Here is a 72,089-nt window from a genome sequence, read left to right on the forward strand (position 1 = left end):
TCAAAAGCATCAGCATACATCAAGCATCACAAATATGGTGTTCATTTTCACTAGCTCATCCTAAACCAACCAAATCGATGGAAAACATATTTGTACATGAAAATGAAAAATCCAATTTCTCACAGCATGGTTCACCAATTCATGTGATTCAAGTTGCAATGGAACAAGCATACCAAGACCTATCTAAAACATCTCATGATTTGGCAAATGGAAGAGGTCGAATCACTTACTTGTTTTTGAAGAAAAATGAAAATAGTGATTGTTTGATGCTGTTGTGTTGAAACAGATGCAGGCAATGCTTGGTAATGAAGGATCCTTGAAGCCCCTTAGCTCAACCATGCCTGAAGAGGTCCAAATCTTGATTTTCCATGGAAGTGGTTTTGAAGAAACAGAGCTCGAGCTGAAGCTACAGTTGAGGTTTCATGCTGGAAATGGCCTTACAATGATGGCTAGGTGATGAAAAACCAAAGGCTGCTAGAGAGCTTTCAAGGTTTTGGACAGAAAAATCTCAAAGTGTGAAATTGCAAATGAGAGAATGAGAGTCTTTTTTCGATGGCTGCTGTGTCTCTCTTAGTCTCTAGGGTTGTGAAATGAGCAGAAAAATGACTTTATATTGTCTGTTTAGCAAGGCTTAATCAAGTGGTAAGCTTGCTTATGTTAAATGAGGCATTTTGCATTTTTACTAATTGTGAGCAAATGGGAATGGAGGTGTGATGGATTGCCACGAATTGGGCTTCAAACAGGCTGCCAATGACATTTGTGTATGTTGTTTTTCATTTGTTCATGAATTGCTAACTTGTGCTCTCACTTATGAAGCCATTTGCCAAATTTCCAAGTTTGCACCTTTTGGCCAAAATTGTGGCATGATGATGGCATGAACATGAATTAGGGCTTGGACATGTTACAAATACCATATGAAATAAATCCCAATTGGCCAAAGTGAGAAAAAATCAACAAATCAAAAAGTCAATGGTTGGTCAAACTTGAAAATGCATAAAGTCAAGGCCAAAAATGCCATTTTGATTGGTAGGGTTTTAGGACATGATGAATGAATTTTTGGAAAGATGGTGTTAAATGGAGATTGTAGGAAAAAATCCCACCAAATTTGGCCAAAGGAATCATGAGATATGCTCATTTGAAGTTCAAAAATTGGTGAAAATGAATTGATCATATCTTGCAAACCATGCATGGGATTTGAGAGTTCTTGGACTTTTTGAAAATGGGAGAACAAGATCTTCAACTTTCATGTTGGGCAAAAATTCATTTGAAGCTTGTATCATGATGCAAGTTGAGGATCAAGAAGTTTCCATTTTTGGTAGTTGAAATTACAGGTCCACTTTCTATTTTGGGAAAATTTCTGTTTGACTTGATTTTCTTCCATGATGAGGTTTGGCATGATACATGAGGCTTATATGGACATGAATGAGCTCCTTCAAATCAAATCCATCCATCAAATCACTGATTAAATCCTCAGTTGACCAAGTTTGACTTTTCTAGGGTTTTGGATGACTGATCCTCTTCTGATGAAATCCAAACCCTAATTCCTTGAGACCTTGACTTCAAATGATGTCCCAAGATGTATGAACTCTTGATTATTGATCATGATGCCCAAATTCCACAAGAATGGCCATCATCCATTGCTTTGACTGACTGTTGACTGTCTTTGACCTAATTGCTGATGATTGCTTCAGCTGCAAGCAACAAGGTTAGACTGACAATATTTTTGTACTTTTTGAATGATAAACATATGAAAGCAAAGATATACAAATGCAAGGTATGCTTGGTGATCAAGAAATCAACTCACAAGGCAACCAACCCACTAGGAGGAAAAGCTAGGGCATGCAGTGATCCTTGAGACAATGATATGAGATGATATGGGCCATGAGGGATCTTAGGGCCCAAAATTAGGGTCTTACAGGAGTGATATGCACACCTGGCATTTGGATTATAACGAGAAGAGGTGGTGTTGGGATTCGCAGGAGGATCTTTGAGGGTGATCAAATTCGCTTTTAGCATTCCCTGTAATGCCTGTGCTAAAGTCATATTGATCCTGGTAAACTGCCTCCTTGGCCTGTCTTGTCTGTGCTGGAAGTTTTGAGATGGCGGTGCTGTAATTGTAACTGCTCCAATGGTATGGTCACGATTTTTCTTGTTACGACCCTTTTGATCGTACACAGCATTTGACTCGTTCCTCCCCTGATAGGACCTTTTGGTGCTTGCAGAGGTAGCCGCCTGTATCTTTCCACTCCGGATGCCGCTTTCAACACGTTCACCTGTCAATATAAGTTCAGTGAAACCCGATGAGGAACTTCCCAGTAGATGGCTGTAGAATGGACCAGTCAGTGTACTCATGAACATGTCCACTAATTCTCGATCAATCATAGGGGGTTTGACTCTGCCAGCCAAATCTCTCCATTTTTTAGCATATTCTTTGAAGCCTTCCTTAGATCCCATAGTCATATTCTGCAACTGTAGCCGAGTGGGCGCTAGTTCAGAATTATACTGGTACTACTTGTAGAAAGTTGTTGCTAAATCAGTACAAGTGCGGATGTTAGAGCTCTCGAGCTGATAATACCATTCTAACTGTGTGCCAGCCAGACTCTCTTGGAAGAAATGAATCCATAGCTTCCTATCAGTGGTATACGGCTGAATCTTTCTCACATAAGCTCTCAGATGCATCTGAGGACAAGGTGCACCATCGTACTTAGTGAAATTGGGGACCTTGAACTTGCGCGGAATGACCACATCAGAGACCAGACCCAAGCTTTCGAAATCCAGACCGGGTGCCTTCTGACCCTCCATAGCTAGCATACGTTCTTCCAGCAATTTGTACTTGCCATCTCTTGGAGAGTATTGTTCATTCTCATAATCTTCATCGTCGTCCTCAGGGTTGGAGAGATCAACATTCTCCTCTTCTGAATCATTCCTTGCCTCCTCTTCTGGGCCATTCGGAATTCTAAACTTGACTCCTGCGACCTGTCCTTTAAGCCTTCTTCCCGGGTTGATGTAACACACAGCTTTCTTGTCTTTCTTCTGCTCGAGCAAAAGAGCCTTTAGTTCATCCTGTCCCTTGGATAGGTTCAGGATCATCTCTTGGAATTGAGCATTCTGAGTCTGGAGATCTTTGACAGTTTGTTCGAGGGCCATTTTTCTGTTTAGAAGGAAGACCGTGAGAACATTGATCTTTTAGAATACCTGTTATGCAATGTTATGTTATGCTATGCAATGTATGAAATGTTTTCAAGGACTTTTGGAATTTAACTTTGCGTAAACCAACAAAAAAGGGAACTTTTATTAATTTTTTTTTTAATCAACGTTCATTACAAAAAATAAAATACAATAAAAGCTCAAGTCTCCCAGGGACGGCTTCTTTTTGGGCGAAGATATGCATTGAGTCTTCGTTCCTCATTAAGCTGGCTGGTAAGTTCTAGCACCTTCTTCCTTTCAGCACAAAACTGGGCTTCAAAAGTATCCCTTTCCTCCCTCAACTGGATCCAGGATCTCTTCAATTCTTCAACATCGGTAGGCATATCTGGATAATGAATGATCTGAGGAGTACCTCCTTCAACCCCTGGTTCAACAATCAGCGGTCCGACTGCAAGATAGGGCATGACAAGTTCACGAGCTCTGGCGCGTACCCATCTGAGATAAGGTTCCATAGGAATAGAGTTTTTCTGTCCTAAAGTGCTTCTTTTCACCATGCCCCAAGCTCGTACAAATCTTTGACGGAGACCTTGGGAATCGTTGCCATAGTCAAACACAATGCCTTGGATAATCATTTCATATGGACCATCTCTTCGGGCACGACCCAACTGACGTAGGGCTAAGGCCGGGTTGTAAGTAATACCTCCTCTTATTCCTAGGAGTGGTACGTTAGGGAACTCTCCACAACGGCCAATGAGGACAGCATCTTCTTTGAGATGAGGACACCAACGGATGTCTGAATGGGAGAGCGACATTATCCTTTGAGACCATTTCAAATTATGCTCGTTCTTCAAGACCGATTGAGGAAGGTGCGAAATAAACCACCTAGATAATAAAGGTACGCAGCACATGAGAGTCCCTTGCCTTTTCATAGTACGGGTGTGAAGGGAATGCAAAATGTCTCCCAGCAAGGTAGGCACAGGGTTATGAGTGAGAAATATCTTAATAGCATTCATATCTATGAATTGGTCTGGATTAGGGAATAACACCAAACCATAGATTAGTAATGCTAGGACATCTTCGAAAGCATGGACATCCATAATTTTTAAGAATTCTCGGGCTTTATTTATCAGGAATTTGGCAAGTAAACCCTTAACTCCACTTCTTGTTACCCAATTAGTTTCAATGTCGGACTTGGTCATGTGTAAAGCTGCGGCAACTTCTTCAGACTTCGGAATCTTTTCTAAACCACTGAAGGGTGTTTGATCAAGGATAGGTATCCCAAGCAGCCTGGAAAATTCTTCTAATGTGGGTACCAACTGATAATCTGGGAAGGTGAAGCAATGATGTTTAGGATCGAAGAACTGGAATAGAACTCTCATCATATCTTCTTTGAAACCAGTGGTAACCAAATTGAGAAGAGAACCATGTTTCTTGACGAACTGAGCCTGATCAGGAAGTTCCGACACTAAATTCTTTAGTTGATGAGAGGTCACTACGAAATTAATCCGGATAGTCTTCCTGGAAACCATAGCCCTGTTATACAGAGCAAAGTTAAATCCCTAAGTCCTTGAAATGGTTAGTACAATGCCATGATGATATGATGTTATGATGCTATGATGTTATGATGTAAATAATAAGCACAAGCAAGTCACACAATCATCATTCCTAAGTTTTAAGGCTTGCATGAGTTCCATGGGTAAGTACCCTCCCCACTGAAGTTTGGTTGGTTCAACCTGTCCTAGAATAGTAACTGGGTTCTAGAAGGATCTCCAATCATTGACCTTCCTTTAAGTCCACTTCAGTGCAACATCAAGTGGTTGACCAAAGCTTCCCCGAAGTCCAATCTCAAAGAGTGTAGTATCGAGTCTCAACCAACCCTAGTCGGAACCGAAGTCAGTTATCTCACTACTTTCTAATGGCCAGGATGAGTCAATTAGGGTTCTAAAGGTCTGGTTAATGCTTTAATGACACCACGCAGACGCCAAATTTTTCCTCAAGTAAACATGAGGATCATCAGGACATCCAAAGTGTCACATTAACCGTAGCCATCATTTTAACCATTCCGGTATACACCGGATAGTCGCGATGATCTATTGCTATTTACCTAAGGTACACTAGATCCGGGTGTAGGATATTTCACTCAAGCATATGATACCCAAGCAATCCCTTAAAAGTAAATCAGACAAATCAAATAAGTGATCTTGTTTTTTTTTAAGGTAACCTCTCTTTGTATTGTCCCCAGCAGAGTCGTCAGTTTTGTCATACGGTGAACTGACTTTTGTGTTTTTGCTTTTAATCGCAATGTCGCGGATAGCAAGAGTCGCCACCGACTTTTCTTTTATCCAATAAGGAAAGGTGGAAAAGAACAGGAAAGACCTTAATTAGATTTTGGGTTCGGGAGGTACATTATACAAAGGGAAGGTGTTAGCACCCTTTGTATCCATGGTTATCCATGGGCTCTTAATTGCTGGATCACTTATATTTTTGTCTGAAAAGGTGTGGGTGAATTGCTTAGAAAATGTTTTGAAAAGAGAGTTTAACTTTGTAATGATTCTTGTACAAATGTATACAAAGTGTTTATCTCGTTTAATTTTGAAAGCAGTTTAGAAAAATATAACTTGGTAATGATTCTAGTGTGAATGTATACCAAGTGTGACGTGTGAAAAATGTTTTAGGTTGTGAGTCAGCAATTAAGAGTTATACCTATCCGAGGTCTTTAGGGGCATTTCCTATCCTTAGGAGGGTAAAACTGTCCTTACCATTGAGGAGTAAGTAGTCTTATCCTTTGGATGTAAAAAGGGTCATCGTAGGGTCATCGATTGGTCATTGAAGGCAACATTTGTAAGGATACCTTAGCATTCGAAGGGACGATCATCATTTAACCGTAGGCTACACCGAGGGGTCATCGAGGGGCAAAATCATATATTCGAAGGCAACATCCGAGGGACTATGATTTATTTTATGATGATTTAATCGAAGGGTCTTTACTAAGTGTATCCCCACATTCGCGGGACATGACCGTAATACCGTAATTGGGGCAACAAAGAGAGATCCAAGGTCGCATATTTAAAGGCAAAGTTTTACAATTAATTAGATAGCCGTAATTGATTAAGTAATTAGGTCCGCATTAAAATCAATACATTAAAATCAGCTATGTAATTGAGGGAGGATCTCCACATTAAAGTTAATACATGAAAATCAATTAGGTACTTTAGGGTGGAACTCCACAAGGGTATCCCACAAATAAAGTGGAATACCTATCAAGCTATCTTTCCCGGCGATGTGTGAACCTTTGCAAAACTCAGCAAACATATCAGAATACCAAATCAGGGTGCAATCGAGAATTACACCACAAAAGAAACCACAACAGCAATAGGGTCAGATAAACAATGCATGGCTATGATAAAAACGTGACAGATGGGCAAAAATCAGAACAGAAAAGCCGGCTACTGTCGCGTTCGCTCCTGCTTCGCCCAGCGAAGTCTTAGCGAACGCTCGCTGCATGCTCGCTTAGCGATGTGCTAGCGAGCGGCTGCGGATTCCGATTTTGATAACAGTATAATGGCAGCAAGCTTCACACCTTATAGCATTCATTACAGAGATTATGCGGTTAGACATTCAGATGTTCATACATACTTAAATTTATATGCAAAACTTAAGACAGTTTCATAAATCCAGTCATAATACCATATGCAAATTAAGAACATAAGGTAGTAATAACGATGCCAACCTGTTTGTAATCGAATTGTAACTTTGAATTTGCCGATCGGATTGAATTGAGTGGAGGTGACCTTGCTGCCGCCGACTTTCCTTCAGGGTTTCCTTTAGGGTTACTCGGAGTTCTCAGGGTTAGCCTCTAGGGTTTCTATGCCAGGGTTTCGGTCCGTCTTCGTCTGTCCGTTTTCGTGACTGAAGTGTCGGTATTTATAGTGATTGTGGTGACCTAATGGGCTCAGAATGAAGCCCAAAATTTTCTGTTATCTGCCAGCTTCGCTAGGCGAGCGTGTAGCGAACGTTCGCTAGGCGAACGTGTAGCGAACGTTCGCTAGGCGAGCGTGTAGCGAACGTTCGCTAGGCGAAGGATATGCTCGCCTAGCGAGCAAGCCAGATTAGGCCATTTTCTGGATTTAGCTGGGCCTTTGTTCCTTTAAGATCAGTGCCTTGAAAAATGAGTTTGAGTGCCTTAAAAAAAAGTCTTGCAAGATTAACGGGCAAATTTTGGGGTATGACAGTTGCCCCTCAAAGGGAAAAATGGCAGACTATAAGTCATACACACTTTCCACTACTCATAGAGCACCACACTCATTACTATCGCAACATACACAACTAACCTAACTGCTCGTCTGCAACCTAGGAGCACCGACAACCAACAAAGCCTCTCACCTCACGTGAGTCGATCCCTTAAACATCCTCAAAAACCACCGCACATGGATTCTAATCATTGTGAGGAAGCCCTCACTACCTAAACGTGTTATATAATTACAAAGGCCTCTGAGTCTCTCTGCCCTTGCATGAGGAACACACACTTGTACTTTTTGACTAGTATAATAGCATCCACCGTGGGGCTCTGATAAAAATAACATGGGACACATCTTTCATTCTAACCTTATCATCCCCATTTTTCCTGTAAATGACTAACAGGGTCCTACGTCAAAAATCCAACACCATCGTTGGAGGTATCTCGGGGAAGGGCCTCTTTAGAGTCGCCTGAAGAAGATACGCGAAGTAGGTGTTCACGACGAACGTCATATCCCCCAGGTTTCTTGGAAACACCATAGGAATGGCATGGGCCACCGTCATTTTCTCTGAAGAGGATGCGCTAAGCATCAATCCTCTCGACAACGATCCATTAGTCATCACCGTTAAGCATGGCAACTGGGATATGACATGGGCCCTGATATTTCCGGGCAGCTTCGTTAATGTCCTATTTTGGGATGTCTTCCAGAAGTTAAAAATGAATCTGGATGGTGTACAGAGGTTTAACGGTTCGCTGACAGGATTATCGGGAAAATGAGTACAAATAATGGGCTATGAGACCCTAAAAACCACATGTGGAGAGGGAGTGGACGCCAAAAACATCAATGTCAACTACCTCATCATGGACACCATGTCACCTTGCAACACCATCATGGGAAGCCCGTGCATCAACACCCTGTGGACAGTCATATCCACTCCATTTTTAACCATGAAATACCCGCTTATAGAAGGCAAAATTGGCATTATCCGAGGAGATAAAAAAGCGGCTTAAAAATATTATCCAAGCAGCCTGGACACAACCAAAGAAGAGCTCGTGTCTCATCTCGAAAAAATAAGATCCTTCGCGAAGGGTTCACATGCTCGCAAAATATATTTTGAACAAATTCGCCACTGAACTTTATTTATTCCAAAGAAGGAAAGGATAAATATCGATAAAACCATTAGAAAGATAAAGAAAATGGTCTTACAACAAAATTCGGGTTTGGGAGTTGATTATGCAAGGGGAATGTATTAGCACCCCTCACATCCGTTACACTCAACGAGAAACTTTTAGTTAAACTTGCGATTGAATGTTATCTTATACTAATTGTTTTCTTTTAATGATAAAATGTGTAAAAAAGTAAAAGAAAAGGGGTTGAGAAAAGGTTTTTATTAGGGTTCTTGACAAGATAGTGAGTCTTGCTCCTATGTATCCCCAGGTACAATGAGGAATTCAAAATGACGTAGTTCTTGGCATAAGACAAAATATATTTTTGGTGTTTTTTGTTATAGTGATTGATGAGACGTTGAATCTCGCTCCTACGTATCTCCTGGTGCGATGGAGAACTCAAAGCTACTTAGTTCTTGACATAAAATGAGTGTTGGTTGATTGATTTTAGATAAAGAATGTTTAGGTCGCATAAAAGTTGGCTTGTATGCTCACGGTGGAGGATTAATCGCTAGTTTGTATACATGTTAGAAAGGAATAAACAATGTCCGTTTGTGAAAAATATTTTTTATCGCGCCGGGACGAGAAAAGATAGGGTTGATTGGTTGAAGTTTGTTTTATTGGACAATTGTTTAGATCACATTCTAACGGTTAAACATTGGTTTGTTCACTCGCGATGGAGGCTTAAGCGCTAGTTTGTATTTGTATTAGAACAGACTAAATAATGTCCTTGTGTAAAAAAGATTGTTGATCGCATGAAGGTGAGAAATTAAGTTTGATGTGTTTTAATATGTTTTAGACTTGAAAGACAAGTATTCATGATTTATAAACGATTACCATTTGGGTCAAATACTCGAGACTATGACTGGACCTTTCACCCAGGTAGTATTTTTCTTTCAATTTGTTTGTAAAAATGTTTGAATAGTTATAAGTGTTTAAAGAGAAAGACAAACACCCGGACTTAGTGTTTGAGACTATGATTGGACCTTTCACCAAGGTAGTCATTTTCTTTCGATTTATTGTGAAAATGAGACACATTAGAATTTTATTGAAAGACGAGTGTTTATGACTTACAAACGATTATCACTTGGGTCTAATACTTGAGCCTATGACTGCACCTTTTATCCAGGTATCTTTTTTCTTTCATTATTGTTTGAAATAGTCAAAATATGAATTAATTATTTTGAGTTTGATTATGAGAAATGACTTGAATGTTGGGTCAAGCGTTTGGTTTGTGTTGACGAAGCGAATTGAGTTATAAAAATGATTTGAAATCATTTTGAATCGATGATGAAATTGTCATGAATTGGAATTGTGATTAATTGAGAAAAAGGTTTGCATTTGCATTGAATCGAAACAGGATGAAATGAGTTGTAAAAAATCCACTTGATGTTGGACCAAAGATTTTGTTTATTGAAAAGATTTTTGCAATTATCCCTTGTTATTTAATTACAAAGATGATTAAAAAATGCATAATTAAATCATAATTAACAATGGATAAAAATGCATAATCAAGTCATGATTAACTAATTAAGATTTAATTGAATTAATTAATTAGGATACTTAAAAATGATTAACAGGTTAATTCAACCATTAACAACTTTAATCAAATTTAATTATCAAATTTAACTAATTAGAATAAAACTAATTAATTAAATAAAAGATAGAGGGTTCACGGAGCAAAGAGGCGTACGCAAAGCTAAACATAATATGCTCAAAGCCGGTTTATCGTAACGACAACAAGAGCAAAATATCGCACGCAAGAACCATAACGCGGCAAAATATCATATCAATATATGAAAACAAAAATCTAACTCCATAAAAGCATATCATAAATATCCAAACCACAAATTTAATCTGATTTTCAAGGCAACAAAAACAAAAATATAATAGAACAGTAGCAACCAAAATATTTACATTTACATTGAAGATGAACCAAAATATTACACCATCCCAATGAAAATAACATAGAAATGCAACAACATTGTTACATTAATATCTCAAGAAAATTTAATGGCATCACGACACATAAATTGTGTCGATCCCGCAGATTCAATCCGATTGATTTTTACAACGTGGCAAAAACAACCAAGGCCGCAACATTAATATTATTTACAAAATTGTATCAGTACAAGATTATCACAACACTCAAAATGAAATGCAGCAACCCCGAATCCACACTCAATATATCCAAACAACATACAAAAATGAATTAGAGTCGATACCGCAATGTCGAATTTGTTGTTGGAAGTGTTACGCAATTTCTTGCATGAACAAGCTTGCAGTGAATGATTTGTCACAACATCGTCGTCAAACCAAAAAATGGAGGCGGTTTTGTGAGTTGCAAAAAAGCTGCGTGTAGCAGCATGAATATGCTTACACTGATGAGGTCGACAATGGTCACCGTGTTTGGTTTAGGTTCGCCGGAGGTAGTGGTTTGTGGGTTTTTCACAGTGGTTATAGTGGTAATAGTTAGGGTAGAAATGATATCTTTTACATGGCCTTTACTCGTATAGTTTTAATTTTTTTATTATTAATATCTCTCTCTCTCTCTCTCTCTCTCTCTCTCTCTCTCTCTCTCTCTCTCTCTCTCTCTCTCTCTCTCCTCTCTCTCTCTCTCTCTCTCTCTCTCTCTCTCTCTCTCTCTCTCTCTCTCTCTCTCTCTCTCTCTATATATATATATATATATATATATATATATAGATATATATATATATATATATATATATATATATCTATATATATCTATATATATATCTATATATATATATATATATATATATATATATATATATATATATATATATATATATATATATATATATATTAATACACCTTAATAAATTTATTAAAATATTATGATATTAAAACATGAGAGAGAGTAACATGTCAGATTCTTTAGTGTGAGAGAGAGGTTATCCCTTAAAAACATGAGAGAAATTATTCATTTAAGACTTTGTTTAGATTCTATGTTATGTAAAAAAATGTGAATTTTTTACTAAAATAATCCAGTTCTTTTAAAAAAAATAAAAAAATAACTCTGGTTTCAAAAATTTCTCAAACTACCCCATTTTTATGAGGAGGCGTCAATCCAATTGGCATCTCCTCTTAAAATTAGAGAGGAGACGCAAATTGGATTGGTTAGGGCACATGGTGGAACCAATTCAATTGGCGCTCATGTGTATGGGTTAAAGGGAGACGCCAATTGGATTGACACCTCAGTGTATTTTGTAAAAAAAATCAAAAACAGTTTATGTGATACATAATTTCGAAATCAGACCAATTCATATTAATATAAATTCCCGTTTACAGAAAAAAGTAATATAAATTCCCATTTACACAAAAAAGACTAATGCTGATGACCGGGATCACCTAACCGACCTCCAGTCCCACATCCCCTAGCTACCCGAACCCGTGGCCCTAACCCACGTTGATGATTCACCATTGGTGTTTGACCATCTGAGGGCCCAGGAACATCACTACCAACTGCAAGAGATGACCTATTGAGATAGTCAGACAAATCAGCGTAGTCTTGAGTATGCATCGAAGGTGTACCACCATAGCTGAGTTCATGACCCACGCCAGAGTAGTTGGGTTGTGTTTGACTTGTTGGTGGGCGACCAGGACGGTTGAAGGGAGACATTTGTGTGAATGATGCGCCAAGGAAAGGTTGGAAAGATTGTTGTGGTGTTTGCTAGAGATAGGGTTGTTGAAGGTTTCAATTTTGTGAGGTTTGAGCTTCTTGGCTATGGTAAGAGAAGGGATGGTTGGTGTTAAATGGTCGTTGAGTGTTCTGGTTAAGGCGGCTTTAGTAGGGTGATGTATTGGATGCGAAGCGATGTTGGGTCTCTGGTTGATGATCTATTTGTTGGTGGTGGTACGGGGTATGCTCTTGGTATTGTGGTTGGTTGTATGGCATGTTAGAGTTGTATGTTTGTGTGTTTGTAGAACGGAAAGTTTGACAAATATGGGGCTGTGTCTAACCGGTCTGACAATGTTGTTAGGGGTTAGATGTTGAGGCGTCTGGTGTGTAAGTTTGTTGGCGTGGGTCGTATAGGTACATATCATCGGCGGTGAACTCAAAACCAACCAATCTGTACCAAGCCATATAAGTACGACTTAGTTTTTCTTCATTTGACATCACTGCGTCAGTTAAGACATGGTCAAGGCGGTGCTTCCATTTGCGACACTCAGATCTAGCGAAGCTTTGCCATGGGTTGAAGTTCCGTTGGTCGTTAACTTTGCGCAGATGTCATTCTCCTAGGTTTGTTGGGGGATTTGGGATGTGTTGAAGCATACCAAACTGCAATTTCACACGATCACTGTTGTGCATCTCCACAGTTGTGAATCTTATGATCGGTGTGCATGCAGTCCATACGGTTGCGTCTTCTTCGTTGATTTCATGGTCATGATCCAAATTTAGGTATGGACGCCAAATGAACTGAAATGTGAACGTTTGTTAGATTATAAACTTGGTAGAAGAAATTAACAAATTATTACTAAATAATTAGGTTATTATCCATACATTTGTCGATCGAAGGTGATCAAAGAGATTGCGATACTGGGTAATACAATGTCTATGACATTTGTTATAACTCATACCACGAGTCGACCATCTGCACCATAAAGGTAAAAATATTAGTTAGAGATAACAATCGGTAAAGTAAGTAAATATATAGCATTTTAAACAACTTACTTTTGTGCATACGGGAATGTGAAAGGGTTGTTATTGACGGGCGCTAGGGACGGTAGTCTTGACCAACCCCATGCTTGGAGCAAAACAGCATATCCAGAAAAGGTAGATGTGTCTTTGTGTGGATTTTTACACAAAGAGCTATAAAGATTGGCCAGACAAGCGGATCCCCAACTGTAACTTCCCATTCTATCTACATATCTTAGTAAAGGTAAATACATAACATGTATACTAGAACCACTATCTTCGGGAAATAAAAAAGAACCAATTAAAAGCATAATGTAACACCTAATTTTTATTATTCGAGGCTCTTCGGTAGAATGCTCATCTAAATGTAAATTATTATAGTATGACTTAAAGCGTGAAAGGAGTATACCTTGACCTATTGAGTTATCATCTAATAAACCAGTATCCAAGAGGTCCATGCAAATTGAATTCGCATAGTTGGTTTTACCATTTACAACTTTACCTTCAATAGGCAGTCCCAATAGCATGTAGACATCTTCTAACGTCATGGTACACTCACCGGTTGGAAACTATTATAGAATGTGTGTGTCTCGGGATGCCATCTTTCACATAACGTAAGAATGAATTTATTATCCACCGACCAAGACATAATTTTGCTTATATGTCCAAAACCGGCGAGTTCGACATACGGTTGAATCATCGGGTCCATGTGGACATATTCGTGGACCCGAGTACGGAACCTTGAAACATCCTATAAAAGAAATAACAAAACACTTTACTAAGTTGATATGTTATTAAAAGGTACTCTAGACAAATAACAAAATAATTAAACGCTTACATAAGTTGCTATGTTTGCAACTGTTCCTCTGTGCGATTCGCCCATTGTGAGGATAAACATCTTGTCGGAGATGAACGAGGTTGGTGCAGATGAAAGAGATTGTTGAAGATGAAATGTTTGATGTTGTAGAGGAATTAGTGTGTGATGGTGTGGAAGAAATGTTAGAGTCACCTTCCTATTTATATGCAAAAGTGTGGAAGCTTGGAAAAATGTGATTGCATGTGGTAGCCAAATGAATTGACGCCCATGTGCTTTTTCTACATGCTAGTGTCATTCAAATTGGCGCCTCCATAGGCTCATGCATGACACATCTAGCTTTGCATGCTTAGTTACGAGGTCTGCATGCATGCAAGACATGGTGTCGCCAAATGGAATGACGCCCATGTACAAGGATTGCAAGGCGGCGCTAATTCATTTGGAGCTAGGGCTTGCATGTGTGACACGTGGATTTCCTATCTCTTTCATGTTGGACACATCACTTCTGTCTAACTTGCATGTTTGACACATCACTTCGGACTTGCTTGCATGTTAGACACATCACTTAGGACTTGCTTGAATTTTAGATAAGTCACTTACCTATTTAAGTGTCTTACTATCAATATCCAACAATCAACACACATTCATTTGCAACAAGAAATTAATTTTCATCTGCACCAGAAATATTACAATGTCATCTTCATCGAAATATAGTGTCACTGTTCACTGCAATGGTGAGACATACGAGTCTGAGTTATACGGGTTTAGTTTTCTAAACACCGATACCATTCGACTTACGACCAAGAGAAATGCAAATTTCTTGCATTTGAAAAAATGAGTTCAATCCTGCATAGGATCTGGTGTTGTGTCAAAGATCACGTATCAAAATCCATTTTTTTTAGAATAGTCAATGTAAGTTTTTCCCGCTAAAGGTACGGGATGATGAAGATGTTGAATACATGTTTGTTAGTCACGAACATTCTGGCTGCAATTGTATTGAGTTGTATATTACTCTCCAACCAAGTATATCATCTCAGCAATCTCAAATAACTAATCAGTATGAATCTGATGAATTTGATTCACAATACTAGACAACATCGACCCAGAAGTAGAAGCCGAAGTCAACGTCATTGATGAAGAAGAAAAATAGACCGAGACGCAGGTCAATCATATGTTGAACAACGACGTTGAAGATGATGATCAACCAACGCCATTACCTCCAAGTCATGTCTACAATCCGCCTTAACATATTACAAACATGGATCTGCATGATGATGAAACATAAAATAGTGTTTTTTATAACCCGTATCCACGATCAGAAGGCGAGTTAAAGGTGGGAGACATGTTCCGCACTAAAGAAGAATGTGTGCGAGCTATCAAAAAATTTCATATGAATAACTTTGCTTATTTCACAGTGAAACACATTGACTCGAGAAGGTATGTCATCGAATGTCGTAACATCCTTTGTAAGTTTCGGTTGGCTGCGTCTCACAAAAAGAAAAGCGACTCTTGGGAGATAGCTTCAATAGACTCACCTCACAGTTTCATTGTAACTAACGTTGAACAAGATCACCGTAAATTAAGCGTTGCATTGATATGTCAAGACATTTTGCCGCATGTTAACAAAGACCCATGGGTGAAGGTGAGTATAATTATATCTCACATCAGGACAAGATATAATTATACTCCATCTTATAAGAAAGCGTTGATTGCAAGGACAAAGGCTGTTGAACATGTATTCGGCAACTCGGAGGATTCATACAATGAATTGCCACGATTTTTATGGGCACTAAAAACATATGTGCCAGGAACTGTTGCAATTATGGAGACATTGCCAGCAATGACGCCAAAAGGAACCTGTGTTACTGGAAATAGAATCTTTCACCATCTCTTTTGGGAGTTTGACCCATGCATCAAAGGTTTTTCATTATGCAAACCTATTATTTAAATTGATGGAACATGATTATACTGCAAATACAAGGGTACTTTGTTTCTAGCGGTTGCACAAAATGGCAACAACAATGTCTTTCCCATTGCCTTTGCTCTTGTTGAAGGTGAAACTGATGGTGGTTGGGGTTTCTTTCTTCGACGTCTCAGAACACATGTGGCTCCACAAGCCAATCTCTGTTTGATTTCTGATAGACATGCTGCCATTGAGAGTGCTTACAATAACCATGACAACGGATGTCATGATCCTCCTTATACCTATGTGTATTGCATTAGACATATCACACAAAACTTCATGCGTGCAATAAAAGATAAGAACCTTCGCAAGAAAGTGGTGAATGTTGGGTATGCTCTACCTCATCCGTCATTTCAAGATTACCGTGATGAAATTAGACTGTCTAATGAAGATGTAGGAAGATGACTGAATAACATACCAGTAGAGCAGTGGACAAGGGCATTTGACAGAGGTTGTCGATGGGGCCACATCACAACAAACCTTATGGAATGCATGAACGGTGTATTCAAAGGCATTAGAAATCTGCCAATAACCGCCTTGGTCAGATCAACCTATTATAGGTTGGCTTCTACCTTCGTAACTAGAGGTGAAAGATGGAGGCAGTGTTAATGTCTGGGTAAATATTCAGTGAGTGTTGCATAAAAGTGATGAAAGAGGAGAGCATCAAAGCTAGCACACACACAATAATAGTATTTGACCGTCATAGGCAAAATTTCAGCTTGCAGGAAACAACTGACCACAATGAGGGAGACCAAATTTAGTCTATGTTGTCAAACTAAACAGAAGTTGGTGCAACTGTGGAAAATTCTAGGCCTTCCGCATTCCTTGCTCTCATGTCATTGCAGCATGTGCATATACTCGCCAAAACGCTTACACCCATCTATCTGATGTTTACAAGGCCATTGCCGTCATGAATGTCTATAACAAAAGCTTCTCGGTGCTACCAATGGAGAAATAATGGCATCCATATGAAGGTGACATAGTTTGGCACAACGACGAGATGTGTAGAAAGAAAAAAGAATGGCCAAACAACACATGTATCAGGACAAAAATGGATACAACAGATAAAATGATAAGACTATGTAGTATCCAACGTCAACTAGGACACAATAAGAACAACTGTCCCAATCGATGAGCATCATCTGAGTCATAATCTTTTTGTAATATTGGATTTTTGTAACCTTCAATTTTTATATATCATTAAGTTTTTGTTACAACGAGGTTCACAACAAACATCACTACAACATAAGCAAACTGAAAACAAAATATTACTAACTGAATACAACAATCAAAGTGATATCATCTCGTCCAAACATCATTTCCCTAACATCCTTATCAGTTTTCATTCGCACCCAACCAAAGATACTATCGAGTCTCTCAATACTTCTAATTTTTTCCCCTTCTGGTATTTTCCCATTTAAGCAACGAACCAGTTCCCTCTTCAGTTGATTTAAAGTAGTGATGTTCCAAAAGAGCATCAACATCTGAGATTTGTCTCTCGAATAAATCACCTTTCCATAGCGGCGACGAACACCAAACATGTTTGAAAAATGATGAAATGAGATGTAGAAAAATGATTCACACAACATCTCTATTTATAACTAAAGAAATTGCACTTTGCACTGAGGCGTCAATCCAATCGGCGCCTCCTCTCAAAACTAACACATGGGCGCTAATTGAATTGGCTGCACCATGTACCAAAGCCAATCCAATTGGCGCCTCCTCTCTAATTTTAAAAGGAGGCGCCAATAGGATTAGCGTCTCCTTCTAAAAGTGGGGTAGTTTGAGTTTTATTTTTGAAATCAAGGTTATTTTGGGATTTTTTTTGAAAATTAAGGGTATTTAGGTAAAAATTCAAAAAATGTTTTTCCCCATTCCTTGCTAGCTGTCTGCGTGAGTCTCCTCCAAATGAGGGAGTTTTTCCGTTTTTCTTTTTGAGTTTAATTGAAATACACTGACAGTGTAAACTGATTTTACACCGTCAGTTAATCATAGACGTCGGATATTAAAAGAAGTTTGACTTTTATTTTAAAAATCTATAAAGTAATACAAACGGATGATGGTGATGAATCGACGGTGTAAAACTTTTTACACTGACAATGTATAGTAATTAATCTCTTTCTTTTTTTACTTCTTTTTCTAATGAATTTTTCTTTAATTCTTATTGATTAAGAGAGTAAATAGTGGATAATGAGTGTGACACCTTGATTAACTTGATTCTAATAGTTATGATGAACACAAAGAAAAACACATTTTTATCCATTAATTTAAACTATAAAAAAAATCTTTTTAAGTACTTAAAATAAAATTATATCAATTAAAACAAATAAAATTCATCCATGTATCTTATTATTTAGTATTCATCAAACTAATCTAATTATTATACATCATGAACATGTAAATATATATGCATTTTTTTTCTTCAAATCACTAACTTGCAAAACCAAATAGTTCATAATAACTTTCATTACTAACATTTGTTTTTTTTTATTCTCGTACATGAGCACTACATTAACTTATTTAATAATTACCACTATATATATATAAAAGTTCAAGTACTTATTTGTGGAGCTAAACGGATCATACTTTTATTATTAATTTTAATATTTCTTCTTTCATTTATTTTTATACAGCTTATTAAATGAAGTTGCTTAATAGATCACAATAAAATTAAACGTTACTCCCTAACTAAATTAAATACTAATGTTATAAGATATAAATATATCAATAAAAATACTCATAATTTAATTAAAACCAGAGTTAAAAATATATAACTAATTGCAAGATAAAAAAATATATTAGTCTCGAAATCATAATTTAAGTATAACATATTCAGTGAATATATGAATCACACCAATATATATATATATATATATATATATATATATATATATATATATATATATATATATATATATATATATATATATATATATATTAATATATATATATATATATATATATATATATATATATATATATATATATATATTAATTTTAATAGATAAAAGTTATAGCATTGTCCTACTATATTATCATAACGTGATCGGAAAAAACCCTTATTTTGTGTGTCTTCTTTCCGATGATATTAATTTGGAGACAGACAACTATACAAACGAAAACTTGAAGCTTTATATTTTGAATTTTTTACCTAAATAATCCTAATTTTAAAATAAAATTCCAAAATAATCCATTTTTCAGATTAGTTCTCAAATTACCCAACTTTTAAGAGGAGACGTCAGATGAATTGGCGTCTGCTCTTAAACTTAGAGAGGAGGCTCCAATTGGATTGGCTAGTGCACCTAGTGCTGTCAATCCAATTGGCGCCTATGTGTTAATTTTTAAAGGAGACACCAATTGGTCAGACACCTGTGTATTTTTTTAAAAACATTGTACATTTTAGATAAAGTCAAAATCGGACAAAATCATATTAACATTAATACGCGTTTACACAAAAAGACTAATGTCGATGACCAGGATCACTTAACCGACCTCCGGTCCCACATCCCCTAGCTACCCGAACTCGTGGCCCTAACCCACGTTGATGATTCACCCCAGGTGTTTGAGTATATGAGGACCCAAGAACATCACCCCCAACTGGAGATATTCAGACAAATCGACGTAGTCTTGTGTATGCATTGAAGGACTACCGCCATAACTAAGTTCATGATCCATGCCAGAGTAGTTGGGGTGTGTTTGAGTTGTTGGAGGGCGACCAGAACGATTGAATGGAGACATTGGTGTGAATGATGCATCGAGGAAAGGTTGAAATAATTGTTGTGGTGTTTGGTAGCCATATGGTTGTTAAAGGTTTTAGTTTTGTGATGTTTGGGCTTCTTGACTATAGTAGGAGAAAGGACAGTTGGTGTTAAATGATCGTTGGGTGTTTTGGTTAAGGCGGCTATGATAGGGTGATGTGTTGGGTGCATAGAGATGTTGGGTGTCTTGATGATGATTTATTTGTCGGTGGTGGTACGGGGTATGCTCTTGGTATTGTGGTTGGGTGTTTGGCATGTTAGGGTTGTAGGTTTGTGTGTTTGTGGATCAGAAATTTTGATGGATAGGGGGTGAGGGTAACCGGTCTGACAATGTTGTTAGGGTTTAGATGTTGAATCTTCTGGTGTGTAAGTTGCATGGCGTGGGTCGTATAGGTACATATCCTCGGCGATGAACTCAAATCCAACAGATCTCTACCAAGCCATATAATCATGACTTGGTTTTTCTTCGGTTGGCATCACAGCATCAGTTAAGACATGATCTTATCGGTGCTTCCATTTTTGACACTCAGATCTGACGAAGCTTTGCCATGGGTTAAAGTTTCATTGGTCACTAACTTTGCGTAGATACCGTTCTCTGAGGTTTGTCGGGGGATTTGGGATATGTAGAACCATACCGAACTGCAATTTAACACGATTACTATTGTGCATCTCCATAGTGGTGAATCTTATGATCGGTGTGCATGCAGTCCAAACAGTTGCGTTTTATTCGTTGATTTCATGGTCATGATCCAAATTTAGATATGGACGCCAAATGAACTGAAATGTGAACATATATTATATTATAAATTTGTTAGAAGAAATTAATAAATTATTACGAAATAATTAGGTTAATGACAATACATTTGTCGGTCGAAGGTGATCCAAGAGATTGTGATACTGGATAATACAGTGTCTAGGACATCTGTTATAACTCATACCACGTACTAACCATCTGCACCATAAAAGTAAAAATATTATTTAGAGATAATAATCGGTAAAGTAAGTAAATATAGTCCATTTTTAAGAACTTACTTTTGTGCGTACGGGAATGTGAATGTGTTGTTGTTGACGGGCTCTAGGGACGATAGTCTGGACCAGTCCCATGCTTGGAGCAAAATAGCACATTCAGAAAATATAGATGTGTCTTTGTGTGCATTTTTACACAAAAAACTATAAAGATAAGCCAAACAAGCGGACCCCCAACTGTAACTTCTTATTTCATCTACATGTCTTAGTAAAAGGTAACTACATAACATGCATACTAGAACCACTACCTTCGAGAAATAAAAATAAACCAATTAAAAGCATAATATAACCCCTAGTTTTTATTATTCGAGCCTCTTCGGTAGAATTCTCATCTAATTGTAAGTTGTTATAATATGCCTTAAGGCGTGAAAAGAGTATACCTTGACCTCTTGAGTTATCATCTAACAAGTCAACATTCAAAAGGTCCATGCAAATTGAATACGCATAGTTGATTTTACCATTTACCGCCTTACCTTCGATAGGCAGTCCCAATAACATTTAGACATCCTCTAACGTCACAGTACATTCACTGGTTGGAAACCAGAATGTGTGTGTCTCGGGACGCCATCTTTCACATAATGCAAGAATAAATTTAGTATCAACTGACCAAGACATTATTTTGCTCTCATAACCAAAACCGGCGAGTTCGACATAAGGTTGAATAATATGTGAACAAATTCGTGGACACGAGTTCGAAATCTAGAAACATCCTAAAAAATAAACAACAAAATAAGTTACTTTATAAAAAATAAACAATAAAATAAGTTACTTTAGAAAAAATAAGTTACATAAGTTGCTATGTTTGCAACTGTGCCTCTATGCGATTCATCCATAATGAGCAGAGACATCTTGTCATAGTAAATATATGAAACAATGGTTGTTACAGAGGAAGAAGTGATTGTTGGTGATGAAGAAGTGAAACTTGCATGACTATTTATAATGAGAGACATGCAAAGACACACAAAAATTTGGATGCATGGATAATTGGGCTTGCATGTAGGCGCCAATTGGTTTGACTTACACATGCAATATTACAATGCAAGCGCCATATGGACTCGCACCTCCTAGGCTTGCATGCATGGTCTTCACATAGGCTGCATGTTGCATGGCTATCTCCATGCAGAATGGTTTGCGGTTTGCAAGGCGCTACATGTACTGACGCCCATGTACCAATTAGACTGGCGCTAGGGTTTGCATGCATGCCATGTCACATGGCTATTTAAGTGTCTTACCATTTCATCATACAATCAACATAAATTCATCTGCACCAAATTTTTTACTTTCCATATACACCCAAATATTACAATGTCATATGCATCTAAATATATTATCAATGTTCATTGCAACTGTGAGACATATGAGTTTGATATATACGGGTTTTGTTTTCGAAACACCGATACTATTCGACTTACGATCAAGAGAAATTCAAATTTCTTGCATTTGAAAAAATGAATTGAATCATGCATAGGATCTGGTCTTGTGTCACAAATCACGTATCAAAATCTAATTTATTTCGAGAACAATCAATGTAAATTTTACCCGCTAAAGGTACGGGACGATGAAGATGTTAAATATATGTTTGTTAGTCACGAACATTCTGGTTGCAACTATATTAAGTTATATATTACTCTTCAACCAAGTATACCGTCTCAGTAATCTCAGATAACTAATCAAGTTGAATCCGATGAACTTGATTCACAAACCCTAAGTGAAGTCGACCTAGAAGCAGAATCAGAAGTCAATGTCGTTGATGAAGAATAAGAAGAGACCGAGATACAGGTCGATCATATGTTGAACAACAACATTGAAGATGACGATCATCCAACGCCATTACCTCCAAGTCATGTCTATAATTCGCCTCAACATATGACAAACATGGATCTGCATGACGATGAAACATCCAACAATGTTTTTTATAACCCATATCCACGATCAGAGAGTGAGTTAAAAGTGTGAGACATGTTCTGCACTAAATAAGAATGTGTGCGAGCTATCAAAAAATTTCACATGAATAATTTTGCTGATTTCACTGTGAAACGCACTGATTCGAGAAGGACTGTCATCGAATGTCGTAACATTCTTTGCAAGTTTTGGTTGATTGCGTCTCACAAGAAGAGAAGCGACTCTTGTGAGATATCTTCTATAGACCCACCTTACAGTTGCATTGCAACTAATATTGTACAAGATCACGTAAATTAAGCGCTGCATTAATATGTCAAGACATTTTCCCGCTTGTTAACAAAGACCCATTAGTGATGGTGAGTATAATAATATCTCATATCCTCACAAGATATAATTATACTCCATCTTACAAGAAAGCGTTGATTGCGAGGACAAAGGTTGTTGAACGTGTATTCGACAACTGGGAGGATTCATACAAAGAATTGCCACGGTTTTTATGGGCACTTAAAACATACGAACCACGAGCTATTGAAATTATGGAGACATTGTCAGCATTTACGCCAGACGGAACTTGTGTTGCTGGAAATGGAATCTTTCACCGTCTCTTTTGGGCGTTTGAACCGTGCATCAAAGGGTTTGCATTCTGCAAACCTATTATTCAAATTGATGGAACATGCTTATACGACAATTTCAAGGGTACTTTGCTTATGGTTGTTGCAGTAGACGGAAAAATTAATGTCTTTCCCATTGCCTTTGCTCTGGTTGAAGGTGAAACCGCTGGTGGTTGAAGTTTCTTCCTTCGACATCTCAGAACACGTGTCACTCCACAAACCAATCTCTATTTGATTTCAGATAGACATGCTTCCATTGAGAGTGCTTACAATAACCATGATAACGGATGGCATGATCCTCCTTCTACCTATGTCTATTGCATTAGACATATCGCACAAAACTTCACGCGTGCAATCAAAGACAAGAACCTTCGCAAAAAAGTGGTGAATGCATGGTATGCTCTAACTCAGCCGTCATTTCAACATTACTGTGATGAAATTAGATTGTCTAATGCAGATGTAGGAAGATGGGTGGATAACAGACCAGTAGAGCAGTGGAGAATGGCATTTGACAGAGGCTGTCGATGGGGTCACATGACAACAAACCTTGTGGAATGCATGAACGACATATTCAAAGGCATTAGAAATCTATCAATAACCGCTTTGGTCAGAACAACCTATTTTAGGTTGACATCTACCTTCGCAACCAGAGGTGAAAGATAGAGTGCAATATTAATGTCGGGTAAAATATTCAGTGAGTGTTGTATGAAAGTGATGAAAGAGGAAAATATCAAAGCTAACACACACGCGATTACAATCTTTGACTGTCATAGGAAAAATTTTAGTGTACAGGAAACAATGGACCACAATGAGGGGATGTCAAATTTATCTAATGTTGTCAAACTAAATAGAAGTTGGCGTGACAATGGAAAGTTCCAGACCTTCCGTATTCCTTGCTCCCATGTCATTGCGGCATGCACACATACTCGCCAGGACGCTTATAGCCATCTATTTGATGTTTACAAGGTCATTACCGTCATGAATGTGTATAACAAAAGCTTCTCAGTGCTACCAATGAAGGAATAATGAGCTCCATATGAAGGGGACATATTTTGGCACAACGATGAGATGTGAAGAAAGAAAAAAGGACGGCCAAATAGTATGCGTATTAGAACAGAAATGGATACGACTGATAAAATGATAAGATTATGTAGTATTTGTCGTCAATACAGACACAATAAGAACAAATGTCCCAATCTAGGAGCAACATCTGCATCATAATTTAGTACCTCATTTTAATTTTTGTAATATTGAATTTTTATATATCATTATCTTTTTGTTACAACAAGGTTAACAACAAACATCACTACAAATCATTACAACATAAGCAAACTTAAAACATAACATTTTAACTGATTACAACAATCAAACTGATGTAATCTCTTTCAAACATCATTTCGCTAGCATCCTTATCAGTTTTTACTCGCACCCAACCAAATATACTATTGAGTGTCTCAATACTTCTTATTTTTTCCCCTTTTAGTATTTTTCCATCTAACCAACGAACCAGCTCTCTCTTTAGTTGATCGAAACTACAAATGTTCTAGAAGAGTATCAACATCCGAGGTTTGTCTCTCGAATAAATCATTTTTCCATAACATCGACGAACACCAAACATGTTTGCATTACGAAAAAATGAGACGTGGAAAAATGAATCACACAACACCTCTATTTATTAAAAAAATTGCACATTACACTAAGGCGTCAGATCAATTGACGCATCTTCTCAATTAGTGTACATGGACGTCAATTAGATTGACAACACCATGTGCTGTAGCCAATTCAATTGGCGTCCCCTTTTAAATTTTAAGGATAGATGTCAATTGATCTGACGCCTATGTCTTACGTTTTTTTTAAACTGTGGTAGATTAATTTTTTTTTTTAAAAACTAAGTTATTTTGTGATTTTTTTTGAAAATATGAAATATTTGAGTAAAAAATTCTAATATTTTAGTTTCACTAAATCAACAACTTAAAATAATTAAATTAAAAACATCGGGTTCTACGGAATTAATTAAAATTAATTTCTTGTAGGTGTAGAATGCCGGATGGATGATATCAAATCGTGATTGGAGATTTATGGTGTGGATCATATATGCCCCAACCATGGAAAATGTAAAGAAAGATGGAGCCCGAGATCAGAAGCATGATGAACTTGCTGAATCACTAAATGATCTCTTCAGTAGTGTCGCCACCATGATCAAATCGGAGCTTCAGGTGAAACCCCTCACGCTTTCTCCAATCCTCTCTAATATCCTACTTCTCATTAATTCTGCAGACACTTGGCGAATTGAAATGTACAATTGTTTTTATTGATCTATCTTGTTATAATTTGCAATGAATTTGTGTGTCAGGGGACTAATAATCATCTAGAGCTGGTGGAGAAAATGAATGCAAAGGTTGCCGACGAGTATAAAGGGTTTGGTGATTTGGCTTCAGGGTTAAGGGTGTTTGTGGAGCAATTGAAATGCAAAAGTGGTAGCTTTAACGAGTATGTTGAGCAGATTGATGCCATAGAAAATCAAGTGACTGAATTTGAAGCCGTGGTCTCTATGCTCGATAAATATGTGGCTCTGTTGGAATCAAAAGTCCAATCTCATTACCAAACCAAAAGTCCATCGTCCTAAATATGGGTAGGACAAATGAGAATAGTCTGCCCCATCATTCTAATTTACTTATTTTACTCTTGAACTTGTATCATTTTGCTATAGTCTATATAAAGTTTATTTGGATCCTCGAATTCCCTGTACCAGGTTTTAAAATAAAGGAATGCGACTGCGATCTTAACTGCAACAAATGGGCTTTTGTTCTAGCTAAAACCAGAACTTGATCTCAATTGAGGCTGCAATTGACCAGGTTTTTTGAAATATCAAGAATTGTGATGCAACTGCAACTATTATTGCAATCACTAATAAAACCCTAATAGAATATTTAATACGAATTGATATTTCCTACTAGAAAATTAATTCTGCATTGTCATTTAAATCTGAAAAGTTCAATTATCCTCTTGCATATCTTCTGAAGTAACCATGCATTTCTGTGAACTCTATTCACATGGCATAACATGATTGGTGGTCAAGAAATTACAATATAGATTATCATTCGATTTGGTCCATTTCCTGTCATATTATTTTCTTTTACCCCCAATCTTGCCCCTTAATCAATGTTTAAAATAAAAATGAATCGGGTTATAGGTTGGTTGATTTTGATTTATGTTGTATTGTAGTATAGAGGTGAATCAATTAGACATGGAGCAATTACCTGAAATATGGAGCAATTACACAATCTTTATTTACAGAGTATGAGCAATTACCTGATTTATGTTCTTTTGTCACTATCACCTTCACGACATTATTACATGGATAGTGCACCACTAATATCAATTATTGCTTTGCATCAATTATTGAATGGAATCTTTATATTGCTTGCCAGCTCTATACTTTTGATTTTTTTTGTTAGACAGCAGTCAAATATTATTACTATTCATTCACATGTGAATCTCTCTTTTACTATATCCACTTCCAACCGTTCAAAAAAAGAGGTTCTATCCATTCTCATACGAGAGTCTTTGCTCATTTCCTTCAAACTTTTGCTAATACAACATGGCTGCAACTGTGATAGGAACTGCTTTCCTCTCTGCAACTGTTCAGACCTTAGTTGAGAAACTTGCTTCCAAAGAGTTTCGTGATTACATCATAAACACCAAGCTCGATGACTCACTCTTGAAACAGTTAGGACAAACACTACTCACTATTCAACCTGTGCTAGATGCTGCAGAGGAGAAGCAGATCAACACTCCTTCTGTCAAACAATGGCTTGATGGCTTGAAAGATGCTCTCTACGATGCTGAAGATTTGCTCAACCATATTAGCTATGACTCCCTTCGATGCCAGATGGAGAACACGCAAGCTGCAAGCAAAACTAAACAGGTCTGGAACTTCCTTTCTTCTCCTTTTAGAAGTATCTATGGAGAGATCAATTCCCAAATGAAGATCATGTGTGAAAGCTTGCAACTTTTTGCACAACATAAGGATATCATTGGTTTGCAAACTAAAAGTGTCAGAGTTTCTCATAGAACACCTTCAAGTTCTATGGTCAATGAATCTGTCATGGTTGGTAGAAAAGAGGACAAAGAGATAGTAATGAACATGCTGCTATCAGATAATGGCACTAGCAAGATAAATATAGAGGTGGTTGCAATTTTAGGCATGGGAGGTGTCGGAAAAACAACACTTGCACAACTTGCTTACAATGATGAAAAAGTTGAACATCACTTTGATCTCAAAGCATGGGCTTGTGTATCGGAGGATTTTGATGTTTTTAGAGTAACCAAAGCTCTCCTTGAATCTGTCACTTCAAAAACATGGGAAACCAGTAATCTTGATTTTCTTCGAGTTGAGTTAAAGAAAAATTTGAGGGACAAAAGATTTTTCATTGTGTTGGATGACTTATGGAATGACAGTTATTCTGATTGGGATGAACTTGCATCTCCGTTGATATACGGAAAAAATGGAAGCAGAATGATCATCACAACACGCCACAAAAAAGTGGCAGATGTTGCACGCACATTTCCTATTTTTTCATTAGATCCTCTATCCCATGAAGACAGTTGGTTTTTACTCTCCAAACATGCATTTGGAAGTGGAGACTTTTCTGAAACTCAACGCCGAAAGCTAGAACCAATTGGCAGGAAGATTGCCCGAAAGTGTGGTGGATTGCCAATCGCTGCAAAATCACTTGGAGGACTATTGCGTTCGAAAGTAGATACTGAAGAGTGGATTGAAGTTCTGAACAACGACATATGGAACTTACAGAATGATAATATTTTGCCTGCATTGCGCTTGAGTTATCAATATCTTTCATCTCAATTGAAAAGATGTTTTTCCTATTGCTCTATTTTTCCAAAGGACTATCCACTTGATAGGAAGCAACTGGTTTTATTGTGGATGGCAGAAGGCTTCCTTGATCATTCTCAAGACAGAAAAACCATGGAAGAAGTAGGTGATGAGTTTTTTGCTGAATTGTTATCCAGATCATTGATTCAACAATTGCATGATAATTATGGAAAACAAATATTTGTCATGCATGACCTTGTTAATGATTTAGCTACTGCTGTATCTGGAAGAAGTTGTTACAGACATGAATTTGGCGCTAAGAGCTATGAAAATGTTCGTCACTTGTCATATAATAAAGAAACATACGACGTTTTCAAGAAGTTTAAGACTTTCGACAAATTCAAACGCTTGAGAAGCTTCCTTGCCATTGAATTTCGATGGGCAGAATATAATTTATCAAGAAACGTGGTCAATTATTTGCTACCCACATTTGAAAGGTTGCGTGTGTTATCGTTGTCAAAATATAGAAACATCACCACGTTACCCGTTACAGTTGGCAATTTAGTGCAGTTGCGCTATCTAGATCTCTCTCATACTGAAATCACAAGCTTGCCTGACACCATATGCAACCTCTACTACTTGCAAACCTTGATTTTATCTGAGTGCTATAAACTCACAGAATTGCCAGAATTTGTTGGTAAATTAATTAATTTGCGTCATCTTTATATTGATAGGACAAGCATAATAGAGATGCCGAAGCAAATTGCTGAACTAGAAAACCTTCAAACTCTAAATGTTTTTGTAGTAGGAAAGAAAAATATTGGTTCAAGTGTTAGAGAGATTGGGAAGTTTCCTAATCTACGGGGAGAGTTATTCATCAAGAACCTGCAAAATGTCATTGATGTCATGGAGGCAAGTGATACCAACTTGAAGAGCAAAGAACATATTGAGGTATTGACGCTACAGTGGGGCAAGGAAACTGATGACACACTTAATGAAAGAAATGTGCTTGATATGTTACAACCATCCTCAAACCTTAAGAAGTTGACCATTGACTTGTATGGTGGGACACATTTTCCTAGTTGGTTGGGAGATCCATCATTTTTTAACATGGTGTCCCTCTATATTCATGAATGTGTGAATTGCACGACACTTCCACCACTAGGGCAGCTACCTTCTCTCAAGGACTTGCGAATTGGTAGAATGACAATTTTGGATACAATTGGGCAGCAGTTCTATGGCATAGCAGCAGGAGGTTCCAATTCTTCATTCCAACCATTTCAATCCCTTGAGAATTTGTTGTTTTTGTCCATGGGAAATTGGAAGGAATGGCATCCTTTTCCAGACAACATGTCTCCTTTTCCTCGTCTAAAAACTCTGAGGTTATTAAGTTGTCCCAAATTAAAGGGACATTTACCTACTCATCTTCCTTCCATAGAAGAGATTGAAATAGATGGTTGCGACCATCTCTTGGCAGCACCACCTACTCAACATTGGCTCTCCTCAATAAAAAAGATTCATATTAAGGGAGATTCGAATTCAGAAAGCAATACTGAAAGGACCCAATACTCATTGCTCGAGAGTGATTCTCCATGTCTGCTGCAAACAATAGACATATCGAACTGTCATATGCTAAAATCTGTACCTAAAATGATTATAAACAGCACCTGTCTTCTATGCTTGGATCTCTATGGTATTAGTTCTCTCAATGCGTTTCCAACAAACGGTTTACCCACTTCTTTGCAATCACTTTGTATCGAAGAATGTGAGAATTTAACATTCCTACCTCCTGAAACGTGGAGGAATTACACATCACTTGTGACTCTTAAATTACAAACGAGCTGCAGTGCACTTACCTCCTTCCCATTGAACTGTTTTCCTATGCTCCAAGATCTTTCCATCAGGAAATGTAGGAGTTTGGAATCTATTTTTATTTCAGAAACTCTGCCTTGTAGCTCGTCAACCCTCCGATCTTTTGTTGTCAGTGATTGTGAGGCACTTAGATCACTACCTCAACGGATGGACACCCTCACCGCTCTTGAATCGATAATTCTATGCAATCTTCCAAATTTGAATTTATCATTATGTGAAGGAGCTTTCCTACCTCCGAATTTACAATCAATTACAGTTTATTCTGTGAGGATAACAAAGCCGGTAACAGAGTGGGGTCTCCAAGGCCTTACTCGTGTTCGTTCAATGGATATCAGTGGTGATGACATTGTTAAGATGTTGCTCAAGGAGCAGTTGTTGCCCATTACCCTTGTGTCTCTAGAATTCGAAAGTCTCTTTGAAATGAAATCCTTAGAAGCAAATGGACTTCGACACCTCTCCTCTCTAGAATGCCTTTACTTTATTAATTGTCCAGAGCTTGTGTCATTGTCAGAAAAAGCCTTTCCCTCCTCCCTGAAAACACTTTATTTCAGGAACTGTCCAAGACTAAACTCATTGTCAGAAAAAGTCTTTCCCTCCTCGCTGAAAACACTTTTTTTCTGCGAGTGTCCAAGACTAGAGTCATTGCCAGAAGACAGCCTCCCTACCTTTCTTGAGGAACTGACCATTTCAAGATGTCCATTGTTAGAAGAAAGGTATAAACGGAACGAATATTGGTCCAAAATTGCTCACATCTCTGTCATAAAAATAAATGAGCAACTCACAATATGAGCCATGACCATTGAGAAGCCAAGAGAATGAAGAATTCCCATCATGTTTCAGGTATGAATGTTACTTCTTGTTTGTTTTATGTAAAATTATTATTATTTAGTTATAAGGTGTATACTTGTGCTCATTAATATTGTCAAGTTCCACAGTAATCAAATCAGATTTTTAATTCATCATGCAATGATTTTTAATCAAATAGATCCTTAATATTTCTGACTCTGACTCAGGTTTGAATTCCAGTGCTAATTGCTCAATGAGTTTGGAAAAACATGAAGTGATGAAGAAGATAAGTCTACATTTGGTTGAGAATGACACCTATGGTGATTCTTCTTCTTGAAGGAGAGTTTTGCAATAATTTGTGGTTAGAACAGAAAGATGCTATAGACTTTTTTGCGTGGTTTGTTTGTTTACTTGTCTAGAAAAATGATCTTTTAATTTTATATACTATATTCTTTGTGATAAATATATCTAGTCGGTATTATTGAACATCAACTCTTTTAATTATATAGTTATAGCGTGAAATTTTTATTTAAACAGTCAACGTTAAATCAAAAATACAAATTAAGTTCAAGTACATCCATTTGATTGAGCTTGATCGCTGTATAGTAGATTTGTTGTAATTCTTTTCTCCATTATGCAATGCAAGCTATCTTTCTCGACATCAATTATGTTGTTGTTTTAGTTTTCACATGGTATCATTGACCCGTGGCTCTGCAGGATGCATAATCTTCACAAATCTCACCTTATTCTTTCTTTACTTCATTGATTGTCGTCTTCTTTCTTTCTTCTCTGCAATTATGTCAGTTGAGAGTTCCTCGAGCACCATTAATGGTCATATTCCATCACTTCAACGTAATATGAATTTCAATACCAACAAATGTTATCAAAATGATATCCTTAATCCATACTTCATGCATCCTAATGAGAATTCAGTTATTGTGTTAGTTACTCCATTGTTGAATGATGTAAACTATCATTCATGGTCCATATCCATGACGACGACTTTACGTTCCAAGAACAAGCTCGACTTCATCAATGGGACTTTGTCAAGACCACTAGATAAAGACCGTGACTTCCTTGCTTGGGATCGATGTAACACGATGATCATGTCATGGTTGAATAATTCAGTGGAAACTGTAATATCTCAAAGTTTCTTATGGATGGAAATTGCTTAAGCATATGGAAGGAATTAAAAGATAGATTTTATGATGGTGATATTCAGAATTCCAGATATTCAGGAAGAGATTTGTACTCTAAAGCAATGTCATTGTTTTATCTTTTCTTATTACACAAAATTAATGTTGTTGTGGCAAGAATTGGACAATTTTCGTCCCATCCCTGCTCGTGATTGTGATAACTCATGTTTACCAATTGATAAGATTCATAGTTACAAGGATTCTTATCAAGTCTTCATATTCTTGAAAGGATTGAATGACCAATATTCAGCTGTTAGATCTCAAATCGTGTTGGTGGATCCTCTTTCCAACATTAGCAATGTTTATTCTTTACTTGTTCAACAAGAAAGACAAATTGTTTCTCCCATTGATGAATCCAAACTTTTGGGTTTTTCTACTGGTCGATTCTAAGGCTGAGGTTCTTCTTTTCGTGACAGAGGTGGTAAATCCTTCAATGGTTAAGGCAGAGGTACTTGAGTATGTACACATTGTGGTATAACTAATCATACCATTGATACATGTTTCAATAAACATGTATATCCTCCTCATTAGAAACAACAAGGACCGATAAATAATGTATCTCATTGATGATGAGGTTCCTCCAGGAAATTTTGAAGAGCAATTTCATCATCAGGATTCAGGTTTCTTAGGCTTTACTCCAGGCCGACACAAAGCTATGTTGGTCTTACTTAAATCTTCAAACCTCAATAATGACAGTGTTAACCACCTCACCACACACTCAAAGTCAAATACAAGTATTATATGCACTATTCCTATCAATGTTTCACCTGAATCCTTCATACTTGATAAATGTGCCATTAATCATGCGTGTTTCTCTTAGAAAAATTTCTCTTGTTTGAAAAAAATCTCCCCTATAACAGTCAAACTTCTCAATGGATCCATGGTCACCACTGATTATGCAGGAACTATTTTCTTTGATAACACATTCATTCTAACCAATGTCTTATACATGCCCCAGTTTTCTTTCAATCTTATTTATGTCCTTAAGCTAACTCATTGTCTAGATTGCCAACTCATTTTTAACAATTATACTTGTTTAATACAAAACTCATACTCAAAGAAGATGATTGGTGCAACTGACTTGAAACGTGGATTGTTCATTCTTAATCATCCTTAAGTTGCAGTCTTAAACACACTCTCGTGCATCTCTGATTCATATATCAACATTTTACATTTGAAGCACAATTCTTGTAACATTTGAAATTTGATATTTGGCCATCCTTCTTATGACAAATTAATTGAAATAAAGAAATAATTTCCTTTTGTCCAAATCATGCTGTCAAATTTACCCTGTGATGTTTATTTTTATGCCAAGCAAACGAGACTACCTTTTCCTAACAACACTCATAAATATCTTACATGGATTTTCCTCATTATGTGTAAATCAGAAACTCAAAGCCTCATTAAATCTTTTATCTCTATGATTCACACTTAATTTAATATCAAAATCAAGTGCCTTAGGTCAAATAATGATAGTGAGTTCATCCTTAAATGTTTCTATAAGGAAACTGGTATTGTACATCAAACCTCATGTATTGGTACCCCTCAACAAAATGGCATAGTTGAGAGAAAACATCAACATATACTAGGTATTACTAGAGATCTCTCATTTCAAGCTCAACTCCCTAAACGTTTCTGGTCCTATGCATTTTGTCATGTCATTCATATTATTAATAGATTGCCCACACCTTTCTTTCACAATAAGTCATCGTTTCAAATTTTGCATCAATGCTTACCTGATATTAAACTACTTAAAGTGTTTGGATCTATTTGTTTTGCTTCTACCCTACAAGCCAATATGAGGAAGTTGAATTCTAGGTCCAAGAAATGTTTGTATCTAGGTCTGCAAGTTGGTGTTAAAGGACACATTTTATTTGATCTACAATCAAAAGATTTTTTTTATCTAGAGATGTTATTTTCTTTTAGTCCATTTTTCCTTACAAGCTACTTAATGCTACCTCTTCTAACAATCATTCATCATATCATGTTACTCCTCCTCAAACTGATTGTTTTGATTTCCCTTACATTCATGACTTTGAACCGCAACTTACACCTGCTACTCCTCATACTGAGCTTTCAACTCCACTTACACCTGATACTCTTCATACTTAGGGATGGGAATATGTCATGCCAACTAACAGGGGCCTACGACCTAACCTACACAGACTTGGGCTAAGCCATTTTTTTAAAATAGAAAAGATCTAGGCTTCTTTATAAGCCGATTTAGCTAAAAAGGTTAGTCCATGGGCAATTAAAAAAAAAGCATTTTAAGCCCATTAGAACGGACTATTTAAAAAAATTAATAACTTTTTTATTATAATTATTTTTTGTTTTGTACTTTGAATTAAAATATGAAAATAAGACTTAGTTTTTTTTTTCCAGAACTTATGAAAATAAGTTGAAAAAACCTTATGAACAATGTCATAAGTTTTTTTCTTAAGGTTTTTTTGATAAGTTCTCTCAAACAAATAGTATCACAAAACTTATATAAATCAGTAACCTCAAATTTGTCAATAAAAACAAATATTTAGTCTCATTGATTTTTTAATTCATTATCTATTTAATTTTAGTTGACTTTCTTAGTTACAAATGTTAAATGAAATAAACTTTTAAGTAGGCTAGCAGGCCAATCAGATCTTCAAAAAGGTCAGACTTTGGTCTAAAAATAAGCCTATGATAGGCTACAAACCAGTCTTAGGCTTTAAATTTTTTAGAAGGCCAGACTCAGGCTTGACAAAGCCTAGCTCAACCCAGCCTATTCCTACCCCTACTCATACTGAACCTTCAAATCCATCTGTGGTCCATTCTCCCAATACTCAATCTGACTTTATTCCTTCAACTTCGTCAAAACCTTCAGCTGTTAACTTCCCTTCTACCAATGATGATCTTCAACCTAGAAGATCCACCAGAATTACTAAAACTCCTTCATTTTTACAAGATTATCATTGTAATTTGATTGAGAATACAATTCAGTCTCTTAATTCAGTTTATGCATCAACTTCTTCTTCAAGTAAGTATCCACTATCCTCTTTCATCTCTTACCATAATGTCCCTACTAATGATACCAAATACATTTTCAATTTGTCACCTATTTATGAACCTCATCCCTATGAAGAGGCCATTTGTGATGCAAATTGGACTCATGCTATTCAAATTGAACTGGCTGCACTGATGAAAACTAACACTTGAAAACTAGTTACCCTAGCTGATCATACGAAAGCTATTGGATGTATGTGGGTGTTTAAATTCAATTTATATGCTAATGGTTGTGTAGATAGATATAAGGCAAGGTTAGTTGCCAATGGCTTCACTCAAACTAAAGGACTTAACTATTTAGACACCTTCAGTCCAGTTGTCAAGATGACAACCATCAGGGTTTTCATGGCCATTGCAGCAGCTAAAAAATGGCCTTTGTTTTAACTTGATGTCAATACAACATTCTTACATGGGGATCTTAATAAAGAGATCTATATACAACCTCTTCCTGGTCTTGAGCTACCTCATCCTAACTTACTATGTAAGCTTCGAATATATCTTTATGGCTTCAAACAAGCACGTAGGCAATGGAATACAAAGCTCACTACAACTCTGTTATACTCAGGATACATTCAATCAAAATTTGATTATTTATTTTATACTAAGTCCAATGGCACCTTATTCACAGCGATCCTTGTATATATAGATGATTTGGTCTTATGGGGGCTGATGTTGATGATATTACCAACATTAAGACCCTCTAAAATGACAAATTTAGCATCAAGGATCTAGTAGTTCTCAAATATTTTCTAGGATTCGAAGTGAGCATATCAAATGAAGGCATCACATTATGTCAAAGAAAGTATACACTTGATCTCCTACAAGAAACTGACTTAGGTGGAGTGAAACCTTGAAATAATCCTATGCATCCCCATATACAATTGCACAAAGACTCTGGTAACTCACTATTTAATCCAACAACCTATAGAAGATTAATTTGGAGACTTTTGTGTTTGACACACTCCAAGCTATATATTTCTTATGTTGTAAGCATACTTAGCCAATTCTTAAGTGCACCAACTGATGAGAATATGCTAGCAGATCTGCATGTTTTGAAATATCTCAAAGTTAGGCCATCTAATGGTTTTTTCTTCAGTTCATCATCAACAACAAAACTTAAAGGATTCTCTAATTCTGATTGGGGAGCATGTATCGATACTAGAAGATCTACAACTGATTTTTGTTTATTCCTTGGAACCTTTTTAATTAGTTGTAAAAACAATAAGCATTTTTTATTTCTAGATCATTATCAGAGGTTGAGTTTAGAGCACTGGCTTAAGCCACATGTTAGGGACAATGGATCTTATACCTACTACAATATTTTCACATCAATCATCCTTCTCCTTTTGTGATTTACCGTGGCAACAAGTCAGCTCTTCATATAGCTGCAAATTTGGTTTTTCTTGAGAGAATTAAGCATAATTAATTTCCATATGGTGAGAGACAAGGTACAAGAAATATTTCTTCATTTTCTTTCTATTGCATCAAAAGACCAAGTGGGTGACATCATGACAAAGTCACTGCATGTAGAGCCATTCAACAACCTCAAAGAAAGCTAGGAATGATGAATGTATTCTCTAGCTTGAGGGGGGTGTTAAGCATGAAGATTAAAAGTAGTTGGTACAGTTACTTGCTCAATAAGCCAACTTAACCATTGATATAATCTTTAGCTTAACTTCTCAGTAACTAATTTACATTAGGTTATTATAGGTTGTTGAGAGTTAGTTAGTGATAATAACTAACTATATATGATATAAGTATGGCGAGCTTGATCTCGTATAGTAGATTTCTTGTAACTATTTTCTCCATTATGTAATGCAAGTTATCTTTCTCAACTTCAATGGTGTTCTTGTTTTGGTTATACAATTTTTGGCAATTATGGTCTACTGCCTCTATATTTTGCTAGGAATATAATTATTAAGTTGGATCCGACGGAATTGTATTTTTCTAAGAATATAAATATTTAGACGAAATAATTTTAGTACCCGAGTCCTTCCAAAACACGATCTTAAAACCTTGGAATCCATTGAATCTTTAAAACTAGGTGTCTTAAAATTTTTACTTTTAACTTGAACATTTATTAATTGCATTTAATAACTCAACTGATAATCATTATTCGTGAAAACAATCTCAAGGAAACTACAGTTAATAATCACTCTTCATGAAAACAATCTCATGGAATTAAGTCACTTTTTGATACTAATCCTAAAAGGCACGACTCTTGGATAACCACTTTAGACAAAGTTCATAGTCGCTTATCAAGTTGGAAAAGCGAGTTTTTTCTTATGGAGGTCTTATCATTCTTTTTAATGCAGTTCTTTATTCCATTTCATTGTATTTATTCTCCTTTTAAAAATCCTCCAAGGTGGTGATATTCGAGTTAATCAAAATGCAGAGAGCCTTTCTATGGAAATGAGTGTTGGAACAAGTTTGGTTCTATGATTATCCTTGAGTTTTGATGATAACAAAGTGTTGAGAATAATTTTGTACTCTAACTATTTTGTTGAGTGTGCAAAAAATAGAAAACAGATTCTAACTCTGAAGACGTCCAGACTATGAACCAAAGGATAAACTTCAAATCGTATTTACAAAGAATTTAACTATGATTTGTCAAGTCAACTCTGGTGTGTCAAGTCAACATTTTTGAATAGAAACCATCCATATAGACTCTGATAAATGTTATGACTACCAACTTCTGAAATTCTCAGAACCCCGTTCTCCTAAGATTTTAAAAGTCTCACCAAGTTCTGAAGACAAATTTTGAACTCTACTCAAGCTTCATCAACATGTATAAGAAGCCTCTGACTAGAAGAGTTGAACCCAAATACAAACGAATGATTGATGTGACAAAAATACAAAAGCAAATTTATTTTCTATGTAAAGTATTGTACTATGTCCCAAAGAAGTTTCTCACGTCCCATCATCCTCACAAACTCTCTGCTGCAAGTGCCACTCTGATGTTGAAATATGAAGTGACTTGCATACCGTTGGAACAAAATTGTTCGCATACCTTGGCTTTTGATGATAACAAAGTACTTAAAGAACAATTGGATATACTAACATATGTTCAAGTATGCATGATCATAAGTTTAAAACTGAACTCAAAACTGACCCTGATGAAAGCATATGTAGAGAAGTTGAATATCTCAGATTCTGATGGATCAGAATCTGATGACTCTTAAAAAGCATAAAATGAACTCTAAACATCAAAAAGCAAGATTCAAAATGGAAGATTCAAAAATCGTGATTCTTCATCGAAACCCATAAAATCAAAATGCATAAGTTGAACCCATAAACTCAAAAGGCATAAAATGAACCCTAAACGCACCATAGAAGCATCAATGGATGCATTTTGTTCATCAAATATCTCACTGCAAGCTCGATATTACCTTAAATGCATCTTCATTTGTCCGATCATCACCAATATATATATAGGAAGCACGTCGTCATAATTATTAAGTCGTAAAAACAATATTTCTGATGTTACTTAAGACATAAAACAAAGAACTCTAACCCATATACTAAAGAAACAAAAAATGAACTCATAAAGTAACTCGAGTAAAAATGTGACGGATTTTCCCTTATCCCAAATAATCGTAAGTCAGACCTCTAAAACCTACACAAGACAAAACAAATAACCTTTAGTAGAACTCTGGTAATTGATTGTCCTAGAGCAGTAAAAAAAGTTGGCTTTTACCTTGCGACCATGAGTTAACCACAAACATAAAAGAAAGATCTCTGTAAATCTTTATAAATCCAATATATATCATAACCCAAAATCTACCTTTAAAAACTTTGATTCATAGATCTTTGTAAATCATGTCAGAACCTTGTAGTCTTTGTTGAATAAAAGGAAGAGAGAAGAAAGAAGAAGAGGAAGAGAGAGGCAGTGGAAGAGAGAAGGAAAAAGAAGAGGAAGAGAGAGGCAACAGACGAGAGAAGAAAGAAGAAGAGGAAGAGAGAGGTAGAAGAATAGAGAAGAAAGCATAATAGGAAGAAAGAGGTAACGAAAGGGAGAAGAAAGAAGAAAAGAAAGAGAGAGAACATGAACTGGCATATTTTGGGGGGAAAGCAGAAGAAAATTTTGAATTGGAATTGTCATTAGAAAAAGAGAAAAGAGGAAAAGAATTTACAATTGAATCATGTGACATCATCTACTGATCTAAACCTAGCAAGCAAATGCATAATACAATAAACACATAGTTGGGATTAAACAATGTCACATCATTAGTTGCAAAAAATAATTTTTGGACCAAAATTCTCCTCATTTTGGTGAGGTGGCAGATTTAGAGGAGATGTCAAATGATATTTTTCCACAACATCTTCTTTTCATATTTTATAGATGTGATGTACTTATGAATAATGTATGTGAAGAATTTAATAATACAATATTAGTGGTCAAGGATAAACCAATTTTAACCATGTGTGAATGGATAAGAAACTACATCATGAAAAGGAATGCTAACTTAATACAAAGAGTTTATAGGTGGTAACATAGGATAATGCCTAGACTTGGACTTAGGTTAGATAAGGAATTAGAACATGTTGGTAATTGGATTCCAAATTGATCTGGTGAAATAATATTGCAAGTTCAACATGTTCATACCAGACATAGTTTCATTGTGGACACTTCAAAAATAACATGCACTTGTAGTTTCTGAGTATTAGTAGTCATACCTTGTAGACATGCAGTATGTGCATTAGGTTTTAGAAACCAATGCCCCAAAGAATTTATGGATGATTACTACTCCAAGGAAACCTATGTGACATGTTTTATAATGTAAGTCCAATTAATGGACAAGACATGTGGCCATAAGTTAAAATTGAAGAGATGTTATCTCCAGTATACAAAAGAGGACCTAGAAGGCTAAAGAAATTGAGGAGGAGGAGGAGGGAACCTAATGAAGACCCTAACAAGAGAAGGACATAAACAAGTTATTATTTCACAAAATGTGGTATCAATAACCATAATGCAAGAAGTTGTACTATTCTTGTGGTTGACCCTGAAGCTCAAAAAAGAAAGGTATTTCATTATGTCCATACCTTGAAAACTCTATTGGTGTTAATTCCATTGATGTCATATTAATTCTCTAATTTTTATGTGTAGAGAAAATCAAAGAAAAGTGCAATAGGAGTTGCATAGGGTAATACAACCCAAGAACAACCTCGACCTAGTGATTCTGGAGCTGCAAGCCAAAAGAAATAACAACCTTTTGAATCTCAAATTAAAGTTGGTCCTGAATTTGAAATGCTTGCTGCAAATCTTGCAGCAACATTTAAGAATGGGTAAGACAAAATTGAATAACTTTAATAAATTCAGGAAAATAATACTGGGATGTGGCTCTCATCAAATAACAATACTCTTGATTGCTTCTAAATAGGATCACTATTTTTTCTACTTTGAAAAGAATGTAATTGAACAAGAATTGTCGCTTCCATGTATTCAGAACCGAATTTGACTCTCTAATTTATACCGTCCACTGTCACGTGTGATCGGTGCTTAATGCGTTAAAGTAGTAAATCCTATTTTAAGAAATCAGACTCTTTACTCGGTTGAAAAGTAATTTTTATTGGAAAATTTAACTTAAAAGGGTCTCAGGCTTTCGCTTTGGCAACCGGATTCTAAACCTACAAACATGTCCGCAAATAGTTTTAAAACATCCTTATATAAATATTAGACTTTCCTAGTTAATTAACAAAGTGCTTTCGCGATATTCATTAATAAAAAACAAACCAATCTTATGCTTTAATATCAGACGACTTTCGATCTTACCCGATGTTTTCACGACTCTACTTTTGCAGTGACTGATTAAATTAAGTTCAGAAAGATTGTATTAAAATCAAACCAACTCACAATCAAAATCCTAAAGAAGCAACAGTTGGAGTACCGTCAAGTGACGGTTCTCACATGCCAGCATTAATAAGTTATTTGGACATGCTTATGACAAACATGAAAATATAAGTTTGAAGCTTAGAGCTAGACATTGCGGAAAAGTAGTTTAAAGCAATACAATGCGATAAATAAGACTTGTAAATAAGAGAAGTAGTGTGAGGCAAGTTAAATAAAGTGCGAGCAAATAAATAAAGCGGTAATAAAATACGAAATATGATAAAAACCTGCTCTAAACAGAGGCTTGAATTTAATACAAAGTAAATTGTTGAAGACTTGTAAAGGAATGTAAATGGCGGAAAAATTAAAATGAGGGAAAATAAAATGCTCCAAACTTCGTACAAACTCAATACTCTCTGGTGTTATAACCCCTCGATGTGACGAGTTATAACTTTGGTCGGTGATTTTCGTGCTCATGATTGTGCTAAGCTTGGATGATTTGAAAAATGAAGTTTGAAGCCTATTTATAATGTTCCTAAAACCTAAAATGTCATGTGAAGCTTTCTCATTTTGTGGGAGGAAAAATAGTGGAACATGGGAAGAATGGAAGACCAAGTGAGTCCATTTTCTAACCGTCTGCCTTTCACAAAGGATTGTGAACGCCATGTCAAGGTGACGAACGCCATCTTCCTAACGTGTGGAAGAGTGAGTCAATCGACCCGTTGGTGAGTGGGACATGTCATTTCTAATATGGCCTTCCCCATAGGAAACGCCATGTAGGTCGCCTTGTGTGCAATTTCCATTTTTTTTATTGTTTTGCATCTGAATTGTTTACTTTCTTTGCATATGGTCCCAATATCGTTAAATACATGAAATATAGACAAAGAACCCATATGACACTGGAAATAGAGATAAAACAATAATAGAACATGTACAAAACGAGTCAAAATAATGGTGTAATTTGGTGTTATCAATTAGGTTCTTGAGCTTAGTCTGGTATAAAAGCTTAGTCGATTTGAGATCAACCCGGTAAAAAATATTGGTTCGATTCATGGTAAGCCCGATATAAAACTTCAGTTCGATTATGAGGATAGTCAACTCAAAATTCCATCTTGGTTCAAGATAAGTCTGTACAAAATCTTTGTTTGGCTAAGGGATTAACTGCTCGAAGCTTTATTCATTGTTTGCCGTGAAGACTAACTGCTTCATTCTATTGCTCATTGTTTAGTTGACAATAAACCTAATATTTCATTTTTCGTGTATAAGAGAGTTTATGGGGTTAACCTTCTAAAATATCTCAAGCATTATTGGATACTCTCAAGATCAATTCTTTGGAAGAGGAATAGGTTGCTTCTTTAAGATCAAACATTTACAAATCTCTGGTATTATCTTTATTCCTTTTTTTACTTCCCGTTTTTTTTATCTTGATTTTTTATTGCATATCCAAACGTTTTTTTAGAAAATGTTTTTAAACTCTAATTTAAAAAATAAATTTATTTTAAACCATTATTTTCCAAAACCCCATAATTCACCATTGTCTTGTGTGTGGAATCACATTGTGAGATTTTGAAAAGTTACTAATGTAATTCCCCACAAAGGGTCAAAAAAATTGTTCCATGAGGAGCTAAAACTCCAAAACTTACCCTTATTAACAACAAATCTTTTTCTCAAGATGTGAAATATAGGGATAAATTATGTTTCCTCATGATTATCAATAGCCTAATAGATTTCACTATTCCAACTTGTCACATATTTGAAACTATGGACAACAACGACAACACACCTCAATTTGTCCTTCAATTGATGGTAGAATATGATGACATCTTTGAGGAGCCTAAACTTCTGCCACCTTCGTGACCTTATATGTATTCCAGCCTGCAAAAGAATATTATAGATAAATTGGTGGATGATATTCTAGATCAAGGAATTATGCAACACACCATTATTCTAATTGCATCACCAATTATCCTTGTGTAAAAGAAGAATGGCTCATGGAGGCTTTGTGTTGATTATAAAAGGTTGAATAACAAAAAAAGGATAAATTTATTATCCCTCTCATTAAAGACTTAATGGATGAATTGGTAGGGTCTCGAACTTTTTTTAAGCTTAACATGCGCTCTGATTATCACCAATTGGGAATGGCAGTGGGTGAAGAGCACAAAACAACTTTTAAAACACATACTGGTCATTTTGAATACTTAGTGATGCCCTTTGGGTTATCTAACTCCCCACCATCCTTTCAAGCTCTTATGAATCATATTTTAAAGCCACTAATTTTTAAATTTGTCATCATTTTTTTTATGATTTATTAGTCTAGAACCACTCTTTACAAGAGCATGAGGAACACTTGACCTTGGGGTTCCAAACCATCAAAGACAAACATTTGTTTATAAACAGCTCCAAATGTCACTTGCCAACTTCTAAAATAGAATACTTAGGGAATTTCATCACTAAGGAAGGCATATCTACTGACCTTGCAAAGATTTATGTTGTTAGTAATTGACCGTTTCCTAAAAACCTTAATATTTTGAGAGATTTATTGGGACCCGCAAGTTACTACCATAGATTTCTCAAGGATTTTGGAAAAATAGCTCAACTCCTGACTGATATGTTTAAGAGAGACAACTTTTCCACCCTTAAACATGCTTTGATTTCTTCCCATGTTCTATCACTTCTTGATTTTTCAAAAAAAACTGTGGTTGAATCTAATGCTTATAGGAAGGGTATATGAGTTGCACTAATGCAAGATAAGCACCCAATGGCCTATCAGTAAGTCATTAGGACAAAAATATCAGGCTTTAGTTATATATGAGAGGGAACTATTGGCAATAATGTTTGTTGTGCAGAAATGGGGATCATACTTGTCACATGCACCATTTATCATCCAAAAAGACCAAAAAATGCATTTAGCATATCCTTGAGAAAAAGTAAAATACAATCTTTCAAATAACTTGGATGGAAAAACTTATGGGCTTTGAATTTTAGATTCAATATGAGGAAAGGTCCAAAAACTTAGATGTGCATGTCTTGTCTTGAAACAGTTGGGGTGAACTACTTGTTTTACTTCTCACAATGTTATTAATGATTTGATTACATTTATCAAGTCCTCTTGAGATATTGATCCCACCTTGCCGAAAATTATTGCTGACCTGCAACAGAACCCCTCAACACGCCTAAAATTTACATGGATTCGTGAGGAACTTCGGAGAAAAGGAAAGTTTCTCATTGCTGCATAATAAGACATCAAGGATACCATTATGAAATGGCTGCACGACTCAGTCATATGGGTCCATTTTGGGCATGACGTAACTCTTTCTAGTGTCATATCATTATTCTTTTGGAAGGGTATGAACAAAGACATCCAACATTATGTGATAAATTGTTAAATCTACTTCACATGTAAAATTGATCAAGTTGTGACACCAGGATTATTACAGCCAATGTCAATTCCAACTATGGTATGAAGCGACATTAATAGGCTACCAAATACTGTTACTAGTGACAGAGATCCAACCTTCTTAAGCAATATTTGGAATGAGTTCTTCAAACTCCAAGGGGTATCTTTGAGCAAATCCATTGCTTACATCCATAATTCACATGGTCAAACCGAAAATGTGAACAAATGCATATAAATATACCTCAAGTGCATGTGTTCATATAAGGCTAAATAGTGGTCTAAATGGATCTCCCTTGCAGAGTGGTGGTACAACACCAACTGCAACCCTTTCACAAAAACAACTCCCTTTGAGTCTATATACGACCTACCCCTCCCTTATACTTCCCTTATTTACCCGAGGAATCGAATGTCACTAATGTGGATAAATCAGCTACAACAAGATAAGCAACTATCAAACTCATGTAGTTCACCTTTGAAAATCACAAAATATAATTACACAATAGGCTAACAAAAGAGATATGACACATCCTTCAAAATTTGTGATTAGGCTTTTCTGAAACTTCAACCATATAGATAATCTACCACGGGGATATCAAACACCATAAATTATCACCTAAATTTTTTGGGCACATTCTAGTGGTGAATAGAGTTGGACCAATAGCTTATGAGTTACAATTGCCCCATTCTGCTGAAATTAAATGTCTTTCATGATCCCTCTGCCTACTACCAACAATCTCTCCTTTGCTGACAGAGAACCAAAACAATTTTTTTCTAGAAAAATGGTCAATAGGGAACGTTTAGATGCCACCAAGGTCCTTGTTCAGTGGAAGGATACACCTCATAAACTTGCCAAATGAGAGTTTTATTATGACATGTTGAAGAAGTTTCCTAGCGTCCACCCTTGAGATCAAGGGTGTTTTAAAGGGTAAGATATTGTGACAACACATTCTACCCTAAAATAAAGTTTTAATTTTTTTTATCATCTAGCTAAATTCTAGAAACTGTCAACTTAAGTTTTGTTTGGGAGTTTGGAGGAGGGGGAATGAAATGGCTTTGAAAAATGTCTTTTTAAAAACATATAGAGAAATCTTTAATATTTTTAAATAAAAGGATTTTGTATAGAATGATAAAAGAGTGCTTGTCATTAATTTTTTCTTTGTAATACTATAACAACCAAAATTATATTGGAACAATTTGTCTAAGCCCTCCAAAATCTTCAAACCCCTCATCGAATATAATTTTTTAGTTTCCCCAAATTAGAAGGATTTTGGTTTTTAAATAAAAATAAATCAACCAAAACCCTCCCCACCAAAATCATTCTATTCTTTTCACTCAGTCCTTCCCTTTTTTTTAAGGTCCCTTACCCTCCAAACTCTTAAACAAAGTCTTAGGATTCCCTGACATAAGATCCTTTTTACTATACAAATAATGAAGGTTAATGTTTGTACTATCATTATCTATTTAGGCCCTAGTAGTATTAATTTTCAATTCAAAAATATTCTCATATATTTCTCTATTTATCTCATATGTTCTTATCAACGAGTTATGTTCTAAACCTATAACTCATGTTCGAGCAAGGGTTGTGGTGTTATATTTGCAAATATCCCTGCCTAGGGCTGCATCTTAGGGCCACCTTAGGAAAGGAGAAACGACACAAGGCGTCCCGAAAGGAGGTACCGCCTCACCCATACGCTTTCCTCGCCCATAGGAAGTAGAAATGTGTGATAAGACGTCTCTTGGATAACGAGAAAGTCAAGATAGTTACTAACCCACATATTCCTTGGAAATAGGAATTCAATAGTCCACCCTTTGACTAGGCAGAAAATGACTATTTCCAAGAGGCTCTGAGAACCAGGAATCCCTATAAATACCTCATCCCTCAAAGGGAAGTAGATCAAGTCATATTCACTAAATACCATTCAATACTTCTCTAAGGGAATTTTCCTCCCAGTAGCCTTAACACCGGTAACTTAAATCTCCCACCTGCAACCTAGAAGCTCCGACCGCAAATACGACCTTTCACCTTACATGAGTTGGTTACTTAAACAACCTAAAAAACCACCACACATGGCTACTTGTCATTGTGAGCTAACCAACGACCATTCATGTAATATACTTACTAGGGCCTCTGAGTCTCCTTGCCCTTGCAGGGGGAACACACACGCCCTGTACTTTTTTGGATAGTACAGTGACGCCAACCGCGAGGCTCGGTAAAACTAACTTGGGTCACACTTCCCTTTAACAAACAATACTTCTCACTTCGAACCTATCATCCCCTTTTTCCTTTATTGCAGAAGATGACTGATAGGGTCCTACACCACTCACCAAGCACCATCGCATAAGGTATCTCTAGGATTTCTCAATGGAGATACGCTAGGCAAGTGCTTGTTGCAAACATCATATCCTCTGGTTTTCCTAAAATCACCACTGGAGAAACCGAGGCGAACATTATTTTCTCTAGAGAAGATGCAATGCACATCCATCCTCACGATGATGACCCATTGGTCATCACCGTCCAGCATGACATATGGGATATCATGCGCGTCATGATAGACCCAGGTAGGTCAACCGATATCCTATTTTGGGATGCCTTCTGGAAGTTACAACTGAACCTCGACGACGTGTAGGGGTTCACAGGTTCCCTGACAGGATTGTTGGGGGAGCAAATACCGATATCCTATTTTGGGATGCCTTTTGGAAGTTACAACTGAAACTCTTTTGATTAAATAATTGTGTCTTTTTTTCATTTCATTTTTATTACATTTTAGAAATAAATACGCATATCATACAAGTACCAGTGCGTAAACACATATTGTTGTTTGGATTTGATATCAACAACTCATGTGTGTAGTCATACAATCTAAGATATTATTCCTTGAATGACCCTTCAACATAATTAAGTATTGCATTCTGTGCCCTATAAGCCTCCATCCTACTCATACGAGTATTGTGTTTCTCATGCACTTTCTCACATATTGTAAGTTTCACAATTGGATTAACTCTAACAGTTGAGTACAATTTCTTCCCAAGCCACTTAGGGTTAAACATCCTAACATTAAAATCCTTATTGCATGTGTGAGTGTCATTCAGTTTTCTCAGTTGCCATGTATCCTCATTTGGCAATTTGGTACATAATGCAATCCATCCACACCTTTCCTTGCATCTCACTATAACCCTTATCTTATCATTATTTATAAAGCATAAACATTTACAATTACTAACATCATAATTTGAAATTTCATCTTTGAACTCCTCACTTGTTGAGAACATGGTACCCAATTCCCATTTATAGTCAGCAAACTTCTTAGACATTATAAATGATGGATATTTTAACTTAGTATCCTCATATGAATAATCATTACTCATATCCTCATCAGTTTCTAACTCTTCAGATATATAATTTGAATTTGACACACCCATATATACCACTTTACCTTTCTTCCTTTCAACAAACCCAAAATCAAGTGTATCTTCCCCATTTGACGATTCCTTATCTATATAAATTCCTTCATCCATCCTTTATTTTTTGGGTCTTACCTTTTGCTTCTTGGAACTTCCTTTGGCCTCCTTTTTCGTTGGTCTCCCACACCTTCCTTTTTTTACCTTGAGATGAATCACCCACTTCTAATTCATTCATATGTTGATCATTTTGGCCAGCAACAAACCCTCACACTCCTACCAACTTCTCATAAATTCCATAATTTAATACCTCATCATTAGAGTCATCAAACCTACACCCTAATGCATTATCATCACTTTGTTCATTATGGTTACTCTCAACAATTTTGGCATTTTGTTCATGTATCTCAGGCAAGGTCTCAAGTATCTCAGTCCTCAGGTTGTTATCCAAAATTTTAAAATAAATTCATCTATCATCATCACATTTCCAATTTGACACTTCCCCTCCTACATATGTACCCCTATCATCAAATTATCCCCCGTGATGAAATTTATCCATTTGGGAAAGAGAGATGTACGTTATAGAAATCAGTATAGATATAATGGACCACATATAAAACCCTAGACATCAATCTAACAACATTACATTATGCTACACTACCCTACCAATACTGACAAACTGAACACTTATGACTCACCTACTGATCGCGACTTTATGAGTCTATCGGGGTACTAACTGCAAGCGCACAGTCTAATCGCGTAGTTTTAAAAGATATCGATCCCACAGGGACTTAATGAATCGATCTACCGTTCTTCTATGGTTACTGCGTAAAGCTAAGGCGGATGATACTTTAATGATTAAGGGGAAAAGTAAAACTAAATTTGGATCTAGATAAAATATCAAATAATATAGATATCAGTATGTAGTTCGTCGTAATTAGGGAATCAAATCTTCGTTTGTCTTTTTCTTAATTTTAAAACAAGTCTTTTTAGTAAACACTATTAACTAAAAGTCTTTTCCTCAAACTCTCGCTCTGTTGAATTAGACTATGACTTTATATTTTAACGTACGCTCTCACTATTTCGTTAAATCTAAAATCACTTTTGGAAATAATAGAATCTATGGAAACTCCTTTTGAGAAAATACTAACCGTTTAAACACCCTCGTCTCAAACTCTCGCTTTGTTGACTTAGATTATATGATTAAACTTAAATGTTTAACTCTCGTCCTCACATTTAACTTTTAAAAATAACTTTTGAAAATGATTAGAATTTAATTAACCTTAAAAATTGCTTTCGCCCTGATTTAAAGTTAATGTTCAATTTATACTGTCCAGTTAAAAACTCAAACCGTCGTTCTATTGATTTTAAATTCTTTATGTCTTTTACTCTCGTACAAAAACCTTGGTATTAACTTTGTAAACTGAGACCAGAAAAAGAGTGACTATATTCTGAAATAAATTTAAACCAACTCAATTTAGATTCCTTTATTCCGCTTACTCTACATACCGATATCTAAATTAATTAGCCGGACATGATAAACATGCATAAACAATAATCATGCATAAATACGGCCATATCAAACAAACAATATATATAAACAGCGGAACAAAGCATATATAAATTAAAACGATAAATCAATTAATTAATGAACCTGGAAAAATACTAGAAATCTATGGTTCTATCTCCTAGTTTCGATGCTCGAACACTCCACCACAAGTCGGTTGGATTTGTTCTTCACAATTCTCGATCAGATAGGAAAGTAAAAACAAGGAAATAAAATACTATGATCTAACGTAAGGTTAGATCCAGTAAAAATTACACAATAATTTCCGATGTAGAAACTATCGTGAGAAAGTATATTGTATGCTTCGGTAATTAAACTAGAAAAAAGAAAGGAAATAAATTGCTTGAAAAATTAGAATGCTGGAAAAATAATGCTGAAAAAATTATACGAAGAAGAGAGAGGAAAGAGAGAGCTTCAATTGGCTTTTGTGAGGTTTATTTATATTCACCTCCCAAAATAACTGTTTCCTAGAATGGGTCTTCAGTGTGGTTCAAAACGTCTACGAGTGCAGGAGAGAATTTAGGGGAAACCGTCCACTCCACACGCACGTAAAGCCTAAAATATATGATGGAATGTGTGACGTCCGTCACACTATGTGTTACGACCGTAACACAAGGTTTTAGGATGTGGCGATCGACACGTGCTTGTTGCGGTCGTGACAATAATCTTTTTTTGTTCCAAGCGTGGGCTGGGCTTTGGTGCTTCAGCTTGCTGCTTTTCCTAGAAAGTCTTCTTTTTGCACCCCTTTTCTTTCTTTTTCACATGTGCTTTAAATAATGATACCTGAAATAAATAATAAGAAAAATGCCGAGTAATATCGAATAATATAAAATAAATTGAATCAAATAACGATATAATTTAATTAAATCAAGTCTAAAAAATGTGATATAGTTTCATATTATCAAACTCCCCCACACTTAGACTTTTGCTTGTCCTCAAGCAAGAAACAATGTAGAAATCAATTTTTTTTTAATATATTAGCCAGATGAAATTTCCAAACACACATCAATTCGTAATAGGTTGCAAGTAAATCTCGTTTAGAAATAACCTGAGTTTAATCTTAACATCAAAAACTACCGTAACAACACTAGATAACCCCACCTTATGCAAACCAGTTCGAGTCATGCTATTATAGCTCAGCCTAGTTCTTTTACTCTTATTTCACCCGTTTTCATTCGAGCGAAATCACATTAAGCCCTTTATCTTTTCGCGCACATAGTGGAGTAACCAATTAGCGATTCTGATCCCCTTTTAGTTAGAAGTTCTGGTACATAAGTTGGATAACTTCTTTATTTAGTCTATTGCAAATTGCGGGGGATCGGACCGTAGTCCGCCCTACCAAGTTCAGCACCAGAAACCGCTGAACCAACTCACAATGGATCGTTCATACTATGTTTTTGTAGGGTCTGCAACCTTTGGATTAAATGACCGGGTAAGGATCACCTAACTTAATTGGTGCATTTCCTGATTTTTAATATGTTGTTTTGGGAATCATTCACTTGTATTCATCGGCTCTCCACGTAGTTTGCTATTAAGATGGTGCCGACTTCTCATATAAACTACTCGGGGTTACTATAAAACTAAAAGTTCAAGGAATTGGTATAATAGGTACTTAAACTGATCTAACATGCTGAGGTTCTTAGAGTGTTGGGGCGGTAATAATTTTGTCTTAATTTCACTCAAGTTTTATAAAATAGGCAACCTTTATACTTATTGAGTGTGTTGAATTTTGTTATGGCTCAAGAAAATTGAGGAGAATAGATAATAAAAAATTTCACACTAGGGACTTGACTTAAGAAAAAAATTGTTATTATTGAAAGGGAAATAACGTACTTGAAAGGGAAATAAACATACTGTAGCACCTCAAATTTGCACCCCCCATTCATGCATTCATTTCATTTGTTAGGTCATTAACATTACATATTGCATTGCATCATATCCACAAGAATTGGCATCAAGAGAATTCATCAGTACAAAAGAGCAAGTCTTTCCTTGAGATGAAGGCCACATGATTATTCTAAAGAGCTTATATGAGCCAAGGTTCATTTTGAAGCAACTTTGCCAAGTGGCAGAGGCCCAAATTCATCAGTGCATTTCCAGGTCATCTGAGGCCCATACAAGTCAACTGTGCAGTCAACTGAGGGCTATTAGGTGGAGAAATGGTTTGAGACACTTCATTCATGCTTAAAAGAGGATTATCCATCATGTCAAACACATACCTTGAAGATTTTGAAGTCAAATCAAAAGTTTCCAAAAATGGAAAGTGACCTGTAATTTCAAGTTTCCAAAAATGGAAAGTTTTTAGACCACATTCAACTTGACTTTCTAACATCAAATAGGCTTCAAATGAAATTTTGGTTAACATGAAAGTTGAAGATCTTTCTCTCCCCTTTTCAAAAAGTCCAAGATCATGAGCATCTGATGAAAGGTTGAGAAGTTATGGCCAAATGATCACCAAGTGTGCATGGAAGTTCAACATGGCATAACTTTGGCTCAAAAACTCCAAATTGAGTCACTCTTTTTGCAAATTGCTTCTTGTGACCAATAGTTTTCAAATCAAACATTGCATTGCATGAAATTAACTCACATGATCATTTGTCCATGCATGTATATTTTGGAGGGAAAATGGAGAATTCAAATTCTATTGATCATACATGAAAAATACCAATGCCATTGTGATTGTTGGATGATTCTAAGTGATTTCAAGCCCTAACATGCTAATGTTCACGTGGGAATGAGCCATGCACCCTCATTTTGCATTTTTGGTCATACACCTCATTTCTCATTAAGTTTCCATTAGCCAAGCTTAATTGGGATTAGCAGCATAATTAACATGTGATATAAATAGATAATCCTAACTGTTTTGATCAGATTACACATTCTAGATCTAGAATTCAAGATTCCCTCCAAATTTTCTCTCAATTCAAACTTCAAAATTCTTCACATACCACATCAATTTTCTTGCATAATCGTGTTCATTGAGTATCATTGAGTACAAATCAAGCATTGGATTGAAGAAATTGGACAAGAATTGTGCATACACCAAGCTTGAAGATGAAGATGGTGTTCTGAAATTTAGCAAGATCCAAGCCTTTGCAAGTGTTAATTTGTACATCAAGCTTCATATCAAGGTTGGAGGAGAAGATCTGGACATTTTTGGAGCTTGAATCCACTGTTTCCTCACACTGCATAACAGGTTGGTGAAAATTCGAATCTCTTGTTTCTTCATTTTCTTGCCATGATCTTGTAGAGTTTTTAATGCTGATGATTCTGATATCTTTAGAATTTGAAATGGTTAGGAATTGCATGAGATATGTTGACTGGAAGTTTTGTTGTTCATAATGTTCTTGATCGATCCGCTTGACTTAGGGAGAGTTAGGCTTAATCATTGTTAGATTCATGATCCTCATGATGAAGCGGTTCCAATGGTGTATAATATGCACGTTTCTGGAAAAAAAAATTGATGCACCTCCGCCGTGAGTGACCGGAGAAGATGACCGGAATTACTATTCTGGCCGTCTGGTGCGTGCTCTAGGGTTTTCTGTTTGGCGCTGCACGGACCTTCCCTTCTTCTGTTCGAATCCAGCTTGTAGCATTTTCCTTATTCCGGTTTATTTTTCCAGCGCTGCTTATGACCTTCATGTCCAGGGTTCGAAACCTGGCGTGCGTTTTTTTCAAAATTCCAATTGTTTTTCATATTAAGAGCTCCTGGAACCACACAAACCTTGGTTCGAGTCAGGCGCTTTGCACTTTTCCTTTTAATTCTCATTTTCCAGCGCCTCTTTGACCAGGCAAACCTGAGTTCAATCCCTGGCCAAGCATTTCCATTTTAATTCACATTCCATTTTTTTTACATTATTTCACTTGTATTTCATTTTTGTTCATCAATTTCTAAAATTCACTAAAAATAGTAGGAGTATCCAATTTAATCCATTCTTTTTTCCACATGTTCATTTTAATGTCTATTATTTTGTAGCATTAATGTCATGAATTTTCTGTTTCTGGATTTGTGAATGTGTTCTCTTATTTGAACATGATGCAAATTTGCTATGTTGTGATCCATTGCTTGTAAAAGGCTCATTGATTATCCAATTGCCTTGAAATTTGACATGCTCATTCATAACATGTTACATGATTTTTGAGCTTTTGTTTGGCATTTTTAGCATATTCCATCTCTGTTTTAGACACATGAATATATGGTGTGACAATTTGTGTCACACATTTTGATGTTGCTCTTGTTCATTTTCATTCACATGTCATTTGTTATCTTCTGGACCTAATTTTTTGCATGATGCTTGTGTTTAACATGTTGTGTGCACATGAAAAATTTCATGATCATTGGATGCTTTTCTATTTTAATTTGCATTTTCTCCTTTGTATGTCCAATTGTGTGCACCTTTGCTTGTTCTTGCTTTATCTTGATCATTTGATGGCCTTGCCTTATGATTTAAGTTTGATCCTTTTTAGGACATGTTCTTGCTTGATTAAATATGCTTCATGTGGAATGTCAACTTCTGTTTTGACTATTTGCTTTGCCTTTGACCCTAGTCTTGGTACTAGTGGTTTGTACTCACCTTTTGAGCTTTGTATTTCAAGTTCAAGCATCTAGCTCTAGTGGTTGATGTGATCTCACTTCTTGAGATGCAAATTACTTTATCCACTAACCTTTGTTATGTTGTAGGTCCAATGGTGATGAACTCACTTGAGTTGCTTACACTTTGACTTACCTTGTGTAGATGATGAATAAGCACCACTGTTGATTGTCTGTTTGGTTTTCTGAATATGATATTGACTTGTTTGAATTTTGTACAGGTACATTAGTCGCTTTTAGCTCTTGCTTGAGCTTTGCTTTGGTTGTGGTTGGTATACCACCTAGGTAATCATTCTCTAACTCCATGTAGTCTGGAAGCCCTGTCGTTTCTTTTGGCAGACATTTGGCTGAAGTTGTAACACCCCGAATAAAATAAGACAATTATTTAATTTAAGTTAATATTATATTTATTAATTTAATTAAATAATTGGAATATTATTGGATTTTATTATTGGAATATATAAGTTGGAAATAAGAAAAAGAGTTCCATTTTGGTTAAGAGGGTTTTCACGTGAAAAACAGAGAAGCGACCAAAAGAGGAAAAAGGGCAAAGAGGCAGAGTAAGAGGAAGAAGGTTGAAGAAGAGAAAAGCTTGAGGCTAAAGGCTTGCCGGATTAACTCAGGTAAGGGGGGTTTATCGTCGTTTGATGGGTATTATGGGTTAACATGTGATGGGTAGTAATAAGCCATTGTTTTGACCCTAATTGGGATGTTGAATGCTGAAAAATTGTGTTGGATAAGTTGTGTTAAAGCTGTAATTGAATCTGTATTTGTGTGAGTCGTGATTTTCCGAACGTATAGCTTGTTACGGAATTGGAATCGGAGGTCCGGAAGTCCTCCAACGGCGGAAAATGCAGAGAATTCTGCATTCTGCTTCGTGTTAGCGCAGGAACAGCTTTCTGTCTTGCGTTAACCGGTTAACCCAGGGTGTTAACCGGTTAACACTGTTATGAATTGTGAAATATTGTTGTTTGCCTTGCGTTAACCGGTTAACCCAGGGCGTTAACCGGTTAACACTGTTGTGATTTATGAAAATTGTTGTTCTGTCTGCGTTAACCGGTTAACCCAGGGCGTTAACCGGTTAACACTGTTGAATTTTGCCAGAAAGCGTGTTCTGTGTTGCGTTAACCGGTTAACCCAGGGCGTTAACCGGTTAACACTGTGTGAAAAGTGAAAAATTAATATTTGAATGTTGCGTACATATTTGAGGGTTGGCCTATATCGGTGTATGATATAGTAGGGATCATTTCCCGTTGTTTTGAGCAGTGTAGGTATTGGTAGAGTGTGCTAATACTGTGATTGAATTATTTGGCATGACATGATGTGATTATGTGATAAATATGCTGATGATGTGTGAAAATATGCATAATATTGTGAATGTATATATTATGTGTGTAATTGTAGATGGACTGTTTTATTGCTTAGAGTGTGAGCATATGTCCATTGTGGATTGTTGTTGATGGTTGTATGCTAGGTGAATTAGCATGCATAATGTGGCCTTTATGGTGGTAGCTAATTCCCATGGTGAGGAATTAGTGAGTTAGTCATTTTGGACTGTTGTTGATGTTTGCATGCTAGGTGATTTAGCGTGCATAGCATAGCCCTTGGGGTGGTAGCTAATTCCCATGGTGAGGAATTAGTGAGTGAGTCACTAGGTCTCAAATGAGTGGGACTAGTGAGCTTGGTAGCCGTATCTGGATTTGATCGGTGAGGTTGAACTATATGTTCACGAATAGTCGGTACCGCATGCATAGAGTCTCATTGCATAATGTATGTATGGCGTGTAATATGAATGGATGTATTCCAATATTATACGTGTGTTTTGTGTTGGTGTTGAGTATGATTTGAGATTATACGTGTGTTTTATGTTGGTGTTGAGTATGATGTTTGAGTGGATGTGCCGTTACTGAATGTGTGATATGATTTGGGTGATTAATGTGTTAATTTACTTAACATTACATGATATTTTATAATGCTTATTATATCGATTGAGGAACTCACCCTTACAACTATTTTTCAGGTAACGAGCAGTGATTGAGTAGAAGCTAGTGCTATGGAGTCTAGTGTAGTTCCTTAGTGGGTCATGCTCTGGTAGATGTAACATCGGGACGGGATGTTTTACTTTGTTTTCATTGTTGGTTGTTGAACCAGTTTACATGTAATGTGTTACATGTTTGACATGATTGATTTGATTTCTATCCGCTGCGAATTATGCAAATATTTATTTTGATTAAATAAAGAGCATGACAGTTATTTTGGTGAATGGTGTGAAGTGATTGTGTGACGCCCTTAATTGCATATCTACTCTGATTTATATATTGTTGTTTTAATTAATTATTGGGGTATTTTAGAAGGGTGTTACATTAGTGGTATCAGAGCATAGTCGGTCGAGTCGAGTCATAATTATTTTGTTTCCCTGTATGTGATAGGTGTTGTGTAACCCTATCAGTACTTATTGTTTTAGCTTGTTGGGTTCTCAGAATAGAGATGGCTGGAAGAGGTAGAGACGATGCTGCGATTGCTGAGGCTCTGGGTATGCTAGCTGGAGTACTTGGAGGGAATCTGAATGTTGTGGGATCGGGAGCTGCTCGTCAACTGAGTGAGTTCCAGAAGAACAATCCTCCAATGTTCAAGAGAGCATACGATCCAGATGGTGCTCAGAAGTGGTTGAAGGAGATCGAGAGGATCTTCCGAGTGACTGAGTGTGCTGATAACCAGAAGGTCAGGTTCGGTACGCATATGCTGTCCGAGGAAGCAGATGATTGGTGGGTTGCTACCCGCACTGAGTTGGAAGCTGCTGGAAGTGCTGAGATCACTTGGGCGGTGTTCAGAGAGAGATTCTTGAGGAAGTACTTTCCAGAGGATGTCAGAGGAAAGAAAGAGATAGAGTTCTTAGAATTGAAGCAGGGCAACCGGTCTGTTACTGAGTATGCTGCTAAGTTCACAGAGCTGTCGAAGTATTACACTCCCTATGATGAGGCTACTGGGGAATTCTCAAAATGTGTGAAGTTTGAGAACGGGTTACGTCCTGAGATCAAGCAGGCTATTGGGTATCAGCGGATTAGAGTGTTTTCTGATTTGGTTGATTGTTGCAGGATTTTTGAACAGGATACCAAGGCCAGAGCAGAGAGCTATCAGCAGAGGGTTGATAGGAAATGCAAGAATCAGAATGATCGTGGGAAACCGTATGCAGCTGGCAAAGGTTTCCAGAGACAGAGTGGGATGAAGAGGTCTAGTGGAGGAGACTCCAGTGCCCCTGCTAAGTGTTACAGATGTGGTCAGGCTGGACATCGTATCCATGAGTGTACTAATACTGAGAAGAAGTGTTTCAAGTGTGGCAAAGGTGGTCATTTGGCTGCAGAGTGCCTGTTGAAGACTATGACTTGTTTCAACTGTGGAGAAGTGGGTCATATCAGTCCACAGTGTCCTAAGCCGAAGAAAGAGAACCAGTCGGGAGGCAAGGTCTTTGCTTTATCGGGTTCTGAGACTTCTGCAGATGATCGTTTGATCCGAGGTACGTGTTATATTAATGGCTTTCCTCTTGTAGCTATTATTGACACAGGTGCGACTCATTCCTTTATATCTTTGGATTGTGCTGTGAAACTTAAATTAGAGATCTCTGAGATGCATGGAAGTATGGTGATTGATACTCCTGCGAAGGGTTCAGTGACTACTACTTCAGTTTGTTTAAATTGTCCTTTGAGTATTTTTGGTAGAGACTTTGGGATGGACCTCGTGTGTCTTCCACTAGTGCAGATTGATGTTATCCTGGGTATGAACTGGTTGGTGTTTAACCGAGTTTATATCAACTGTTTTGATAAGACTGTGATCTTTCCTGAGATTGAGGAAGGGAAGAGTTTGTTTCTATCAGCAAGGCAGGTGAATGAGGCAGTAGCAGATGGGGCAGAGTTGTTTATGCTGTTAGCGACTTTGGAGGCTAAAGATAAACTGGTGATTTGCGATCTAGTCGTGGTGTGTGATTTTCCTGATGTGTTTCCTGAAGAAGTGAATGAATTACCGCCAGAGCGTGAAGTTGAGTTCTCGATTGATTTGGTACCTGGTACTAGGCCGATATCGATGGCTCCGTACCGTATGTCTGCTGTTGAGTTAACTGAATTGAAGAGTCAGCTGGAAGATCTGTTGGATAAGAAATTTATTCGTCCGAGTGTGTCACCGTGGGGTGCGCCAGTGTTATTGGTTAAGAAGAAAGAAGGTACTATGAGGTTGTGTGTGGACTACAGGCAACTGAATAAAGTGACGATCAAGAATCGGTATCCTCCGAGGATTGATGATTTGATGGATCAGTTGGTTGGTGTGAGTGTGTTCAGCAAAATAGATTTGAGATCGGGGTATCATCAGATACGTGTGAAAACTGAGGATATTCAGAAGACTGCTTTCAGAACAAGGTATGGACATTATGAGTATTCTGTAATGCCTTTTGGTGTGACTAATGCGCCTGGGTTATTTATGGAGTATATGAATAGGATTTTCCATCCGTACCTAGACAAGTTTGTTGTGGTGTTTATTGACGATATTTTGGTGTATTCGAAATTTGAAGAAGAGCATGTTGAACATTTGAGAGTGGTTTTAGGAGTTCTACGAGAAAAGAAGTTATTTGCTAAATTGTCCAAGTGTGAATTTTGGTTAGAAGAGGTTAGTTTTCTTGGTCATGTGATTTCAAGAGGTGGTGTTGCTGTTGATCCTTCTAAGATAGAAGCGGTATCTAAATGGGAAGCTCCGAAGTCAGTTTCTGAGATAAGGAGTTTTCTTGGACTTGCAAGTTATTATAGGAAATTCATTGAGGGATTCTTTAAGTTGGCGTTACCGTTGACGATGTTGACTAGAAAGGGGCAAGCGTTTGTTTGGGACTCAAAATGTGAAGAAGGTTTCCAAGAGTTAAAGAGAAGGTTGACTACTGCTCCTATTCTGATATTACCAAGTCCGTCAGAACCATTTGAGGTTTACTGTGATGCTTCATGGTTGGGTTTAGGTGGTGTTTTGATGCAGAATAAGCAGGTTGTAGCTTATGCTTCGAGACAACTGAAGGTTCATGAGAGGAACTATCCGACACACGATTTAGAGTTGGCAGCTGTAGTATTTGTTCTGATGTTATGGAGGCATTACTTGTACGGGTCAAGATTTGAGGTTTTCAGTGACCATAAAAGTTTAAAGTATTTGTTTGATCAGAAAGAGCTGAATATGAGACAGAGGAGATGGTTAGAGTTTCTGAAGGATTATGACTTTGGTTTGAATTACCATCCGGGTAAAGCAAACGTAGTGGCTGATGCATTGAGTCGGAAATCATTGCATATGTCTATGTTAATGGTTAAGGAATTAGATTTAATTGAGCAGTTTAGAGACTTGAGTTTGGTGTGTGAGAGTACTCACGATAGTGTTAAATTGGGAATGTTGAAGTTAACGAGTGGTATTCTGGATGAGATTAGAGAGGGTCAGAAATCCGATGTGCTTTTGGTTGATAAGTTGACTCTAGTGAATCAAGGTCAAGGTGGTGAATTCAGAGTTGATGAGAATGGTGTTTTGAAATTTGGTAATCGGGTGCGTATTCCGGATGTTACCGAACTTAAGAAGAGTATTCTTGAGGAAGGACATCGTAGTGGCCTGAGTATTCATCCTGGGGCTACGAAGATGTATCATGATTTGAAAAAGCTATTTTGGTGGCCGGGAATGAAAAGAGAAATTGCGATTTTTGTTTATTCTTGTTTGACTTGTCAGAAGTCAAAGATTGAGCATCAGAAGCCGTCTGGGCTAATGCAACCGTTGGCTATTCCAAAGTGGAAGTGGGATAGTATCAGTATGGATTTTGTTTCTGGTTTACCGAGGACGATTAAGAATTTTGAAGCTATTTGGGTGATTGTTGACAGATTAACAAAATCGGCTCATTTCATTCCGATCAGAATGGATTATCCGTTAGAGAGATTAGCTGAGTTGTATATTGAGAAAATTGTAAGTTTGCATGGTATTCCGTCGAGTATTCTTTCGGACAGAGATCCTAGATTTACATCGAAGTTCTGGGAAGGCTTGCAGAGGGCGTTGGGAACTAAGCTGAGATTGAGTTCTGCATATCATCCGCAGACTGATGGTCAGACTGAGAGGACGATTCAGTCATTGGAGGATCTTTTGAGGGCTTGTGTTTTGGAAAAGGGAGGTGCTTGGGATTGTTATTTACCTTTGATTGAGTTTACCTACAACAATAGTTTTCATTCAAGCATTGGTATGGCACCGTTTGAAGCTTTGTATGGTAGGAGATGTCGGACACCTTTATGTTGGTATGAGTCCGGTGAGAATGTTGTGGTTGGACCGAAGATTGTTCAACAGACTATGGAAAAGATTAAGATGATTCAGGAGAAAATGAGGATTGCTCAGAGTCGTCAGAAGAGTTATCACGACAAGAGGAGGAAGTCACTTGAGTTTCAAGAGGGAGATCATGTGTTTCTCCGTGTTACTCCGATAACTGGGGTTGGTCGAGCTTTGAAGTCGAAGAAGTTGACACCTCGATTTATTGGTCCTTATCAGATTTTGGAGAGGATAGGGGAGGTAGCCTATCGTGTCGCTTTACCGCTGTCACTTGCGAATTTGCATGAGGTTTTTCATGTGTCTCAGTTGAGGAGGTACATTCCTGATCCGTCGCATGTGGTCCAAGTGGATGATGTACAGGTGAGAGATAACCTGACTGTTGAAACATCACCTCTGAGGATCGAGGATCGAGAGTTGAAGCAGTTGCGGGGTAAAGAGATTGCTTTGGTAAAGGTAGCTTGGGGAGGACCAGCAGGTGGCAATGTGACTTGGGAACTTGAGAGTCAGATGAAGGAGTCTTATCCGGAGTTATTCGCTTGAGGTATGTTTTCGAGGACGAAAACTCTTTTAGTGGGGGAGAGTTGTAACACCCCGAATAAAATAAGACAATTATTTAATTTAAGTTAATATTATATTTATTAATTTAATTAAATAATTGGAATATTATTGGATTTTATTATTGGAATATATAAGTTGGAAATAAGAAAAAGAGTTCCATTTTGGTTAAGAGGGTTTTCACGTGAAAAACAGAGAAGCGACCAAAAGAGGAAAAAGGGCAAAGAGGCAGAGTAAGAGGAAGAAGGTTGAAGAAGAGAAAAGCTTGAGGCTAAAGGCTTGCCGGATTAACTCAGGTAAGGGGGGTTTATCGTCGTTTGATGGGTATTATGGGTTAACATGTGATGGATAGTAATAAGCCATTGTTTTGACCCTAATTGGGATGTTGAATGCTGAAAAATTGTGTTGGATAAGTTGTGTTAAAGCTGTAATTGAATCTGTATTTGTGTGAGTCGTGATTTTCCGAACGTATAGCTTGTTACGGAATTGGAATCGGAGGTCCGGAAGTCCTCCAACAGCGGAAAATGCGGAGAATTCTGCATTCTGCTTCGTGTTAGCGCAGGAACAACTTTCTGTCTTGCGTTAACCGGTTAACCCAGGGTGTTAACCGGTTAACACTGTTATGAATTGTGAAATATTGTTGTTTGCCTTGCGTTAACCGGTTAACCCAGGGCGTTAACCGGTTAACACTGTTGTGATTTATGAAAATTGTTGTTCTGTCTGCGTTAACCGGTTAACCCAGGGCGTTAACCGGTTAACACTGTTGAATTTTGCCAGAAAGCGTGTTCTGTGTTGCGTTAACCGGTTAACCCAGGGCGTTAACCGGTTAACACTGTGTGAAAAGTGAAAAATTAATATTTGAATGTTGCGTACATATTTGAGGGTTGGCCTATATCGGTGTATGATATAGTAGGGATCATTTCCCGTTGTTTTGAGCAGTGTAGGTATTGGTAGAGTGTGCTAATACTGTGATTGAATTATTTGGCATGACATGATGTGATTATGTGATAAATATGCTGATGATGTGTGAAAATATGCATAATATTGTGAATGTATATATTATGTGTGTAATTGTAGATGGACTGTTTTATTGCTTAGAGTGTGAGCATATGTCCATTGTGGATTGTTGTTGATGGTTGTATGCTAGGTGAATTAGCATGCATAATGTGGCCTTTATGGTGGTAGCTAATTCCCATGGTGAGGAATTAGTGAGTTAGTCATTTTGGACTGTTGTTGATGTTTGCATGCTAGGTGATTTAGCGTGCATAGCATAGCCCTTGGGGTGGTAGCTAATTCCCATGGTGAGGAATTAGTGAGTGAGTCACTAGGTCTCAAATGAGTGGGACTAGTGAGCTTGGTAGCCGTATCTGGATTTGATCGGTGAGGTTGAACTATATGTTCACGAATAGTCGGTACCGCATGCATAGAGTCTCATTGCATAATGTATGTATGGCGTGTAATATGAATGGATGTATTCCAATATTATACGTGTGTTTTGTGTTGGTGTTGAGTATGATTTGAGATTATACGTGTGTTTTATGTTGGTGTTGAGTATGATGTTTGAGTGGATGTGCCGTTACTGAATGTGTGATATGATTTGGGTGATTAATGTGTTAATTTACTTAACATTACATGATATTTTATAATGCTTATTATATCGATTGAGGAACTCACCCTTACAACTATTTTTCAGGTAACGAGCAGTGATTGAGTAGAAGCTAGTGCTATGGAGTCTAGTGTAGTTCCTTAGTGGGTCATGCTCTGGTAGATGTAACATCGGGACGGGATGTTTTACTTTGTTTTCATTGTTGGTTGTTGAACCAGTTTACATGTAATGTGTTACATGTTTGACATGATTGATTTGATTTCTATCCGCTGCGAATTATGCAAATATTTATTTTGATTAAATAAAGAGCATGACAGTTATTTTGGTGAATGGTGTGAAGTGATTGTGTGACGCCCTTAATTGCATATCTACTCTGATTTATATATTGTTGTTTTAATTAATTATTGGGGTATTTTAGAAGGGTGTTACATTAGTGGTATCAGAGCATAGTCGGTCGAGTCGAGTCATAATTATTTTGTTTCCCTGTATGTGATAGGTGTTGTGTAACCCTATCAGTACTTATTGTTTTAGCTTGTTGGGTTCTCAGAATAGAGATGGCTGGAAGAGGTAGAGACGATGCTGCGATTGCTGAGGCTCTGGGTATGCTAGCTGGAGTACTTGGAGGGAATCCGAATGTTGTGGGATCGGGAGCTGCTCGTCAACTGAGTGAGTTCCAGAAGAACAATCCTCCAATGTTCAAGGGAGCATACGATCCAGATGGTGCTCAGAAGTGGTTGAAGGAGATCGAGGGGATCTTCCGAGTGACTGAGTGTGCTGATAACCAGAAGGTCAGGTTCGGTACGCATATGCTGTCCGAGGAAGCAGATGATTGGTGGGTTGCTACCCGCACTGAGTTGGAAGCTGCTGGAAGTGCTGAGATCACTTGGGCGGTGTTCAGAGAGAGATTCTTGAGGAAGTACTTTCCAGAGGATGTCAGAGGAAAGAAAGAGATAGAGTTCTTAGAATTGAAGCAGGGCAACCGGTCTGTTACTGAGTATGCTGCTAAGTTCACAGAGCTGTCGAAGTATTACACTCCCTATGATGAGGCTACAGGGGAATTCTCAAAATGTGTGAAGTTTGAGAACGGGTTACGTCCTGAGATCAAGCAGGCTATTGGGTATCAGCGGATTAGAGTGTTTTCTGATTTGGTTGATTGTTGCAGGATTTTTGAACAGGATACCAAGGCCAGAGCAGAGAGCTATCAGCAGAGGGTTGATAGGAAAGGCAAGAATCAGAATGATCGTGGGAAACCGTATGCAGTTGGCAAAGGTTTCCAGAGACAGAGTGGGATGAAGAGGTCTAGTGGAGGAGACTCCAATGCCCCTGCTAAGTGTTACAGATGTGGTCAGGCTGGACATCGTATCCATGAGTGTACCAATACTGAGAAGAAGTGTTTCAAGTGTGGCAAAGGTGGTCATTTGGCTGCAGAGTGCCGGTTGAAGACTATGACTTGTTTCAACTGTGGAGAAGTGGGTCATATCAGTCCACAGTGTCCTAAGCCGAAGAAAGAGAACCAGTCGGGAGGCAAGGTCTTTGCTTTATCGGGTTCTGAGACTTCTGCAGATGATCGTTTGATCCGAGGTACGTGTTATATTAATGGCTTTCCTCTTGTAGCTATTATTGACACAGGTGCGACTCATTCCTTTATATCTTTGGATTGTGCTGTGAAACTTAAATTAGAGATCTCTGAGATGCATGGAAGTATGGTGATTGATACTCCTGCGAAGGGTTCAGTGACTACTACTTCAGTTTGTTTAAATTGTCCTTTGAGTATTTTTGGTAGAGACTTTGGGATGGACCTCGTGTGTCTTCCACTAGTGCAGATTGATGTTATCCTGGGTATGAACTGGTTGGTGTTTAACCGAGTTTATATCAACTGTTTTGATAAGACTGTGATCTTTCCTGAGATTGAGGAAGGGAAGAGTTTGTTTCTATCAGCAAGGCAGGTGAATGAGGCAGTAGCAGATGGGGCAGAGTTGTTTATGCTGTTAGCGACTTTGGAGGCTAAAGATAAACTGGTGATTTGCGATCTAGCCTTGGTGTGTGATTTTCCTGATGTGTTTCCTGAAGAAGTGAATGAATTACCGCCAGAGCGTGAAGTTGAGTTCTCGATTGATTTGGTACCTGGTACTAGGCCGATATCGATGGCTCCGTACCGTATGTCTGCTGTTGAGTTAACTGAATTGAAGAGTCAGCTGGAAGATCTGTTGGATAAGAAAGTTATTCGTCCGAGTGTGTCACCGTGGGGTGCGCCAGTGTTATTGGTTAAGAAGAAAGAAGGTACTATGAGGTTGTGTGTGGACTACAGGCAACTGAATAAAGTGACGATCAAGAATCGGTATCCTTTGCCGAGGATTGATGATTTGATGGATCAGTTAGTTGGTGCGAGTGTGTTCAGCAAAATAGATTTGAGATCGGGGTATCATCAGATACGTGTGAAAACTGAGGATATTCAGAAGACTGCTTTCAGAACAAGGTATGGACATTATGAGTATTCTGTAATGCCTTTTGGTGTGACTAATGCGCCTGGGTTATTTATGGAGTATATGAATAGGATTTTCCATCCGTACCTAGACAAGTTTGTTGTGGTGTTTATTGACGATATTTTGGTGTATTCGAAATCTGAAGAAGAGCATGTTGAACATTTGAGAGTGGTTTTAGGAGTTCTACGAGAAAAGAAGTTATTTGCTAAACTATCCAAGTGTGAATTTTGGTTAGAAGAGGTTAGTTTTCTTGGACATGTGATTTCAAGAGGTGGTGTTGCTGTTGATCCTTCTAAGATAGAAGCGGTATCTAAGTGGGAAGCTCCGAAGTCAGTTTCTGAGATAAGGAGTTTTCTTGGACTTGCAGGTTATTATAGGAAATTCATTGAGGGATTCTCTAAGTTGGCGTTACCGTTGACGATGTTGACTAGAAAGGGGCAAGCGTTTGTTTGGGACTCAAAATGTGAAGAAGGTTTCCAAGAGTTAAAGAGAAGGTTGACTACTGCTCCTATTCTGATATTACCAAGTCCGTCAGAACCATTTGAGGTTTACTGTGATGCTTCATGGTTGGGTTTGGGTGGTGTTTTGATGCAGAATAAGCAGGTTGTAGCTTATGTGTCATACCCCGATTTTGGCCCTGAATTTTTTTTATTTCTTTTCTTTTCCCATCGATCATTCATTTTCTTTTCTCCTCATGATCATTTCATCTGGTCATGAGTCTATCTACCGACTTGTTTCGTTTAGACTTGTCACCACCCGCACTTCCAGATAATGCGACTTGAGCTGGTCGTAAATGCTTTGAATTCAGTTTTTAGAAAAGTGGAAACACAGCCAGAACTGAAGGCGAAGAAGGATGATTAAGTATATGAACATAAAAGGTAAAGTGAAAGAGAAGGAAAAGGAGAAGTGTAAATCATTGGAGAAAGAAAAAGTACAAAATAGGTGTTGGTAAGGTTGGTGATGGGTCTGCTATCGTAAGAGCCATGGCATTGAATGTGTAAATGTTTGCATCTTATGATCAAGGTTTTAAGTTCTTCAGGGATACTGTTTGGTCAGGGTGAAATGCCTACTATGGTTGGTGCTAGTAGTGAATCTGGATTTTTTTTCGCAGCAGCTTGCAGTCTACTCTTCAATTATGTGAAGACTCAAATTCAGAAAATGCAACCTGATGCTGAAATATCTACACTGGCTCTCTTGACTGTGCTGTCAAAACCTTCAAAGCAGGAAGACCCTTCAAATTTTACACCGAATTCCCTGTCTATTGTGTCAGGATTGCTCCTTGTGTCATGATGACATGGATCTTCCTCAACCAGTTTCAGAAACTGGAGAAAAGTTAGGGATTGTGGGCGATGGCCAAATATTTTGCTGTTGAGTCCAAGCTTTTAGCATTGAATAATTTGTTGGTTGTGTTGTAGCCGACGTTGGAAATTGAATACCAATGGATCTGAATTGTTTTTTTACAATTTAACTAGTCATGCAATTCAAGCGGGGAATTTAACATCAATTACAATGTATCAGTTTCATATAGATTTTTATGTGATTGGAGCATAGCAGCATGCCGTATCCACAAAGATACATACTTGGCTGAGATTGCAGCAAGTAAGGTGATTGAAATTAAGCCGGGTCATTGTGGAAATTAGGTGTTAATGTCAAATGTTTATGGAGTGGTAGGTCAATTCGAAATCTATGCTGGATTAAATTCATTGACAACAGTTCTGCAAGAGCATGGGTATGTCCCTTTAGTCTAGAAGCATTTGCAAAGAAAGCTTAGGCATAAATACATGTTTCAAGATACATCAACATGGGTTCACCATCTAACGACACTAGTTCACCATATAATATATTGCAGAACTTTAGGATACATTCATCATAGAGGAATAGATCAGAACAGCACAAATCTTAACAGCTTGAAAGCTTTATCCTACAAACACTTCATACAACCAATAATGGAAGGAAGTAAGGCATGGCAACAAAAAAGAATTCTCTTAAACTAAACCGAGTTCAATACAAAGTGCCGCTTGGTAGAGTTTATGCTCTTGGCCCGGCTGTCCTCCCAACGCCGCCGACAAATTTGCAAAATTACAACTTGCAACCATACAGCATTGCCATGATACACCTCCAAGTCTATTCATTAGTCGGCGCATCAAGAAGCCAAGCATGTGGCTGCCCATTGACGAACCTACCAATTCAGAAGGCAATAATGTCAGCCGAATATGGCACCAACAACAACTGTTAAATGTCATAACAAAAATACACAAAAACAGCAGGCAGCAGACTAGCATTACAGGTGATGCTACAGAATTCCCAGGAAACCATATTTAAGGACCGGATTCATGAACTCCACTATGTTTACCAAAAACAAAAGTTACTCTTCGCAATTCAAGAGGCCAATGTTGGATCGTGAACTCCGTTCCAGATGCTAATGGGAGAACAATTCACACCTTTTGTGGAGGATGGATGGCTTTTGTTCGTGGTAATAGTATAAAGGTTGGAGATGTCTGCATTTTCGAACTTATACGTGAGTGTGAATTACGTGTTCGCATTGCTGAGATTGGAAAAGATGGGTTAGACTGCCAAGTTGGAAAACTAGCTTTTAGTATGCTTAGGGCAAGACATGATGTCGCTTGCAGAAAGACTGCCAAATATATGTCAAAAAGCCCTAAAGTCAGCCCAAAGTCGAGAAACAAAGTTGATCTATCAGATAAAAGGTTGTCAAAGATGGGTCAAGAAACTGTTTTATCCGGTAGAGCTTCAAATACTTCGAAGATCGGGGTTTGCCCCAAGTCGAAACCTGCCAAGAAAAAGTTGGACAGCTGTACCGTGGAAACATAGTGTTGAAGATGAACTAAGCTCCCAGGCTAAAGCTGGTTTGAGAATGTTGTTTGCACTTGACGAACAAAGAGTGGCTGAAGCTTTTACTTCCGACTTTCCTAATTTTGTGAAAATCATGAAGATGTTCAATGTCAGCGGATCATACACTTTGAAAATTCCATATCAGTTCTCTGCTGCACATCTTCCTGCCGACAACAACCGCTACAGCTTCAACATTGCTGATTGCCGATACCCTGCAAATTCACACAGGAAGATTAAACAATCTGCTGAGCAACTCTGAGTTGAAGATAACGATGGCAACATGTTTAACGGTAATACCATCTTTGATGTAAATGACCTGCCACGCCAGTTCAACAGCAATGTTTCAAAGCCTGCAAGAAAAACCAAAATCACTCAATGGCATCTTTGTTCCGCAAATGTCGAGAGGCTGTGAAAACCCTTCTTTGACTAAGGATCCGAGACAGTTGCAATTTGAAGCCGATGTTAACCGTTTGTTCCTGTATTTTAGTTATAATCAATTGGAAAAAAATGCGGATGAATTAGATGCTGAAAAGATTATTGAAAAAAGCCAGTAATACCTCTTTGCTGATCAAGCGATACAAGTACGAGGAAATGTTCACACCCAAGTTAAGACGTTTTGTGCATTCATGGATGAAATTCTTCTTCCAAATGAACAGACAATGAACATCCTCTTGGATTATCTCAACAAGCAAGTGTTTTGCCTCGCCGAAGTGGATTTAGTTTGGCTGTGGGTAGGAACGGTTCATCTCCTGATAATTCTGCCGTTGTCACTAATATGCTTTTGGAGCAGCTGGCCCTCAAACGAGACCATTAAACGACCCTAAAACTCCGGCTGAGATTCATGAACGGACTCATCATTTTCGTAGAAATGATAGGCAATTCACGTTGAGCGTTTTGTTCTCGGCACGTGTGCTTCTCAACCATAACCTGCACGAAAGAGGAAACTCAGAGGATCATCAAAAGACTCATTGTTTAATTCACAAGTTTCGAATTCGGTGCCAGAATGTTTTGATACTAACCTTGTACCATTCATTAGCCGGTGCCGGTACCGGTGTTAATCACCATTACGATCCGCCACAAACCATGAGGAAGAAGCAAACGGGTTTAGAAGGCCTGTTATCACAAGAAAAAACAAGAGGAATCATAAGCAATCAGAATCAAACCAAAGCACATTCCAGCCTACATCATCAAGCCAATGGTCAATCTTTCACTGCAGTAAAAAAATAAGATTAACGGCAAAGCAGTAAAAATCCAACAAATTCCCAAATTGGAATCCAGACAAAACAATGAAGAAAAAGCATAGTTCCTATTACCTGTTCCATATCAAACACCAAATAAGGCAGACGAACTGGAACACCGAAAAGCACTTCCAAGAGCATACCCCTTTTGATTGCAGTAAGTCAGCTCAAAACCCTAGCAGGGTGAGTATAAAAGGGGGCGCGGTCACTGTTCAGAAAAAAAAAAGGAGAGAAAAAAAAACCCTAATCAGAAAACGAAAAATTGAGAAGGAGGCGGCCAATCGAAAGAACCCTAAAATCAAAAATCACTCAAAACAAAACCTATTTAGAAGAGACGAAAATCAGAGGAGGAGAAAAAAGCTTCGATTGTTACCTGAGCTATCGTCGTTATCGAAAGTCCGAAGGTGAGCTCCCTCTTTTGTTTTAACCATGGGTTTGCTCTCTCTGGTTAACGAGCGTAAGCGATGAGGGCGAGAGAGAGACATTGAGACGCAGAGAGTGAACGAAGTGAGACGGAGAGAAGAAGGGTTAGGCTAGTTGAGCTTTTGGTTGAGAGAGTTTCAACGAGATAGAGTGGTGGAGAGGGCGAGTTTGGGATTCTGAGAGAAACGGGATTGAGAGCTTTGGGAGGGGAATAGCTATGTTCACCGAAGCTAGCTCTTTCATTTTCTTTTTTTATATATTATTATTTACCTTAGGAGTGCTTAAAGTCTTTTTTTGGAATTTTAATTGACTCTTTAGTATTCCTAGGGGTTATTAATGTTGTTGGTTTAATAATAATTTCAAATTCCCAACCTCTAAAATCCAACAGCCAGGCGGCTGGATTTTTTGGGGGTAACCTAACAGTCTTTTATTTATTTATTATTATTGTTATTATTTTGGTTTTATTTCCTTTAAATTTCTTTGTTCCAATCCTTTTTGATTTATAAAGCCTAGTTGACATTGTAAATAACAACTAACACTAAGTAGCCTAGTGGAGAGGGGGTAGTTCCATAGTCTTAGGTGGAGTGAGTTCGATACTCATACGTAGCTTTCTTTTAGTTATTTCATTTTCTTTTAGATTTTTAATTTTTTATTATTTTATTGTCTTTTAGTATTTTGTTTCTTGTAGTATTATCTTTTATGTCCATGCTTCTTTATTAATTTCATCATACACGCAGAACCATTTTCAAAACTATAAAAATCATACTTTTCTCGATTTAATATCGAGCCCTTTTTCACACCCTTGTAAGTCGATTGCTTTTTTAAGCATCGCCATCAACCTCACATAGCTTACTCTTGGGCTTTCTTACAATGAGCCGGTTCTCTTGCACTTACACTCATGCATTATTTATTTGGGTCCGATTTAATTATTTCATGATTGTTTTAATCCCCATTTGATAAAATGTACCCCACTCCCCTGATGTGTAATAATCTTGTACTATTTTTATTTCTTCATTGTTTGACTGTTTAGTTAGATACTAATATAAGAATAAAATCAACAATTTCAAAAAATACAAAATAAAGACTCGATCCAACGTCGAGCATTTTCTCAATAAATGAACCAACTCATTTCTCCCTCCTATTCCATCCCATTTCAAAACTTCATCAAATGCTTGATCCAACGTCAAGCCATTTTTCATAATAAAAACTCAAAAAAATATTAATTTATAATTAAGACTTTTTCAATAAAGATGGAAATGGAACATGGTGTATACCATGCACTCCTGAGACTAGGATTCGAGATGTATATCTCGCCAATCCTAGTTCTCGCCATCATTCAAACTTATCCACTTTGTTCTCTCAAACACATATCCAAATTTCTCTTAAACGTCCATCAATACTTGATCTAGGTCAAGTCATTTTCACAACAAAAACTCAAAATACCTAATTCTTATTTAACACTTTCTCAATAAAGGTGGAAATGGAACATGGTGTATACCATGCACTCCTGAGGTCAAGATTCGAGACGTATGCCTCACCAATCTTAACTCTCGTCATCGCCTAAAAAATTGTCAATGCGGTTTCTTCAAACCCTTTCTCAATCAAATTCCAAAATACTTAATTCCTATCTTAACCTTTTTCAATAAGATGGAAATGGAACATGGTGTATACCATGCACTCCTGAGGCTAGGATTCGAGATGTATATCTCGCTCATCCAAGTTCTCGCCATCATTCAAAATACATCCAACCAATCAACTCTTCTCTCGCCGTTGTGCGACTAATCGAAAACCTTTTTCATAAACGAAAGGTATCTTGTCTTAAGTGATATAAAACAATGTTTCGGCCACGATTGTTGAGTAGAGATAAATGACGCTTTTCCGAATGTAGATTTATAAATCCGTTCGATGTGTGGTATGCGTCCACTCCTCATCTGTTTTGGGTAAAACGATGTTTTCGTCGATTAATACAATATAGCTTTCGCTAAAATCGACCAACAAACAAACATTTTTCTACCCAGAACTACGTAAGCCTTGATTTCTCTTTTGAGATACGTAGGAGCAGGATTTTTAAATCTTGTCAGGCCCACTAATAAAAAACTTAGGTTTAGTCCTTCGTCAAAAAAATCATTTTCCTCTCCTTTCTTTCTTTCCCACCTAATAAATTGAAAAGCCTAATATTTTACTAACATTAACGCACACAACTGACCTAATGGTTCCCGTTGAGTACAACGGACGTGAGGGGTGCTAATACCTTCCCCTTGCGTAATCGACTCCCGAACCCTGATATTGGTTGCGATGACCATATCTTATCCTTTCTTTTGTCTTGGGTTTTATCGATATTTCCCCTTTCCTTTTTAGGAATAAATAAAGTTCGGTGGCGACTCTGTTCAGTCCATCATTGCGAGCGTGCAATCGCGCTTCGCTTTGAAGTCGTATCCCCAATTTTTCGAGGTGCGACAGATGGCGACTCTGCTGGGGACAACACCCAATCCCTAAGCGAGTCAAGCCTAGTTAGGACGTCTGTGTGCCTTTGCTTGTTTAATTGTGTGGCTTTTCCTTATTTATTGCTTTCTATTATCTTTATTATTATATTGGTATATTTGTTGTATATTGGTTCCAATGTGTTGGGTATTGATATTTGATTGCAAACCATGTGGGAAAGACTCTACACCCGAGTCTAGAGTAAAAAACATAAGATAGGACGATGGTTGAGTAGTACGGACTCCCGAGGTGAATACTTCGTAAGGGTCGGTACGAGAACCTCACTTAGAGTAGATCCTTTTGCAAATGTTGTCGCCCGAGGTGTATACCTCGTAAGCGCCG

The 72,089-nt window shown here is 37.2% G+C and overlaps 2 protein-coding genes across 4 annotated transcripts; both read left to right on the forward strand.

The window, feature by feature from the left end:
• The first annotated feature begins 25,289 nt into the window (after window positions 1–25,289).
• LOC127085680 (biogenesis of lysosome-related organelles complex 1 subunit 2) lies at window positions 25,290–26,715 on the forward strand. Of its 3 annotated transcripts, XR_007789252.1 has the most exons (4): window positions 25,291–25,501; window positions 25,639–25,917; window positions 26,038–26,140; window positions 26,511–26,715. XR_007789252.1 is itself a non-coding variant. In XM_051026176.1 (3 exons), the coding sequence occupies exons 1-2, from the start codon at window positions 25,337–25,339 to the stop codon at window positions 25,909–25,911; spliced, it is 438 nt and encodes a 145-aa protein (XP_050882133.1). In that variant the 5' UTR covers window positions 25,291–25,336; the 3' UTR covers window positions 25,912–25,917; window positions 26,038–26,715. The 3 variants fall into 3 exon arrangements, 2 of the variants coding, with proteins under 2 accessions (XP_050882134.1, XP_050882133.1); XM_051026176.1 differs by having other exon boundaries at window positions 26,038–26,715; XM_051026177.1 differs by lacking the exons at window positions 26,038–26,140; window positions 26,511–26,715 and having other exon boundaries at window positions 25,290–25,501; window positions 25,639–26,024.
• Window positions 26,716–26,886: 171 nt separating this feature from the next.
• LOC127085679 (putative disease resistance RPP13-like protein 1) lies at window positions 26,887–31,442 on the forward strand. Its single transcript, XM_051026175.1, has 2 exons — window positions 26,887–30,831; window positions 31,005–31,442. The coding sequence occupies exon 1, from the start codon at window positions 26,887–26,889 to the stop codon at window positions 30,778–30,780; it is 3,894 nt and encodes a 1,297-aa protein (XP_050882132.1). The 3' UTR covers window positions 30,781–30,831; window positions 31,005–31,442.
• Window positions 31,443–72,089: the final 40,647 nt, after the last annotated feature.

Source organism: Lathyrus oleraceus, chromosome 5 (genome assembly GCF_024323335.1).
Source record: "Lathyrus oleraceus cultivar Zhongwan6 chromosome 5, CAAS_Psat_ZW6_1.0, whole genome shotgun sequence".
NCBI classification, from domain to species: domain Eukaryota; kingdom Viridiplantae; phylum Streptophyta; class Magnoliopsida; order Fabales; family Fabaceae; genus Lathyrus; species Lathyrus oleraceus.

Coding starts and splice junctions, on each gene's coding strand:
- LOC127085679 (XM_051026175.1), top strand. CDS start 26,887: ATGGCTGCAACTGTGATAGGAACTGCTTTCCTCTCTGCAACTGTTCAG.
- LOC127085680 (XM_051026177.1), top strand. CDS start 25,337: ATGATATCAAATCGTGATTGGAGATTTATGGTGTGGATCATATATGCC. Junction 25,502..25,638: donor TGATCAAATCGGAGCTTCAG/GTGAAACCCCTC, acceptor TTTGTGTGTCAG/GGGACTAATAATCATCTAGA.